Consider the following 71,596-nt stretch of genomic DNA (forward strand, 5'->3'; position numbering starts at 1 on the left):
CTCCAAATACATGTTTGCCACATAGGCTGATGTAACTTGCCCATTTTGAAATGTTAGGGGGTAGGTATACTTAGGATTAAGCGTCTTGATCTCAAATGTGCACTCTCCAGTCACCATTGAGGCATAACGCTTCCATCCACAATTGTTCTTATAATGAACAGAAATATTCTTCTTCTCATTCAACTTCCACTTGATATCAATGTGATGCTAAATCACATACTCCCTCAAAGCCTTCCTAAAACTTTGGAGTTTGGAAACTTCATCCCTTTTACCAACTTAACAATTGTCATATCAGTCCTCTCATTGAATCTTGGGTTGCTAGACCTCTGCTCAACATCAGAACCATCCACACTTGCAATATCATCCTTTAAAGCTGGTTCAGCCCACTCTTCATCTAAATCTATGTTTGGAGGAGGAACATTGCTTGGCTGAGGTGTATTAGTGTTTGGCTGAGGTGTATTAGTGGTATATTCCGGCGGTACCAGCCGGTACGGTACGAAATTAACTCCCTTGCTTTTAATAAAAATGTGAATGATCTTAATTTAGTGGTAGAAGACTAAAATATAATATTTTAATAGGGAAAATTACAGTAAACCCACCTGTAGTTTGGCCTGTTTTCACATTGCTTACCCGTGGTTTAAAACTTAATACTTTGCTCACCTGAACTTCAATTCATTTGCTCTTTGTTATCCATCTCACCCTTAAACGTTAGAAAAACACCATTTTATTAAAAATCAGAACATAACATGGATTAAAAACACGAACCATTGAATCTTTTCCTCACAAGTCCTAGAAACACGAAAAACCCTTGTATTGAGTTGGGGTTTTGACTTTTCTGATCGTGGTGCATAACGCTTTCATGTGAGGGTGAGATTCTAACTTTGATTGTCTTGAGGCATTGAATATTTGAAGATAGATCATCACCAGGTACGAAATTTTTGCTTTATGTGGGTTGGGGTTTCAAGTTTTGATGGTAGCTTTGATTTACACGAAGTTGATAAGTGATGTCTTCTTCGAGTGGAAATTACTCAGGTTCAAGTGGGCATATGTATACATATGAGACTTGTGTGCTAAGAACAAGTCTGACAGTGGATAATTTTGGGAGAAGGTTTTTAGGTTGTAGCCGATATAAGGTAAGTATAGTTTTTACTTAATTTAGTTGACTCAAGTGAGTTTGGAATGTGATGTGTTCAATTCAATTTATGAACAGGTTGGTCTTAAGTGCCCTTTCTTTCAATGGATTGATAATCCTACTTGTATGCATGGGAATGAAGTTGCTCATTTGGTACAACAAAAGTTGGATTTACTACGGAGTGAGTTGCAACTTGCACATGAAAGGGAAAGAGCAGCTACCCAGACAGTAGCATAAGCTACCTAAATGGCAGAAATTGCTCAAGAAAGGGCAACAAAAGACACTGAAAGGGAGTGAAAGTTTCAAGTTTCCTCTGTTCAAGCCAAAGAGATAGTAGTAAGAGCTTTAGAGCAAGAGAGAAAGTGCAGAATTGCACTAATTCTGTCATGAATTTTTTTTTTTTTTTGGTCATATTGTTTTCATGTTTCGGCTCAAGTGAGAATGTTGGAATGATGAGATTAAGTCTGCCTGGTGGGTTGTAATGTATAAACTGATCCTTAATTGTATTATAATAAAACTATGTAAGATGGTAAATATTGTTGGCTTGAAGCCACTAAATAATATAAACTTTTTAAAAATAAAATGTTATTTATGTTAGATGTTGTTGGTGTTTTTGTTTAAAGTGAATTTGCTACTTGTGAACTGTAAATTGTAAGTGTTTTGTTGGATGTTATGAGTTGTGTTGGTTTGTACATAAAGTGCATTGTGTGAAGATAATTGTGTTGAAAGTGAATGGTTTAAAGTTTAAAGTGCATGACAACTATTTATCAACTTGCAAGAAAAGACAACAAATGCACACATAAACCTACTATTCAACACATACAACTCATGTATTCAAAAGTGACTGCTGTATTCAATACATACACACATAAACAAACTTATATATGTTCAATTGCAATAATCAACCACACGACAACAACTAGTCAAAATAATAATTTTGAACACCTGCCATTAAGGATGTGTTTGGATACTGTTTATTTGCTGAAAATTGAGAACTTATTGCTGAAAACACTGTAACAAAATAATTTTTAAATGTGTGAATAGTGCTGTAAGACCCAAATTTACCTAAAAATCTGCGTTTTGTTGAGTTTGGTAGTCCGTGAATAGTAACCATGGGACCTACTAAAAAAAAGCAAAACGCATGGATTGAGCAAAATGCCTAATCCAGACTCACGCTAAGTTGGGAAATTATATACACATTTGAGGTGGCATTGAATAGTCTTTCATCAACCACTAGTAAATATAGGGCATTTGGTATAACAACAACCAAAAAAGTTGCACCTGCCCTTGTTTACAAAACTTACAAAAATACAAATAAATCCCAACAGTGTTTTAATAGCATACATAATCAACAATTGTCTATCTTGCTATTGTCTACAAATTACTTATAACCTTAACATTACATAACCCTAATACATAGCAACAAAAGTGTCATGACATAGTCTTCATTTACTGCCCCTGCCCCTACCTCTCCCACTATAGCTGGCCTTTCCACCTCTTGTTTTACATTTTTGTATCCTAGCTGCATTATCCCTTCCTCTCAAAGTAGCTCCTCTGATAGCAGGTGATCTTGTAGGCTACAAAGTATAAGAATTCACATGTTAGCTACTAGTATCACAGTTTTATGAATAAAACATCAAATATAAAACTACAGTACCTGTGATGATGGTACTCTAGTGTCCTATGTTTCTGCAGTGGTGTGTGGTGCTGGCTGGCTTGAAAAGAACCAAGGAGCTCCTCTAACTGTGTACTTGAAGTTTGAAAAGTACCACTGACTTAGTTGTTATGACCATGGAGTCTGAGCTAGTGGTTGTGACCCTGCTGCTAGTTCGATGAGGCCATAGTGTAAGACTGATGTGTTGGTGGAGGCTGAGATGATGCTAAGGGTTGAGATGAGGATGGGGCTTGGGAAGCAGATTGGGCCCGAGATGAGAATTAGGCATGTAATGAAGATGGGGCCTGGGATCCTTGTTTGCATGTAAAAGACATTTCACTTGCCTATAACCAAATATGAGCATGTTTACAGTGTCAGTTATTGACATTTTGAATATAATAAAAAAAAAATTGTAAAAACTTACAAATTTCTCTTTTTGCAATATTTTCCTCCTCTCCCATGGTGTCTCACCAGTGACATTGGCCTTGCATCCTCTCGCACTGTGTCCTTCCTTTTGACACCTTCCACACCACATTGGCTTGTTTGCTTTAGACACCCTATAAGGATTCCTTGGCTCATTAGCCTCTCTCTTCCTCTTTATGAGTGGCCTGCCTGGTAACTTATAGATAGTAGGTGCAACAGGCTTGGGTTGGCCACTTGTGATCCACTTAGACTAGCCAAGTATGAGAGGTATGTGTGTCTTGTATGTCTCCACAAAAGTATCGTTGTAGTAGCATGAATGGATATAATTCTCTGGTTTCTCACGATTCACAAAAATGGCTGCAACTCCATGCTTGTAGGGGATTCCTGTCAAGTTTCATACTGTACAATTGCATGTCCTCCTTTCTAAGTCCACCACGTCTTTCCTTCTCATTGTCAACATCATACATAAACCTCCTAGATGGCATTGCACAAAAGTTCTTAAACTTTAATTTCAACTTTTCCAACTTGTCCAGTATGCTTGGACACAACTTGCCACCATATTTCTCTATGCCAATCTTCTTTATACACAACCTGCTTATAAGCCTAACTCTGATCCACTCCAACATTGATAAGATTAGCTTGCCTCTAGCCTTCATAATCATAGAGTTAAAACTCTCACTCAGATTGTTTATCAGACAATTTGTTAAAGCCATTGGAGAAAAGTGGGATTTGGTTCACTGTACAGGCTCTATATTTGCAAGGTACTTCCAAGCTTTTTCATCCAAACTTTTAAGATGCTCCGTCCAATTCTCAAATTCTCTGACTGATGTTGTGTTAGCACACCTCCACATTACACTCTTAAACTCCATGCCTATGTGGTTAACCTTGAAGTTGTTGTATATGTGCTTTACATAATACCTGTGCTTTACAGTTGGGAATATAGTCTCCATTACAAGTAGGAGGTCCTGTAATCAAGTAAGCAAGTAAGCATTCAATGTCAGCAAGTAAACATGTAAGCATTCAAGAAAGCAACTATGCAAGTAAGTATTCAAGTAAGCAGGTAATGAAGTCATAAACATGAGCTAGATGATAATACCTTCTGCCTGTCACTGATGAATACTAGATTTAGCTCGTTTGGCTTGCCAATGTCGTTTGCAAACTACTCCAGGAACCAGATCTAGTTGTTATTATTTTCTTGCTCAACCACAACCATTGCTATTGGGAATATATTGTCATTTCCATCCTTGGTAGTGGCAGACAATAATTGCCCACCAAACCTACCCTTCAAATGGCATCCATCCAGCCCAACAAAAGGTCTACAATCACCTAGAAAGCCAACTTTTTGAGCATTGTACCTAATGTACATTCTTTTAAACTTGGGTTCTGCATTCTAATTTTCCATCTCTGTTTGCAATATCACCTTGCTTCCTACATCTGTCATCCTTATCATTTCTGCATAATCTATAAGTAGGTCATATTGAGCCTCTTCATTCCAAGAATCAAACCCCTAGCTGCCTTCCTTGATCTATACACCTGACTAAGACTTAAATCAACTGAAATCTGTTGCATCACATGGTACTTAACACCTGAGACCTCCTAGTTAGGATTCTTACTAAAATCCTCCAAATACATGTTTGCCACATAGGCTGATGTAACTTGCCCATTTTGAAATGTTAAGGGGTAGGTATACTTAGGATTAAGCGTCTTGATCTCAAATGTGCACTCTCCAGTCACCATTGAGGCATAACGCTTCCATCCACAATTGTTCTTATAATGAATAGAAATATTCTTCTTCTCATTCAACTTCCACTTGATATCAATGTGATGCTAAATCACATACTCCTTCAAAGCCTTCCTAAAAACTTTGAAGTTTGGAAACTTCATCCCTTTTACCAACTTAACATTTCTCATATCAGTCCTCTCATTGAATCCTGGGTTGCCAGACTTCTGCTCATTATCAGAACCATCCATACTTGCAATATCATCCTTTAAAGCTGGTTCAGCCCACTCTTCATCTAAATCTATGTTTGGAGGAGGAACATTGCTTGGCTTAGGTGTATCTGTGTTTGGCTGAGGTGTATTAGTGTTTGGCTGATGTGTATTAGTGGTTGGTTGGTTGGAACAGTGTTAGGCTCAGATAGAACTGTGTGAGGTGGAGAAGACTCACCAAAAATATCATCAGCAAAGTCTTCTCCTTCCAGACCTTTATTCAACCAATCAAACTTTTCCTCTACCCCCACACTAGCATCACCCCCTGTAGTAGCCCCTACACCACCCCTTACACCAGCTTCTGCACCAACCCCCGCACCCCCTGTAGCAGCCCCTTGACCAACCCCTTGACCAACCCCATCAGGAACTTCAACTGCAAGTGGAGCATGACCACTCTCCACATACTGTATGATGGTGTCTCTTGGCCTTCCTTTATTAAGCTTACACATGGATACCGCATCTTTATCATCTTTTATCAACCTTAAGTCTTGCTCCAAGTTACCCCCAAGAGCTATATAGCGAACCCTTAATGGTTCATCAATCCCTAATTCCTCACATATACCTTCTATTACAAAATAACTAGGCCTATTAGGATCCTTATACATCACTTCAACTTTCCCACCAAAGTATTCTAAACTTGGGTTCCACAGAAAAGTACCCTCATAATGAACCTCGAATTTCACTTCCTCATCATCCATCTGCAATAACAAATTACCATTTGATACGTACACAATTAACAATTAAAGAATTGTAAACAACAGACACATAAAGAGTAAACACTTGTATGTTTCTGTTTTGCTTTTGGGATGCAACACACACATCAAAGTGATCACTTTTTTTGCTTTGTTTTTGTTTCTGTTTTACTAATAAGCACATGCAAACACTAAAATTTAAACCCAACAGAAACTTAGGTCCACTGTGAGACACAATGACCACGACAGACAAAATGCCATAAACAAACACAAATCCAAACAATAGGTGGTCACATTTTTCATAAATATCAACAAACACAACCAATATTCTCATTCCGTTACAGGTAACATTGACCATTGATTGATTACTCAAAAAACTATGAAACAACCACAAGCCCAAATTAAAAACCCAAATAGTGACTGGTTTCTTACCAGGATTTTAGTCCCTCGAACAACCCGTTGCTCGTCTAGGTTTATACTTGCAGCACGATTTCAATGTTAGATGCAGAATGGGGTTTTTCGTGTTTCTAGGGCTTGTGAAGAAAAAATTCAATGGTTCATGTTTTTGATCTGTGTTATGTTCTGATTTTTAATAAAATGGTGTTTTTCTAACATCTGAGGGTGAGGTGGGTAACAGAGAGCAAACAAATTGATGTTCAGGTGGGTAAAGTGTTAAGTTTTAAACCACGAGTAGACAGTGTGAAATCTGGCCAAACCACAGGTGGGTTGATTGTAATTTCCCAATTTTAATAAAAATGTGAGTGTTCTTAATTTAGTGGTGGATGACTAAAGAATAATTAAAAGAGACAAAATTATGGTTAAGAATTTTGAACAAGGTATGAGCAAGCTAGGGATAGGCAAAGTATGTACGAACTTTTGGACTTGAGATTTATGAAGGGCTTGCTCAAGCGGGATGATTATTACTTGAGTGAACAGTTGCAGTAATTGTGTTTTCTACAAGATTGTTGCATAAAAATGAGGGGAAAGAAGCCTTTTGAGTCCCTAGCAACTAGTAATAGTGAAAGACAATGTTTTAGATAATTTGTTCCAATTATAGTGACATTTCAAAGATGCATTTTCAATGGCAACTATTCATTAGTTATAAATAATCATTCATATAAAGTTATTCACATTTTTTTTTTATAGCTTTTAAACCTTTTATAGATTTTGTATTAGAAAAAAATTCTTAAGATTCTCTAAGACTGTAAAACGTAGAATCCATGCTTAGTTGTATCTTGAACCACGGGTAGGCAAGATTGTAACACTTAAGATTCTCTAAGTTTTAAACCACGGGTAGGCAATGTGAAATCTGGCCAAACCGCAGGTGAGTTTACTGTAATTTCTCAATTTTAATAAAAATGTGAGTGTTCTTAATTTAGTGGTGGATGACTAAAGAATAATTAAAAGAGACAAAATTATGGTTAAGAATTTTGAACAAGGTACGAGCAAGCTAGGGATAGGCAAAGTATGTACGAACTTTTGGACTTGAGATTTATGAAGGGCTTGCTCGAGCGGAATGATTATTACTCGAGTGAACAGTTGTAGTAATTGTGTTTTCTACAAGATTGTTGCATAAAAATGAGGGGAAAGAAGCCTTTTGAGTCCCTAACAACTAGTAATAGTGAAAGACAATGTTTTAGATAATTTGTTCCAATTATAGTGACATTTCAAAGATGCATTTTCAATGGCAACTATTCATTAGTTATAAATAATCATTCATATAAAGTTATTCACATTTTTTTTTATAGCTTTTAAACCTTTTATAGATTTTGTATTAGAAAAAAATTCTTAAGATTCTCTAAGATTGTAACACGTAGAATCCATGCTTAGTTGTATCTTGAAGACGATTTGCTTGCAGCCCGATAGCAAACACAATCAATTAAGGGCAAATATCATCTTAAAGAAAATAGTTTATTTGTGCCTCTAAGCCTACTTCAAGTGGTGATTCTATGTGTGTATCCCTCAATTTAGGGGACATAATGTGAGAAATCTTAAAACAATAGAAGAAAATACAACATAGCCATTGTTGTTCAAATATATATGTGAAAAATTTTAAAACAATCGAAGAAAATACAACAATCATTGTTGTTTTCAAGTGATTTATAGAAAAAAAATACTAATGTAAATTATTGAATTTGAAGAAATAATACCCTTTGATGGAGAACAAAAGCTTTTAATTTATGAGGCTAGACTAGAGACCCCTTCAATTTGACGTTGATTCTCTATTTATATTCCTTCCATATAAGAGTATATATGTTCACCAAAATACGCATTTTTCTTCCAAACAATATTGTAAGTTTCCGTTCACAAAAAGAATCTTAATAAGATAGGTATTTATTTATTACACTTATTATAAAATAAAATAAATTCAAATAAATAATAATTAAAATAAATGTACGCGGACCACGTTAAATCTTTTAATGAAAATAATTAGCAGCAATTTATGATTAGTTGATCCTCCAATTTGGAAAATGTATCTGAGGGAATGCCCAAAAGTCCCCATGCTTTTAAGTCGTAGTTCTCACATATGGTCAAAATGTTCTCACATATGGTCAAAATGAAACACTGGCTAGCAAGTAGACAATGAATTAATGTGTCATTCACATTTCTTGCACTATTTTCCTCTCACATTTTCTCCCCCATGCATTCAAGTTGATTTTAATTCAGTGGACTCTAGTGGAAAACGAAGAACACCAAAGACTACACCCTATTTTCTTTTCCGTACATGTTCTGCTTCTGCTTCTGCTTCCCAAGTCCCAACAAACAAAGTGAAAAGAACTCTCTCTTTAATTCCCCTTTTCTATTTTTCTTGCCTAAATTCAACCTAACCAAACGGTTCCAACCTAGGCCAAATCATTCCAGCCAAGTAGCAGATTCTTATTCAGCATTATAAAAATTAAAAAAAAAAAAGTTGTAGATTCTTAGGTTTAAAATATTTGAAGTGGTTGCCAGTTGCCATTGCCGTTGCCATACTCAACCATACGCCCATACCTGACTTACATTGGATATACATATCTTTCTATTCATTTTTTTAATCATGCGTAAACCCATTTAACTAATCAAAGTGAAATTACTTTTGAGTATTGTGAGGTTCACAACATTTACACCAAAATTTTACAACAAATCCAAATTAGCCCCTGGTTACTGGGTAAAAAAAAGTAGAAAATTATTACGGTTATAATATTTTCATAACAAATCCTAAAAGGTAAATTGTTATTGATTATAATTTGAACTCACTATTTAAATTACTTTTTTCTCCATCAACAATAATCAACTATTTAGAATTTGTTGTAAAAGTTATGTAAAATATATATATATATATATCACTAGTAGATTAATATTAAAACTAGTAATAATTTATCATCTCATGATCAATTTTATTATAAATGAATTTTAATTAACTTAATTGATAAAATTTGTTGTTGTCGAATAAGAAAAAGAGATATATTCATCTAATAATTAAAAAAAAAAAAAACAATGGCAAAACAGTAAATGAAATAAAGAACACAAGAGAACGTCAAAAGACACACAATGTTTGCGAACACGCAACCGTCGAAGGAGAGAAACAAACAAGTAGTAGTTTTTTTATTTTTGAGTGCTACTATCCGAGTGTGAAGAGCACGCGCCAATAGAAGTACGTGGGGACGGTCCAATTCCGAACTCACCCTCTCTTTCCGCGAAGCTGCACGTGTCAACGCGTCACCCTGAGCTGGTCTTTGACAGCACACGTGGCGCATTCCCACCGGTCTAAACCACTTCCCAAATATACCAATCTCAGCCGTCCGTAAGATCCAACAGAACCCAACATCACTTCTTGTCTGACCGTTCGTGGAAGTTAAAAAGAGAAAAAAAAAGAAAAGAGAGAGGAACGACAAAGTCAGAGACAGAACACACCCACAGAGGTTGAGAGAGAGAGAGAGAGAGACAGAGAGTTTTTCAGCTCCTATACTATACCAGGTATTTGTATTTTCTTTCTAATTCCACTGTTTTTTAGTTTCCTCTTTTGGTTCAAAGCTAAATTTAGAGTTTCATTTACTTTTACTTCAATCTTTTTTCTTTTTCTTTTTTTGGTTGGGGTTGCTTTTATTGTGTTGAAATGGTAGTTTAACTGTATAACCGTCATCTCAGCTTTGTCTTTCTAGGGTTTTAGCTTCATGGGTTGGTTTTAATTATGGGTTCTTGTTTGAATTGTTGTTGCTCCTCTTTTTCTTTTTCTTTTTTGATGTGATGAATTCAACTTTGATTTTGAGTTTGGTCTTCTGAATTACTACTTGGTTGACTTGGGTTTTCTACTTTTCTTCTTGTTTTAAAACTTTACTAGAAAGTTTTTGGTAATTTGGACTTGGGTTTTGGAATTCTTGACTTCTCAATAAGTTGGTCTACTGTTTCTATACCTTTTTTTTTTTTTTTTTTTTTTGGGTTTCCTTTTGTTTTTGTTAGGACTTTAAATTCCTCAATTTAGTCAGCAATTACACATTAATATTATGCCTTAACTAGACACCTTTGAATTTTAACAGAAATGGATAAATTCTATTATCTGCTATCTTTGGATGTAGTCCTGCTCAAATGGATGAGTCAATTGACAGTGAATTTTTGATGTTGAAGTGTGTTTCGATGCAGAGAGTAGGAAAAACACATTTAGTGGAGTTGTTAATTGTGATCGGGGCTGTTGTTGTGTTGGAACCGGTGGTATTGACTTTGGTGATGGTGTCGTCGTGTTTGAATGTTGGACTCGTTTTCTTTTATGTTTGAAAAGGTCATTTAAGAGAGCCTTATTCATTAAACCTTCCTTACACATCATTTGAGTTTCGAAAGCAAAAACTGTGTCGATTTAAGTGAATTGTTGTCACCTTTTTCTCATTTTAGACCTTATTTTGTCGCATTACTAGATGTAATAAACCAAAATCCTAGCTTTGAAAGAATTTAAGGTGTTGATCATCCGTTACTCCCTCTCACTTGTAACCTCTTTTGCATCTGATTATGTGGGCCATCCAAGTTGATTTCATTTTTGTTATTGTAATTATTACTATTATATAGAGAAAAAGTTTCCTTATTTCTGTTAGATCTGCTATTTGATTTGTTTGTATTCTTTCTTTGTCGTGAGTATACCATCGTAAACACGTTGCATTTTTGCTATCAATAAAACTTTTATTACCTATCAAAAACAAGAGAAAAAGTTTTATTTTATTTATATGTTTGAATAGAAAGTACTCTGTTACTTTTTTTAAAAAAAAATGGTTAATATATAGAGAGGGGAAATATGATTTCATTTGCTTTATCTGGATATTTTATGATTTTGTCAATTACACGATGGCTGAAAGAAGCATGATGTGATTGTCCACCCATGGGAGTATTTAGCAAACTTTTGTCCTGAAAAGGTGATCTTTCTCTGCATGGATGGCAGCATTGGAAAAGATTATTAAATTGGACCGATCATCAAAAGAAAATGAATCAATATCAGTTGATAACCCAAGTTGATATATTGGGTAAATGAGATGGAGAGATTGTCGATCACTTGCTATTACATTGTTTGGTAGCTAGGTGCTCTTAGATATTGGTCTTCTCCTTCTTTGGGGTGTGGTGGTGATGTGGATGCCACACTCAGTTGTATAGAAGTTTTCTGCTTGAAGGGGAGTTATAAAAAGTGAGAGGTTTGTTATGCTTGTTGAGTAGCACCCCCTTTTTTTAATTCGGTGTATGTATACGAGTAATAGGACGTTCGAATGCATAGAGTCAATCTTTGGCATGCTAAAGATAGCACTCCTGAGGGAACTGATTTTATTAGGCATTCTGGCTTGGTAACATGTTCTTTGGCTTGGTTAGTGATGGTTCTGGCTATGATAATTATGGTGATTAACTAACTACACCCAACTAATTTATACTAAACTTTCTTGTGTTCTCGGTGATAAATCTAACATAGATTATGGATCTGCTAGTTAATTTTCTTATGTGTTAATTACTGAAGTTCTATTTACAAACATTGACTTTAAAAGATGTTTGAGTGCATAAATACTACACTGCATGATTCTCATTGTTTCTAATGGTTGCTGAACATTTGTCCTCTTTTATCTTTATCATTTCCATGATCCAGTCTCTGCTTCTGATTTGATTGTTTAGAGGGTGTTGTTTCCCCACTGATGTTCCCGAATCAAGGTTGCGGTACATATCAGCAGTTCAGATCAAATGCCATCACTAAAAATGAAGCACAATTTGAGCATGCACTGTTTAAAAGAAAAATATGGTCTTCATGTCTGCCAAAAGCCGAGTAAAGTTTCCAAAAAATCATGCTCATATGTCAGGATTACTGAACAAACAGCAGAATTTGACACCTGTATTCACAAATGTCAGGATGGTAAGCAACTACCCCTAAGATTTTTTTCTCTCAAACAATGTGTTGTGTATTTAATATGAAGGTTTCGAGTTCTCTATTATTGGACATCAACAGATAGATATCCAGTGTAGGTTTAGTTTGACCAATTTGATCACCAAGGGTGGACAAAAATCTGTTAAATAGTGTGACATCGGTACTTCGTTTCAAAATAACATTTTAAGAACAGAACCATGTAAAGTAAAGCATAGATAATATTGCACAATGTTAGTGTCCTGTTATATATCAGTGTGTGTATGTAATATTCAAGATTCAAAAAGTTTTGGCATGCTTTGAATTTAAAGGAGATAAATATGAATGCTTTCAGTCTTCAAGAATAAAAGAGCTCAGAATAGCACTAAAAGTTATCAAAAGCAAAAAAATAAAAATGAGTCTTTTAAATGTTCCCTTAGTTTCCACCATTTTTTTTTATTAGTGTCTTGTTATATATATAGATATGTGCTACTTATCAAAAAATATATGTATATGTGTGTGTGTGTATAGATATGTGTGTGTGTGTGTGATATTCTATATTCAAAAACTTTCTGCATGCTTTGAATTTCAAAGAGATAAACAGGAATGCTTTCAGACTTCAAGCACAACTTGAATAGAAATGACATCTAGAAGGTTAAAAGAGTACAAAAAAGCACTAAAAGTTATTTGAAGCAAAGAAAAAATGCGCCTTTTAAATGTTCCCCTAGTTTCCACCCTTTTTTTTATTGGTAAGTTACATTAGCAACTTGTGGTTTTTGAATCTATGTCCTTACTCTCCACTCATTCTTATAAGAGGAGGAAGTGACATTTTGGCCAGAGCTAGTTCTACCAAATTCTAATCCATTTCTTTGCCCCCCACCCCGCCCCCACCCCCCAACACGCGCGTGCGCGCGCACACACACACACACACACACACACTAAAACCCACTTTGAAGAAAAGAAGTTAATTACCTTTTTATCAGTTGTGGAATAGTTACCTATCCAAAAAATAAAAAAAAATATCAGTTGTGGAATAGTTAAAATTGTTTGTGTTATGTTGGTATTTTGTCCTGTTTTGTGTTCCACTCAATACAACCACAGTTTGATGTTACAAACAATGAGTTTTATTATTTCCAAGCTTTATGGGCTGACTGGGTTCCTATTTTTGTAATCAGAGATGCATATTTCAGTTTGTTTTTGTAATTAGAGATGCATTGTTAATGCTCCTGATCATTCTTATAGTTTCTTCAAGCACCCAAGTGCCCATTGAGAACATTGAAAGCAATGAAGCTACAGACTGTGCCGAATTGCCTAATGAAGAAACTTCTCAGTTTCAGAAACAAGCATCATTCTTTGTAGATTCTGCAACCATTGAAAGAATGGTAAAATTTTTATTTGCAAAGACCATACTGTTATTTCTTTAATTTGTCATTTTGGGATACCCTTACAGTAGTTATTAAATCTGGTTGAGATACATTAATTGTTTTGACCAAAGATGATTTTGCTTTGTATTGTGACCCTTTCAAAGCAAACACATGAAGTTGATGCATGTGGAGCACACAAGGTGCATGTGGAAACTGTGATGGGTTTAAAGATATATAGTTGATTGCAACTATTTATCTAGGATTTTTTTTAATAAGTAAATATATATATTTTTCTATAAGTAAAAATTTGAGAAAGAGGGCAGCGTGGGGAATGGGTAAATATTTGTGACATCTAGTGGATTTAATAATATCTATTTGAGCTTGCTTTCCTTGCCTATTCGTTGTTAAAAACATATGGTATATCAAGTGGAGGCCACAAGTGTGGAGAAGTTATTTTCATTGGAAAACATGGAAGTTCTTGTTAGATATGAGGTGTGAATGGCAAGGAGGCGAGTATTTCTTACCTCTCCCTGGACCTCCTTGCGAGTATTGTAGGTTACCTTTTGTTGTTAAAGACATTTTGAAAATGACTGGAAATTCTATTGTGCCGTTTTGTATGCATATAGTTATTCAGATAACAAAGAGAGCATATATGTATATGTACTTCTCAAAAAGATAGCATATGTGTCCCTTTTTTAAGTTTTAGTTATGAATTTTGTCCTCCATGTACTGTTTCTATATCATGATCTTATTGTGTTCTATGCTTCTTTAATCTATTTTGGTGGTAAGGTACCAACAGTGGTGGTTCATTAATTTGCAGGAATCTACTCACAATTCAAACTTAGAGACAATTTTCTCTCCTGCTTTGGAGCCTGTTGAAAATGATACTGAACTAAAAGCTGACAGTGATACAGGTCTGACTTGCAACTCTGTTGGTTGAAACTAAATCAATCTACTATATTTTATTTTCTCTATAGGTGGGAATGGTCATGAAAGACTTCTAGATGTGCTTCTGAAACCCCAACCAAAGTTGAAGAACAACAGTTACTTTTTATTAGACACTTATTTGTTTATTTTGAATACAACTTTACAAATCAATATGGTATGCTGAGAGTAAAAAAGAAAAGAAAAAGAAAAAGATAAGAATTAAACAATGGTGGAATGTTCTTTTACCCGCCTATATTTCCATACATTTGCTTCATTCATGTGGGCCTAGTCTCCCATTTTCTAGTCACTGAAGGCTAGATTTTGCATTTATGTTTTCTTAATTCAGGTGAATTCTTTCTTCTTAAATGGGGTAATAGAAAATCTGATTCTTCAAAAATGATGTTTGTTTGAAGGCATGGAAAACTGGGTCATGCATATTTTGCAGCTTTTCAAAACCCTGACTAAGTATAAAAGAAATTATTGTATTTTACACTACTTTCGACTGCTAGAAGTAATAAGAACATGAATTCCAAGCTTTTTCATCTGGAACATGAACCCTAACTTGCCGGGAACATGCTTTGCCTGGAACAATATTGTTGCAGCTGTAAATATGGTTTGTCTGGAACAAGAACTCCAAATTGAATGTGATAAAGAAATCATAAAAGATATGCATTTCAGCTCCTGTTTACATACTCTAACCATGTCAAGTTAGCAACTTTTGCATGTGTTTTTGAAGAGATTGTATCTGATACCTGACCCTTTTTGTAAATTGCTTTAGGGAATAACAATGATCCTGACATGCCAAGGTTGGGAGCTGATGACAGTGATGATAATAGAAGCTCATCTGATTATCAAACTTGTGATGTATCAGATTTTTATATATCTGACATGATAGTTGCTAGCTTACCCGTCAATGAGAATGCTTTTGATGGTGATATTGGTGATGCAAATTTTTTTCCTAATTATGATTATACTGAGCCGAGTACGTTGTTTGATGTGGCTGAGCAATACATAATGTTGCCTTTCCTTGAGGAAACTGTGAAAATGAGCGATATCAATGATACCCAATCTGGTGAAGAAGCCTTAAAGGTCTCAGATAATAACAGCTTGTACCTAGCAATTGATCAGATGAGATCCTGCAACCAGGAATTTGATGTTAACTCTGACTCAGATCAGGCAGAGTGCTTTGATCCACAAGTTTTCATAAAAAATTTACCAGAACTATCAGATGTGGTGTCAAACTTTCAGGCAACTATTTTGCCAAAGGAAACTCAGAACAGTAAAGCTGTAACACTAGTACTTGATTTGGATGGTAAGGAAATTGAGATATATATAGTTGTTCCATCACTTATGTAATCCTGAATTAGGTTAACATGATATCTCAATTTCTCCTGGCATATGGTTTGAACTTTAATAATTTGGGATTTGTAAGTCCAATTCATTCACTTGTACTGCAACCTGCTAGTAAATATCATCTTATATGGTCAAATATTTTTGCATTATATAGATGAGTACTTAATGACACATTTGTTTTCCACAATAAGTTGATCAACCTCATTTGTACTGTTGTTATAGTATGTATCCAGTAGATGGTCATGTCACGGTATCTATACCTAGACATAATTTTGAATTTTCTGTAGCAGGAGGAGAAAATTTCTTATACGTTGCCAATGGTGTATTGTTCATCTTCATAAATCCCAATTGGCAGTTAATCATTAAAAAGATGAAAATCAAATTTAAAAGCTAATGAAAGTGAATATAGTGAAAACTCAAGAACTCATCAGATTATGTTGGTCCCAAATCTGGCTTTGAAGATCCGACTAAAGTGATTGGCCAAAGTGATACAATCCGGAATAGTATTCGTTGTTGATCATCAAGCTTTTTTGGTTCGATTCTCAGATACTGTGCACATTGCCTGCACATGAGAAAACATCCCAAAGCTCTGAAGATGACACTGTTCAGTGAACCTTGTTTGTTCCAACTGACTTGCTTTTTGTTACAAAAACTTTAGTTGACTGCTGGACTCATTGAGTTGTAGAAAGCACAAAAGCAGGCATTCAGTTACACATTATGTATAAGTTGATATGTTTTTTTTTTTTTTTTTTTTTGGGTACTGTAATATGATCTTGGCATAATTTGGAGTTCATTAAGCGTTTCTTGAAAATTTACTTTTTCTTTGGGTAAAGATTTTCTGAATAATGAAATTTTCTTTTCAAACCAATATTGGATAGAGGTTTAATAGATTCTTGATAATCTCAAGTGAATTTTGTTAAAAGAATATATAATCCGAGCCTCCGTTCTCATGGAGCCTTTACATTGTGGTTCAACTTGGAATCTAAGAGTAGCACTTAACTTTAACATTTGTTCAATGTAATTATATTGTTATTTCTTTTGATTTTTATGTTTGGTCTTGACTTTCTTATATGCAGAAACACTTGTCCACTCTACATTGGAACACCGTGATGATGCGGACTTCACCTTCTCTGTTTTCTTCAATATGAAAGAGCACACTGTATATGTGAAACAGAGGCCTTACCTCCACACATTCTTGGAGAGAGTTGCGGAGATGTTTGAAGTTGTTATTTTTACTGCAAGCCAAAGCATCTATGCAGAGCAACTTCTTGATATACTGGATCCAGATGGAAAGCTTATATCTCGCCGAGTTTACCGTGAATCATGCATTTTTGCAGATGGCAGTTACACTAAAGATTTGACAGTTTTAGGTCTTGATCTTGCAAAAGTTGCCATAGTTGATAACTCTCCACAGGTACCTCACCTGCCCATTTTATCTCAGTAATTTGGCCCTTGGCTTGGTCCCTTTTTTTTGGGTCACTTCTTGAGATGTTGAAAATTTATTTTAGTGGTGTTAATCATTAGGTTGATATTTGTGTTTTCAGATTATGTTAGGGGGTATCAACTTAGATTTAGTTGGACTTTCTTAACTCTTGAAGGTGTGCATTTCTTCAGAGATAGAGAAAGAGTTTTTTTTAAAGGGGGGGGGGGGGGTGGAGGAATTGCTGACCCGAGGTCTAAGACCTGGCATTTTGTTTGATTCCATGGCTTTACGTAAGACAGTATCTTCCCATCATCTGGTTCAGATATTCACAGTTCTGCTTGGCATTTCTAAGAAATTAAGAAGTAATTGATGAACTTTGGAACTTATGGAAATGCATATGTCTAGGCAGGAAATTCATACTAAAATCTAGTAAATGATATTTCCGGTAAAAATCTAGGAAGGCAAAGATTTGAGTGCTAGCCCTTGGTGTGAATAAGGTCTTCAGAACTTACTTAATATTGACATGAGAAAACAGTGTATGTTATCCAAAAAAAGAAAGGGGGGAAAAGAAAAAAAAAAAAAAAAAAAAAAGACAAAAACAAAACAATAGTTGTACCTGTAGGGTAAACTCCTGATTCTGATTGTTTAAGCCTTATCTCATTTTGATCATTTCAGGTTTTCCGGTTGCAAGTCAATAATGGGATTCCTATAAAGAGTTGGTTTGATGATCCGTCAGACTGTGCACTAGTTTCATTACTTCCTTTCTTAGAGACCCTGATTGATGCCGATGATGTCCGACCAATCATTGCCAAGAGATTTGGTAACAAGGAATAAGAGCCCCTTTTCTTTCTCATTAGCTTGAATATAGCAGCTCCTTGTCCCTTCTGTCTATTTTTAAGCAAAAATTTGGCTTCTAATTTAGATGCTGAGTTCCATTTCCTCCTTGAGCTCTTGAAATAATTAGCTATACAATAAACTATTTCTTGCCTAATTGTTGGGTCAGCTCTTGGTGTTTGTTCCATTCCTTTTCTCCTCTTAGCTGACAAGTTTATGGAGTGGTTTCTCTAATTTTGTTGAAAGTTAGTCTTATAGATTTTCTTTTATATATTTAAAATGTACAGTTGAAGTTGCTATTTGATCGTAAGGAGGTGTATATGAATTGTTATAATATTGTGAAATATAATTCTTGCAGCCTGCTGCTTGTTTTCCTATCCTATGACTTGAGTTTTTCTTTAATAGCTTTTTTATTGCTCTTTATTATTCTTCCATCTTTTATAAAGAAATACTGTCAAAATATGCTTATGCTAGTAGTAAGAGGTTATCTTTTCTACTTGCCTATTCATTTCTACAAAATTGTTTGAGGTTTTGACTGTTAATTCATTGTTCATTTTCAAAAATAAATTAGGAAGTACATTTAGTGGGATTATAATATGAACTATCTTTTCTTTCAGTCACATTTATGAAGTGTATGGTGAATTCACAAGGAAATGCTTTAACTATTTCTAGAAACTCCCTGAATAGATGATTGCTCATGGGAATCACAATTAAATTTCTTTCAGAAGCTAGTTATCAAAAACAGAATATCCCAAAAAGCAAAGGTAAACTAAGATTACAAAAAATTGATGCTATTCCAACTATCCAGTTGACGATTGCATGGTTACCTAAAGGAAATTATTGTGTAAGTTGAAATTTGAAACATAAAACAGTGATTAAAAAGTACAAGAGCTTATCAAACCCAGTTTAATAAATTCTCTTACTTATCTGGGGGAAAAATGTAAACTAAAATTCTGATAAGGTTTTGGAGACCTGTTGGGTGATAAATAATACCTACTTTGTTGGTTAAAGCTGAACCTTCATTTTCTCTTTGTTGCAATGTGGTCATTTTCTCCTTACCTTTAGGTTTAATTTCCTCCTTGCTGCTAGTATTACTCCAGTTTTCTATAGCTTGCTCTTGGACAGGCATGTTTGTGTAGGATGCAAATGTGGAGTGATTTTGAATTAGTTGTATAGCTGGAGTAATTTGCAAAGAGCATATCAGTCTAGTTGTAACTAGTAAAATATATTGACTTTTAACATATTTCCATCTCTGCTATATGTGTAGCAAGTCAGTAATTTATTTGCTAATTTATCGATAGTAATGTACGTCCAATAATATTTAGTTTGAATCAGGACTGCTCTTACAGTTATAGGCCATTGCCTGTGTTAATAAATTGAATAGAAGACATGGAGTCATAGAATTGGAATTAAGATTAGTTTAACTAAGTTGAAAAGATCTCATAGAGGTAGTTTTGAGAGGAAACTATGTTCGTTCTCAGAAGGTTTGGGTTTGAGATGTTCTAATGCTTGAAGAGATTAAATTTATGCTTTGATTAAGAACTCAACTGACTGACCTAGCATCCTCAACACCTAAGTTTACCTTATTAGTGACATTACTGGGGGGTGGGGTAGTTTACCTTACTAGTGAAATTTCTTAGGAGGCTACCTGTGCTGAATTAGAATCTCCTGTATTGGATGATCTGAATTGTGAAAACCTTTTACGATTTGAATTAGAAACTTTTGCGAAAACCTTTTATGATTTGAATTAGAAACTTATGAGATGATATATGGGCAAAGGGTTAGGAAAGGTAGTACTCTTGATATGGGGCTATGTTTGAATTGGTGAATTAAGAATTATATGAATGGAAGTGGTTGGTCTGTTGAGAGACACCATTGAGCAGATTGTGAAGAGAAAAATGGTTTGAACTTGTTAACTACAGTGAAGAATGGGGGAAACAGATGATGAGTTATGGGTGTATAAATTACCTGATTATCGCTGCTTGTCATGATCCTGTGCTGTATATAATAATCCTTTATACTTTCACAATTTTGTATGCCTTTTCTGCAGGTCATTTGAAGAAACCTAATAGAATATCTGCTAATGGCAAAAATAGTAGGTACGTAGAGATTTACTGCTGCTTACCTTTATCAGAAGTTTGTAGGTAATAGGTATTTAACTTATAATGCATTTTTCTAACAATTTGTTTGTCTTTGAATATTTGAAGCAACATTGAGAACAAGTTACTTTTGTATTCTCATTTGGAGAAGATTAGATTGTTGCATTTTTTATTTTTTTGTTGTTCTTTTGTATCCTTTTAATCCCTACAGTTTTGTTGTTTCTTACTAACCAATGGCTATTATTTATGTAATATAACTAAGAGCATTTAGCTACAAGTTTTTCTTCTTCTAACATTAAAGATAGTAGTTTGATTATTTCTAGTTACAAGCTTTATTCGTTTTGATGTTGCCATTGCTTGTATGATTCAAATGGTGGCTTTACCCTTTGTAATTTTAGATTTTAGTGCTTTTTATTGATATTTCTGCACTTTTAGGATCAGCTTATTTAAGAAAAAATAATCATTATTTCCACCATTTTCTCCTTGACATACATGGACGAAGACTGTTTGAAGTAACCAAGTTTCTATCCAGTTATTCTAAATAGCAATATCATTTCATTCTGTCCATTGAGTGAATTTGGTACAAATTCCATCCAGTTAGCGCAAAAATGTTTACCATTTGATGTGATTTAGTAGCATTAAATTTCAAGAAAGCAAGACTTTGCCAAGGTAGGCATGTAAGTCCTAATTCTATCATTAACCCAAAATTTTCTCCCCCTCCTCCCTTTTCATATTTGTCAGGAACTTAAATTTTGTTTGGAATTCCAATTTTCATAGCGCTCTCATCTTAATCTAAGGTGATACAGTCTAAAGACTTGGGCAGGAATTGAGGTACCTAGAATATTAATAAGTGGAAAAAGTTTTGTGCTAATAGCGAATTCTGTGGAAGTTTGTTCTTGTTAGCCAAGGAGTTGAATATCTTTATTAGCTACTTCCCATCAGAATGCCTTTTTTTTATTACTATTATTTTGCATTGTCAATCTAGGGTGGAACTACATACTACGTAGGAAGAGATGACTATGGCTCTTAATTTGGGTTACAAGGTATGCTTAGCTTAGGAGTTAGGCTGCTATACGGAGCAAGCTACATGTCTTGACTCTTGACAAAGGATAATTTTTTTTCATAGTAATAAATGATTCCTATAATTTTGAATTTGTATTTTTTTTTTTCACTAATGGTTTGACAGTTTGAGATATAAATATATAAATATATTATAGCAACAATTGGCAGGGAAAAACTTCAAGTGAGCAGTATTGATAGTGCAGATACAAAAATGTGTCTAAAGAAGTAATGACATAGTATATTTTTTTAATGATATGGAAACTTTTTTATTATTAAAAATTTACACCACTCTTTTCTGGATAATTGGGTTGTTACCGTAGGGAGAGAGATTTGGGGTCCGTTTAGATTGAACTTATTGTTACTAAAACTGAAAACTGAAAACTGAAAACACTGTAGCAAAATAATTTTTAAATGCATAAATAATGTTGTGGGATCTATTTTTAATATTTTTTATTAGGTAAACAGTGTATAAACAGTGTGTGAACAGTACACGCATTGTTTATGCACAGTATTTTTTTCTCCAAAGTCAAACAATGCAGCCAAGAAAAAAAAAAAAAAACGCGTTTCAGCAAACGCGGACGCCGAATCCAAACTGCACCTTGAACACCGGAATGTTATGGACGCATTTGGAAGTGCCAACTATTTAAACTACGAGACTTGTGTCTTACACAACATATTACGTATGAAAACCTGTTTCTATCCATGCACGCACGCGCACACATACACACACAAAAAGTGTCTTGAGTCCAAAGTCATAATTTCTCTCGTTGGAGCTAAATGCCTAAATCCCACCTATTACTTTATCCCTTGTATGCTGAGCAGGAGAAAAAAGAATTTCATGTAGAAGAAGTCTTTACAATGAGGCCAGATGATCAAGTTCAAATGAGAGTTTTACAGGAGTTATTGGACTTCAAAGCAACAACTTTGGTGCTAAAAACTCTTGCCTTGCTAATGGCAATGAAGTCCAAGTGGGACTTGCGAGTTGTGAGGTCCAAATGAAAAAGCCCATGCACAGCACCACACCTAACCTCTGCATTCAGCAAAACCAAAACCCAAACCCAAAAATGCTACTTTGATCTCTACATTTAGGTAATAGTCAATTTGGTTTGGTTAGTGCACTGACGTCACATGCACAATTAGCATAATATAGTTTACAAAATTAATTATAAATTTTTAAATAAATATTAAAAAATTAACATCAACATTTAAATGAAAATAATAATAATAAATGAATAAATAAACATAAAGAATGCAACGGTAAACTCTCATATCGTTTCATTACATATGGTCAAGAATGTTAGGCAAAGCTAAAATGCGGTTCGTACAATTGATATGTAACCTTCAATATTTTCAAAATATTTTGTCTCTCAAATAAGAGATTTGAAATTTAAATTCATCTACATAAAAAATCTATTGTTGTTTTAAAAATTCTATGTATCTATCAAAACATAGGGTTTTTTTTTTTTTTTTTTTCATAAGAGAGATATTTGGGGTTGTTTGGTAAAGGCATTTAAATGGTGTTTGAGGTTAGTTATTTGGTTTACGATCTCTCTATCTCTCTTCATGTTCTCTCTATTTCTCTCTCTTCACCTTAATTACTTCTTATCTCATCTCTTTCTTCTTTATTTATTTATTTATTTATTTTTTTTGGATTTGGGGTTTATTTCAACATAGTTTGGTTGTAGATGTGTGCTCTGCAATGCACGTGAGAAACATTATCAAAAAAAGATTCATAATAAACAACGTTGCAATTCACGACTAAATTCAATTTAAAATTTATAGAAGGTAACAGAGTTGTTTGAGGACATTGAGAAAGGAAAATGAAAATATTAGACATTTGAATGTAATTGAAGCAGTGTGATAAATGATATCCAAGACGCAGGGGGCATATTTACACACTTCAAGTGAACTATTTATGTTGGATTTTCAAATCAATCTTCTTCCTCTCACTCCCTGAAACAGATTAGGAAAACATGTGAGAATACTAATACTAAAAAAAATATTGACCAAACGAAAAGAAGGTACAGAAAAATGTTAGAGAAAATAAACTACCTAGTTTTTCTTTTTCCTACTTGTTGATAGGTAAAAAATCAATTCGTGGAATTGACATAATCATTAATTCCTTTAAATTTCTTCAAGTTTTCATACTTAACAATAGTGTCAACCCATACTTGAAGAACGTTGCCCATATAATCTGTAGGAAGCTTGAAGCTAAACTGACTTGCCAATGGACAATAACTTTCATGCAAAATCCATCTTTCATTCAGTGCACCTTTTGACCAGAAGAAAAACACTTCCAATAGTATGTGACTTGTAGAAGTGTTACATTTTATTCATGAAAATCAATAAATAAATAAATAAAACATAAGAAAACAAATACAAACATAGATCTTAAAAGAATTAAAAAAAAAAGGGAATCAAGGAGAATATCTTAAGTAGATTTTTTTTTTAATCCCTCTCTCTTGCTTGTTATCATATATCTAATTCATAGTTTGCTAGCCTAGGAAGACATAATCTCATCCGCTACTGAACTGATCTAGATTTAGGATTTGTTTGAGATTCGCTTATTTTGCTAAAATTAAAAAATTTTTACTAAAATTACTGTAAATAAAAGTAAAAGTTAATTGAAATAATACACTAAAACTTATAAATAGTAATAAAAATAAATTAAATAATAAAATAAGTTAATAAAATTAATTTTTACTGAACGAACACCTAGGGAATAAAAATACGTTCTTTCACCTTTTCAATCCAACTAGCCCACCTTAAGCCCAAACAGAAAAACAGCCCCTGGCCCGCCCAATCCAACTAGCCCACCTTAAGCCTAAGCCTCTCTCTCTCTCTCTCTCTCTCTCTGACCTAAACCCACATAAACCCCTAAAACTAAAACTCATCTCTCTCTCTCTCTCTCTATCTCTCCACAGCAACCGAAATCACCAGCCACCACCGAACCACCAACCTGCGGCGGAAACATCTGGTCTAACCGGCTAAAACCCATCTCCTCTCCTCTCTTCTCTCTGTAATTTTTGTTTGTTTGTTTGTTTGTTTATTGTAAAATCAAAATGAGCGTGGTGAAGGCGACTAAGGAGGAGAAGGAGAAAAAGACGGAGGAAGAGGAGATATCAGAGGACTTAGATTTGAAAGTAAAGAAATACCTCAGAGGCGGCGCCGCTAATTTCGACGATTTGAAAGATAAAAAACTGAAGGGCCAGCTTTCCCATCGAGAATTTTTGCATGGAGCTTCTGCTAAAGCCGCTGCTAAGTATGAAAAGGTCTGCACCTTTCTCTTTTCTCTCTCTATTTCTTGTTGTTGTATTAGTGAAAATGATGATGTGGGTGTACTGTATGTATGTATGTATGTATGTATATGATTCAGTGGCTTATGCCGAGTGAGGGAGGGTATTTGGAGGCGGACGGTCCGGTAGAGAAGACATGGAGAATCAAACAGGAAGATATTAGGCGCGAAGTCGATATCTCCAGTTCCAGGAATCAACATGATGTTATTTTACCAGGTTTACTTTTGATTTTTGATGAAGTACTTTTTATTTGTACATGGTTTCTTTCTAGTTTTGACTTGCCTTAAGAAATATATATGTATGTTTTTTGTGTGTGGCAAAACTTTAGGTACGGTTTCTTAGGTTTCCCGATTAAATATTCAACAATGTGGTTGTATTGACCAGTGAAACACATGGTTTGATTTAATTGTGCTTAGGAAAAGACAACACTGTTTGGTTGAATTTAATTGGGAAACCTACGGTACAACATCTAACTAACTGTACCTAAGTTTTACTTGTTTTGCTTGAGCAGTTTTTTTGTGGATAAATATTAAATAATGAAATTGGATTCCCTTGCCTCAAATTTGTCTATTCATTAGAAGCATATGATGAAGTTGTTCTTTAGTTTGGTCGTATTCAACTAATTATATGTGTCTTTTCACCTTCAAGTGCAGAATTTAGTCCATACACTCTTGCTTTTACCTCAAATGGTCAATATATGGCTGCTGCTGGACGGAAGGGTCATCTGGCCATTGTAGACATGAAGAATATGATCCCAAGAAGAGAAATTCAGGTATGCCCTGGTCCTAACAGATTGAGTTGGCCCTTTAGGAGATCCAACTAGATAGATGAAACTCCTTAATTAGTGACATATGAATGCTGGGATTATATATTTGTTAACAATTTCTTCTTTTGCAATTTTAAAAGTATCAAAATATGAGGCCAATGAACTCCGGTTTAAGTGGCACCTCCTCTCCTTGAAAATTTGGATGGCAACTGCATTGTTTGCGCTGTGGACTATTTGACAAGATAATTTATGGTGTTGAATGGCCTATACATGTAATTTAGCAAATTATGTTGTGGTCTTTATATGAGTGGATGACCATGTTAATTATAATTAAAAAAGAAAAAGAAAAAAGAGGATGAACGCGTTAGGCAGTATCCTTTGTCTTCTTTTTTAGATTTTGTAGCTCTTTTGAATTTGAGATTTTTATGGATGAGGCAAGCTGCATGTTTTGATTTGTTCTATTTCTTCTTATGAATGAAATTATTTTCAATCATTAAAAAAAAAAAAAGTTTTAATGCATTCAAGCTTGATCCTTCCCTTACACTATAATAGAGTCTGGCTCTCTGCAGCCTCGTACAAAGGGGTGAGTGATAAAACCTCGAGATAACGAGGTCATTGTGAGAGATCTCTTCGAGTTTTTTGGTTAAAAGAGAAAAAACTGTCCAGCTGCCCAGGTAGCCTCAAGTTTTTGTGCTTCTTGATAAAGTGCCTGGGGCTTTGAGATGTGCATATTTGCGAGGTTTCTTTGGCTTCTGAATGTAGTTTTCATTATTTCATGTGGTTCAAGTTCATAACAAAAGAATATTTTACACCACTGGTAATGATCAATTAATAGCATGAATATTGTAGGAATATTTGTTAGAATTTTTATTCATTCAATTTCAGTTCATATCTGTGATATATAATTTGTAGGTAGACCTCCCTGATCACAATGTGATAAATTTTGATTGTTAGTCTGGGATGTCGCTGTTCTTTGTACTTAGGGGATGTGGGTTATGCCAAACTGAGATAGTTTTCATTTAAGGTTAAAAAGGGATTTCTTAAGAAAACAAAATTAAGTAGATAACCAAATTTATGCTTTTCCTGGACTTTTTCTGGTTTACGTATTTTGTATGTCAACTTTTACCCCTGATTGCAAGATTAGACTAATTGACTAATTGTTGATTATTTAGGTTGGAGAAACAGTGCGTGATGTGGTGTTCTTGCAAGATCAGTCCTTCTTTGCTGCTGTGCAGAAAAAGTATGCCCTTCTTGTTGAGAGTTGAACTGTTTGCATGATTAAATTAAGTTATTTGAACATTCACATGGTAAATCTATAAAATCTAGATGTCACCTCAAGGGGTAGCACAATCAGTTGAGGACCATACGTCATGAAGTGAAGTTCACTAGTTTGAATCTACCCTTCCTCCTCCTCTTGGGGCCAAAACTTGTCTAAGGAAAAAAAACCTATATAATATAGATGCATGTGTTTATATGGTTGAAAACCTATATAATATAGATGCATGTGTTTATATGGTTGAAACCTTATACTTTGGATCTAATTTGGTACACAGATTATATGGTTCCACTTCCACCTTAAAGTCATCTTAGCTATTAGAATATAGGGTTCTAGCATGATATTCAGTTTTTCTCATTTCAAAAGTGGAATTGAAGTATATATGCTATTTGAAGTTTTTCTCATCATGCTGATTCTTGTGGTGCACAGAGATGAACTAATCTCAATTTAATTTCATGAATGACATGTCCTTTGTTTTGCTTTTTATCTTTGGACTAATTGATAACTATTAAATTACCAATTGTCCCCAAAACTTAAAGTATAAGGAAATTGTGAGTTTAATCACTTAACCATAATTCTAATGCTACTTCTCACTTGTAGGCCTAAACTTCCCCTTAATAAGTAGGGGCCTAACAAGTGAGAATTTAACATTTTGAATGAGAAGTATAGTGAAGAAAGGAATCGAACTTAGGATCTCCTGCTCTAATACTATGTTAAATTACTGATTATCCCAAAAATTTAAGCTATCAGGAAATGGTGAGTTTAATCACTTAACCCATAGTTCTAACACTCCTACTCACTTGTGAGCCTAAACTTCCCCTTAATAAGTGGAGACCCAACAAGTGGGAATTTAACATTTTAAATGGGAGGTAGAATGAAGACAGGGATCGTACTCAGGATCTCCTACTCTGATACTATGTTAAATTATTGATTTTCCCAAAAGTTTAAGCTATTAGGAAATGATGAGTTTAATCACTTAACCCATAATTCTAACAATAACATTTTGAGAGGTTGCTAAACCCGCTTAATCTAGTTTTGAACTGGGCTTCTTGGGTCTCATTTTGCTGATTCTTTTGTGTGGTTGCATGAAAAGGAACTAATCTCATTTTATTTTTTTGAATGGCATGATATTATTTGTTTGTTGCCATTTGTGGAATTTTAACCAATATTTATGATCAAGCACTACAATTAGGGCACATTTGATAGATCCTAATGGTAATTACATAGGAATAGGAATAGGTATTACAAGGAATACAAAATGTTGTAATGTAATTTTTATTACTATTCATTTGCTTGATGATAACACAATAATAGAACCTGAAGACAATGGAATGAAAACATTTTAAATCAAACTTAAGATATATTTTAGGAAATATCTTACTCATATAATTATATTTCCTAAAAAATAATATATATATATATATATTTTAATTTGAAAGAGAGATTAGTTAATTTTTTATGAATTTTTTTTTTCATAATTATTATGTGTATTATGGAAAGTTTGTTTATTTGGAAATATATTAATTTTAGAAATTAATACACCTACTAAGAAATAGTTATTACAACCCTTTTAGAAATGGATAGTTATTCCTCATTTTAAAGAATAGCTATTCATGAGGAACGACTATTTCCTGTAATAAAAACATAACCAAATTATTGAATTGCTAAATCATAGAAATCACTATTATATTACAATGTCTATTACAGTCTACTAAACATACCCTTAGTATGTTTTTTGGCTGTTTAGGTTACTACTTGCTTCACCTCCATTGCCTTATGATAATTTATTCTTGTTGCTTTTCTCCAATCTTGGACTAAACTTGTCATTGTATTGGCCTGTGATTGTCACCGCTATCATGTTTTGCTTTGCGACATGATTTCTTGAAGACATCATGTCGCAAAGCAATTTGTTGAAGATGTGCCAATGAGCTTTAGCTCAATTGACATGTCCATCCCTTGCAAATTCTTAGTGGAGGGTGAGGTTGTGGGTTTATGACCATCTCAGTGCGTGTGTCACACACACACACACACACACACATTTGTTGAAGGCATATTTTAATTTGATTATGAATGAGCGTCGTTCTGTGTTGAAGGCATATTTTAATTTGATTATGAATGAGCATCGTTCTGTGCTTTATTGTTATTTATGTATTAAGGCTTTTGTTATGGTTGTTTGTAAGCGAAAAATCAGTTTTATTTTATGGTCATATTGTTTGAGATAAGGATGAACCTACTGCATTGGGATAGTTAATTTCAGTTGCTCTTAACCAAGCTTTTATACTCGTTGAATTGTCATCCTGCCTCAACAAGCACCTTTTTTTTATTTTTTAATATTATAACATTGGGTTTAGATCTTTGGTTGAAGCCTGGATCATCTATTTTGTTTAGGTTTTTGTAACTCATGACCTGCCAACTCCTTGCTGTTGACATTTTTCCTCATGGGGCCAACTTAAGTCTTTTTAATACATCGATGGTTGGGGGGTGGGGGGATTTGATCCCTAGATGTTTTTGTTGGAAGCATCAAGAGGTGCCAGTTGAGTTACAAAGCTCTTGGCTGGGTCCAACTTAAGTCTTCATTGATTAACATGTTCTGGTTGTGTCCTTGTCTTTCCATTAAATTTATCTATCCTTATTTTCAACATATTCTACCATGCCTTGTGGTTGTCAATAGCTAGTTCCTAGTACGATTTGATAAATAGGTGTTTCCATCGGTCATTGCTTTAAAAGGAAAAAAAAATTTAAGGCTATGCGTTTAAGTTACACATGTTGTCCTGTGGTTTGAACATTTCTGTAACATGTTGTATCAAATTTTCTTTTCTTTTCTCTTATTTGGTATTTATTGATTAGTATTCTTGTACAGCATTCTGAAGCTATATCTGAATAGCTAACCACTCTAAATTATGACAGGTATACATATATTTATGGCCAAGAGGGCATAGAGGCTCACTGCCTAAAGGTCAGTATGCTACCCTGGAATGAATTGTGTGTCTTTTTAAGCTATAATAGGCTCTTTGATTCTGTGTGTATGCTGGAGTTGTTTGCCCAGAATGAGTTAAAAACATTTTACTCTGATAGTCACAGGTTCCGCATTCTTTTATCTTGTCCATGTAGGTTGATTTACCTGTGTGTATGTGTTAATATGCCATAAAAAATTTCTTAACTTTTGAAGTGTAGTGTATGGAGTATACATAGATCCAAAGTGTTCTGCATGGATTTATAATAACCAATAAAAGCTGCATTTGAAGCTGAGCTCTTCATATGAGTTTATAGTAAATCAGACAAGCATCATCAGAAATGCTCCATCTTTCTCCCTTGTCTTCTTTCATAAATTAATTAGTTTTGTGTTGTGTATCATTTTCTTTTTCTTTAGTGGATCCAATAGATGGTTTAATACACTCAAGTATCTTATGTACATTAGGCAGGTTACCTAGTAAAATATCCAATACATATTAAAAAAAAAGCTCAATTATAAACTACGACTCTAACTTAAACTTATTTTCAATTCAGTCCTTTAAGTCTCTCTCTCTCTCTCTCTCTCTCTCTCTCTCTCTTTTCAGTCCTTTAATTTGTTTTCAATTTAGTTCTTCCTTTTAGTTCCGTCCAATCTCACTGTTAGTTTTAGTATCTTTCACTTCCCATTACAATGTTGTTTTGATGTACTTAACAGTGCAGATTGGACAGAAGTGAATGGAAGGACTACATTGGAAACAAATGGAAAAGGACTGAAATGAAAAAACAAAATAAAATTAAAGGAAGGACATAAAAACAGATCAAAGTTAGAGGGTGTTATATATAATTTAGATTAAAAAAATGTAGTGAGAAACCAAGCCAGCAGTAAAGCCATGTCCACCTGGAACATTTAAGTACAGGTCCATCAAACTCTTTTTGGTGAATCACCTGTCGTGTATTGTTGTTTATGTATTCAATTGATGCTTCGTGTTGAGAAGTAGTAATGTCTCTGTTTTTGTTAGCCCTCTTTTTACTTCAATTATTTTTTCTTGGCTTTGCTACCCCTTCCCTTTTCCCCACTCCCACTCCAAACAATTGTAGTGTTAAGCTTCATAAAACTTTGTTGGGCTTTCTTAGAATGAGACCTTTCTTGAAGTGGCTGAGTTAAAAGCAGATGATGAGTCAAAGTTTCACTTATTTTTATCTAAATTTGGTAGCAGTTTCATTTAGTTGTTTCTAACCAAAATTTAGATTTACATAAACCACATGGTACCTCCATATGTTCAGGAGTCTAAATCAAATGCGTAGGCAGGTTGAACATGCTATAAACACAGTACATGCCTAGCAATGGGACAGATTCATAGATCCACTCTCTATATTATTCAGTATTATGATCAAGGCTTGTCAGTTCCTCAGCTTTAATCTTGAACTGAGAATCCACATGTTTACGCATGCATGTGCAGCTCACTTTCAATGGTTGTCTCTAGATTATAAGTCACATAGGAGTTCCTGATGTTTTAATGTTAACCCTCATTGGATGTTAAATTTGAACCACATGGTACCTCCATTTGTTCAGGAGTCTAAATCAAATGCGTGGGCAGGTTGAACATGCTATAAACACAGTACATGCCTAGCAATGGGACAGATTCATAGATCCACTCTCTATATTATTCAGTGTTATGATCAAGGCTTATCAGTTCCTCAGCTTTAATCTTGAACTGAGAATCCACGTGTTTACGCATACATGTGCAGCTCACTTTCAATGGTTTTCTCTAGATTGAAAGTCACAAAGGAGTTCCTGATGTTTTGATGTCAACTCTCTTTGGATGTTAAATTTGATTGGAGGTGCAGTATAACTGACTTTACATCAATTTTTCAGGATCAAGGTGCAGTGTTAAAACTTCAGTTTCTGAAAAATCACTTTCTCTTGGCATCCATAAACAAATTCGGGCAGCTCCATTATGAAGATGTATCGATGGGTGCTATGATAGGTAATATCCGGACTGGTTTAGGCCGTACTGATGTGATGCAGGTGAATCCCTACAATGCGGTTGTTGGTTTGGGTCATTCTGGTGGAACAGTTACCATGTGGAAGCCTACCAGCTCTGCTCCTCTAGTCAAGATGCTGTGTCATCATGGGCCTGTCTCCGCCTTGGCATTCCACCCTAATGGCCATCTCATGGCCACAGCTGGGAAGGAGAGGAAAATTAAGCTTTGGGACTTGAGGAAATTTGAGGTTCTCCAAACTTTACCAGGACACGCAAAGACATTAGATTTCAGTCAGAAGGGTTTGCTTGCATGTGGAACTGGTTCTTTTGTACAGGTTCTTTCTGATTTCTCAGGAACTCAGAATTATAGCAGATATATGAATCATTCAATGGTGAAAGGTTACAAGATAAGTAACTTCTTGTTTCGACCATATGAAGATGTTCTAGGCATAGGGCACTCCATGGGTTGGTCTAGTATTCTTATTCCAGGATCTGGGGAACCCAACTTTGATTCTTGGGTGGCTAATCCATTTGAAACACGCAAACAGAGGGGAGAGAAGGAAGTGCACCTTCTTCTTGACAAGCTTCCACCTGAGACAATTATGCTAGACCCTACAAAGATTGGTACAGTGAAGACAGCAAGGAAGAAAGAGAAGTCAACAAAGAAGGAAATAGAGGCCGAAATGGAAGCTACCATAGAAGCTGTGAAGGACGGCATCAACATGAAGAAGAAAACAAAGGGGAGGAGTAAGCCTAGTAAGAAGTTGAAAAAGAGACAGGAGATTATTGCTAAAGCTAAAAGGCCTTTCTTGGAACAACAGATGCAAGATGGACAATTATCTATAAAGAAGCAGAAAATCAGCGAGGAAGTTGAGCTTCCAAAATCTTTGCAACGGTTTGCTCGTAAGAAAGCTGCAACATGATTTTGCTAGTCTAGTCACTTTTAGTTTTTTCTTAAACCACTGTAATTTATTTCCTCTCTTCCTGTTTGTGTTTTACTATATTTGTGAAAATTTTGTTGTGTTTAATCATTAATTTATATTTATAAGCTGTTTTGTTTTTCATCTTCATAAGTCCTTATTAAAAAAAACCAATCCTCTTTACTTATAAGCTGATTTTTTAAGAATCTTATAGTTCAATTGGTTGACACTTCTTAATGTTTTTAACAAAGACATTTAAGATTCAAATTCTCTATTCCTCCACCGTACCAAAATAAATAAATAAATTGCCGCTGTCAGGCCAAGTGAATTCCACCCTAACGGCTAACTCAGATTGATATATGTGTCATTTTGAAAATTGCCAGCATCACCTGCAATCACGGCTGGATGGATGTGGATATATATTCTATTCAACTTAAAGTAATATGTTGGGTTAGGTTGTAAATTTTCTTTTTATTTTTTTGTGGAAACTTGGATTGTTCTGGTTTGGGTAAGTAAAAATTTCAATCAAATGCTAACCCAAATAAATTGCGTTATTAGAATTTAAACATCATTTTTAAAAATTTAATATATATTAATTAAGGCAAAGGGATTCGAATGTTAAAAATCTTCATTGAAAATGTTAAGGAGTATCAAGATCATTAGTATAGAAAAAGTTTAGTTGTTCATAGATATTGTAGCCTTAACCATCAAACCGGACCTCATGAGAACCGCCAAACCGATGAACCAAAACAAAAATTTGGGTTGGTATGAAAAATTTGGAGTTTACAAATAACTATGGTTGTGTAGTAAAATAACAAACCAAGTTAAAAGAAAAAACCCATCTACACTATAAATACTTTGTTTTTGCTATGGTTTAAAAATTATTAAAGGTTTTAAGTAGAAACATTGGTTGTTTTTTTCTACTGTGTCACATATGACATAATGTTGACCTTCACAATAGTTAATCAATCAAAACATCATTAATTTGTGAGTTTGTTTATTCTCAACTTTATTTTTCTTTTTAAAAAAATTATAACTTTACTAAAAGAGGGAATGAAACATTATTTAAAAGAACAATAGCAAAAAGCTGTAATTACTTATTTATTTATTTTCAATTTTTGTACCAAATTTTCTCTAGTCATCCTTATTACATAAAAATAGCTAAAACTTATTATGTAAATTCATTATATATGAGATATATTAAATTAAAATGTTTTAAAAGTCCTTTTTTTAATAAGATATGTGTAATACATATTTCGAGTTATCTTTTTTTATTTTTACAAAATATTATTATCTTTCTAAGATTCTTATTTTACTTCTTTAATTTACTTGGCTAAAAACACATAATCCTATTGCACATCCCATACATGATCCTACCATGCTTAAGTCTTTCTCGCTAAAATTTGGAAGAAAATAGTTATTATTCTATCAAGTTTATTTTATATTAGATAAAATACTATTTCGGTTCCTAAACTTTACTATTTTTTTTTCTAAATTTTAAAAAGTTCTTTTTTATCCTTAAAATTTATAAAGATTTTTTTTAAAAAATATTTAGAAAAAAATTGGAAGAATATTTTTTTTAAATAATTTATAGACAAAAAATAAAAATTTTGAAAAAGTTAAAAAACAAAAAGTAGATATTTTCAATATTTAGGAATAAAAAGCAAACGCTTCAATAATTTAAGAATATGAAAAAAAAGAAACTTTTAAAGATTAGATACGAATTTTTTTTAGTAAAGTTTAGAAACCAAAGTATTTTACCTTTTCATATTTTATATACTTAAAAAAAAAAAAATCTCAAATTTCTTTAATTTTTTATTATGTGAAATATAGGAGTTAACCCGACCCGTTGGGGCAAACCCAAATCCGTTTGTGAGGAAAGTAGAATAACATTATCCAGCTTCCAAACAGACCCGTATTGTCTGACTCCAAAATGAGAAACCCTAAACCTATATAGCCTCCATTGTTGCTTTATATAACGCTTCAGCAAAAATCTCAAACTCGGCGGCTAAGCAAAAACCCTACTTCTCTCTGTGAGTCTCTCTCTCTCTCTCTCTCTCTCTCTCTCTCGTTAGAGATTTTGTGTTTAAGGTTTCATATTATGTTTATTACTCTGTTGAATCTGAGCTTAATACAATTCTCTATTGTGGAAATCTTTCAGAAAGGTGAGCAAAAATGGCGGTTCCGTTGTTGACAAAGAAGATCGTGAAGAAGAGGGTCAAGCATTTCAAGAGGCCCCAGTGTGATCGCAAGATCTCTGTCAAGGTATTGTGGTTTCTAAAACATTCAGATGCGTTGTTTTGCTTTATGTGTTTGTGAAATCTTTTTGTTTTTTTATAGCAAAGTTTGAAAATTTGATGGGTTCTTTTGAATCAATTCCAAATTTTGCTTTCTGGGTAGTTTCTATTATGTTATTAGATTAATGGGTTTGTTTATTTGTTTTGTTTTTTGGGTTGTTTTCAGTTTTGTTTTTTTAAAACTGGGTTTCATGGTGAAAATGATGATTGTTTATTGTCGCCCCAGTCTTACCTGCATCATCAAGATGCAGGGTGGTGATTGACATGTTATCTGATTCCAACAACCTAAATTTAACTAGTTTGGTTTTACAATGAGTGTTATAGTTAGTTTGTTATTTCATGTTTTTTTGTTGTCTTTCTGTTAAATCAGTTAATCTGGGCTTGTATGTTTTACAAGGTTTAGATAGTTTTGTCACTTTAGTCAATGTTTGTTGTTTGATTCTTCCGTATAATTTTATTTACAGCCTATATATCTCAGTTGGTTCAAGTGAGAATTATATGGGATGAATTATATGGGATTTGATGAGATAGTATGTCATTTCTATTACTTTTTTTTTTTGGGCATAAAAATAAGTTTTATGCATTTGATTTATTGACTTTTTAAGGGAGATGATGCTACCTTTTGACACCCAGTCTTACTTGCATCCATTGATGCAAAATGGTGATAATGATTAAACTTGTCTGATCCCATTTGCTTTTCAAGCTGTCATTGTTATTATATTGAGAATAAAGGTTTTCGTTCTGTTTGCAATGAGATGTGATGATGTTTAACCATCATTACTGCAACTTTGTGATGAATACATACATGCACTACCATCTGATCTCTGTTGCAAATTAGAATACTTGTATTTATCTAATTATTAATTAGTTAGTTCCTATTATGTAATTTTATGTGAATTGCCTTCTAATATTTATTGCTTCATTGAAGATATTTTTCTGCGCAACCAATGATGCAAACTGTTTATCATTTCTGACAAATCTATGATTATCTAATAAATATCACCATCTTTCGGCTGAGGTTGCAGTTGTAGATCAAGGATTTTAGACTTTCTTGTGTTTTATTGGGTACCTCTGTTTTTGGAAGAGTATATTTGTATTTGTTTTGTAAGAAGTAAACTGTTTTGCCCATGGTATCTAATGTCCAGGTTTTATGCATTGCGGTAGCTGGGCATTTCGTGTATAGGGCATAGATAAATTTACTTACAGGTCTTGCGACACAGTGAGCTTGATATCTCATTAGCTTCCTGTTACTATAACCCTGTTTACATTTTTCCTCCCTCATTCTTTTTTACAAAAAAAAAAAAAAAGGTCTCCAATGTTGTTAGCTTGGGTTGAAACTGCTTTACATTAATAATTTTGGTTGAAACTACTTTGCATTGATGATACAGAGTGGATTTACTTTGTACTGATTACTTTGGTTGTGTGCTTCTTTGACAGCCAAGCTGGCGTAGGCCAAAGGGTATTGATTCTCGTGTAAGAAGGAAGTTCAAGGGATGCGCACTGATGCCTAACATTGGCTATGGTTCAGACAAGAAGACTCGTCATTTTCTTCCTAATGGTTTCAAGAAATTTGTTGTTCACAATGTGAAGGAGCTTGAGCTACTGATGATGCACAACAGGTAAAGTGAAGGCAGCCCTTGCAATCAGTTTTTCATTGTCAATGTGGCTATATAAGCTTATGTGCTTATGTTGGAATTTTCCTTATTTTTCAGGACTTACTGTGCTGAGATTGCACACAATATCTCCACAAGGAAGAGGAAGGAGATTGTGGAGAGAGCCGCCCAGCTTGATGTTGTTGTGACCAACAAGCTTGCCAGGTTGCGCAGCCAGGAAGATGAATGAGTTTAAAATCCGTAATGTTGTTGGATTATGTTTTGTAGTGAGCTTTTTTTTATTACTGTGAACTTCTATGGAGTTTTCAATATTTTTGCCAAGTAACTCTTGCTGACAAGAATGTTAGGTTATCTATTCTATTTTACAACAGATTATGGCAGAGTTGTGTTATTATTCCATTTGAGAATCTCTTGAAATATATAGCTTTGTTAGTAAGGTCTCTTTACAGTTTTACCTGTTCTACCCGTTTGCGTTCAGATTAGAATTCAATGTTATGTTGCTTATGTATCATATTTTTCACTAGAATTGATCTTTACTAAGATTCTATCAAAGTTATGGATTTCTATTTGTTGCATTTATATTTAATAATCGGAGTTTCACTCTTAAATTTGGTAATGAAATTCATTTTGGTGCGACTATGAAATTTTTAATATAAACCCTATACGCAAATTTGATCACAAATTTTTTCGCAACTTATAGCTCTAAAACTCTTACATGGTAGAGTGTGATTAGTGATGAAAAAATGGTGGGTCTATCAATTTGTGTAAAATGGTTAACAACTCATAGCTTGTTACGTTGGGAAATAATTTATGCCTTAGAACTATACTGTAATATTATTGATTTCTTGTCATCCAAATTAAAATCCAATAAACAAAATTCAATAAATGAGAGACGTGTTTAGTAACTACTTAATAACACGTCTTTCAATTGTTAGTGAGTTTGTTATTTTTTATTGACATGTCTCAAAATTATTGGATTTTAATACCGTTGATATAATATCATTTGATATCAAATAGCTTCTCCTCACCTAGAAATTAAATTATTTATATTTGATTATAGATATCAACAATCAATTAATTGTTACAACAAAGAAAAGTACTTCCTACCACTACGTTGGTTCAGTTTAGAAAAATCGAAATTTTTAGGAGAATATTATTTTAAATAAGTACAACTTACAAATTTCAGAAATTAAAATGATTAATTTAATTTTTAGTGTGATATTTAATTTTCAAAAAAAGAGTAAGTCAATAAAGATCAATATTATTGTGGGTGGGCAAAAAAGGTCGGCCCGTTCTCGGAACAATTTAGGCCTATTCAGGTTTATCTTAGTCCAAGATTGGTCCATACTTGCGAGGTGGATAATGAAACACTCTAAGCAAGGTAAGTAATGTCTTGGAGGAATTTGCTCGCCAAACATAAGATTCAGTGTCATGCACAAGTTACTAGAGTGCCATTTCAATGGCAGGCAGTAGGGCCCATCTTTGATACATGATAAGACATGATGGAATAATAAACAAGACCCAAGAGGCTACCCAAACTTCGTAGGTGAAGGGACCCATTGTCAGGCAGAATATTCTCCCATAATGGTAGACCCACTAAAACAAGAGTATAAAAGAGAAGAGTGGGGCAAGAAGTAGAGGTTGAACAAAAATTGGTGGAGAGACACATGAGAGAAAAGTGAGAACACAGTTTTGGGAACAGAGAAATCATGCTCAGATTTCAACAAGGGAATTTAGCTATTTGAAAGCCTTCTCGATTGGGCTAATCACCCATCACAAAGCAAACCACTTTTAGGCCCTTCCATTGTGAATTATACCCGATTCAGAACGCAAATAAATTGGGGTTCTAGCCCAATCAACCCAAGGTTGTCAGAAAAAGCACCACCACAATTATTTTCACTTATTTTTAAAAAGAATTATATCTTAGGACATGTATCATTTTTTTCACATAAGACTTTGTGTCCTTGTAATTTTGCAAGCCAATATTTTAATATTAGTCGGTAACTTGTGCAGCACACCAAAAGTTTAACAAAATATACTTTTTTTTTTCTCTCTCTTACATATTCTTTTCTATAGATATTAATAGACATTTATTATGATTATTTTTGTATATGGAATTATACATTCTACTATTTTTCTTTAAAATGATGTTCCAAGATTCCAATGAAGACATTAATAATAATAATAATAATGTGTAAAATTGTGAGATTTCAAAAAGGTTATGTGGTATAGTATTATAAGCACAACCATTTATTTTATTTTATTTTATTTTTAAATATTGAATGGTGGGATGGATACTGGATAGTTCAATATACAAACACTCATACGTCATAAGAACAACCATAATTACTATAAAAAATACTTAGGTTATGTTTAATAATAGTTTTTATTTTCTATTTTCTATTTTTTTTTTGGAATATAAAGAAAAAACAATTTTCTTGTATTTTTGAAATAAAAAACTTGTTTGGTTAGTTGAAATTAAAAAAAAAAAAGGAAGTTTTTTGAAAAAAAAAATAGAAAATACTAAAATATGTTGTTACTAAGAATTGAACTCTAATGCTAACTCATTAAATGAGACAAATTTATTAAATTAAATACATTTTTTTATTAACTCTTGAAGATTAGAAATTGAAAACAACATTTTGCATGTTTTTAGTTTCTTTCACAATTTGGTTTTGAGAACATTTTTTGTTTTCTGTCCATTTTGGGTTTTCAGACAAGTTTTTTATTCTCAAAAATAGAAAATTATTTTTAAAAACATAAAAAAATGGAGAAAAAACAGTTACTAAACATAACCTTATTTAATAGTTGGGTCATGCTAACGAGTGCCCTTAGGGCACTCGTTAACAATCCATTTTAGGAAAGTTTTAACATCACTTTTTTGGGAAATGAAAAAAGTTGTCAAAACATTAATTGTTTTTTTTTCCCCATAAAAATTTTCTTTAACTGGATTCTTAACCAGTGCCTTAAGGGCACTTGTTAGCATTTCCCTTAATAGTTTTATATAAAAAAACAAATATCATAATTACTTATTTAATATTTTTATGATAGTTCAATCCTCCAATAGTTTTATCATAATTACTTATATAAAAAATAATTATGATAGTTCAATATCATAATTACTCATTTAATAGTTTTATATAAAAAACAACCATATATAATAAATACAATTAATATATACCATAATTATCAAATTTTATATTTAATATATTACAGAGAAACATAATCAATATAAATGTCTATTAATAACTATCATAATTATCAAGTTTCATATTTATATTCAAAATAAAAGAGAGATAAAATAATTTTATTCTTCAATAAAATCATATTTGGGTAACTTGCAAATTATGCCCTTAAAGTTTGGGGGTTTTTGGATTTTACACTCTAAAGTTTCAGAATTTGGATTTTATCGCCTGAAGTTTAAGAGTGTCTGGATTTTACACCTTAACGTTTTAAAATTTGGAATATACCCCATAAATTTCAGGGGTGTTTGGATTTTACTCCCTAAAGTTTAGAGGTGTTTGGATTTTACACTTCAAAATTTAGGGGCATTTGGATTTTTTCATGCATTGCATGAGTTGTTAAGTGTTAACTAGTTTTTTCTTAATGGAAAACTATATGTAAAGGAAAATACCTAGGTACTTCCAGAGTATAGTGAAATAGTACTCACTCCTCTCACATTCATGGAGGACTCCACCATAAATGTGAGAGGAAAAAGCAACATTTATCATATTTCGGGAGTATCTAAGAATTACTCATATGTAAAGATAGTTTTTTCGTGTTTTCATGTGTTTAGCAATATTAGAAAAAATGAGTCAAAAGAAAATTATCTCTACATTTATCTTATTTAGCTTGGCATGAGATAGAATTGTTTTCTAGAAGTGGAAAACAACTCTATCTCACTCATCAAACATAGATAGAGTTATTTTCTTTTAGGAAAAAAAAAAAAAAAAACTCTTTCTCAAGCCAAGCAAAAAAAGGTAAGTCAAAACAATAATTTTCTAACTCATTTTAAGATTGCTACCAAACATACGAAAATAAGATAGTTTATTTATTTATTTTTTTGGAAAATAATTCATTTCTAAGAAATTTTTAATGTCAAAACAAGCAGAGCAGCTATAGGAAACCTTATGTGAAGATATATATATATATATATATTTTTTTTGTGTGTTTTCTTGAGTTTGGTAGTGTGGGGCCAGAAAATCGAGTAGCCAAGGCCCATTTCAACCCAGGCCCAGATGGCCCATGCCGAGAACGCACGATGGGTCCGAGGATGACCCTATCCCCGGTCGTCCGAGACCTCGGTGCGGAGAAGGGCAAGCTCTGGGCGAACCGTCACTTCTGCATTGAATATGTTCACCTAACCCCTCTGGCCGCATTAATGGGGATGTAACCTCTTGCCAGGGCGACATCGATCAGGGTGAACCACTTGAGCACGGATATGACCTTTGATGGGATAGGCCGTCAGGAGGAAGGCCAATAGATGATCAACAGGAGGAAGAAGATGGGGATATATAAGAAATGTGAGCAAAATGTAAAAAGGGGGGCCTGAGAGGTCGCTGGGGGGGAGGGGAAGAAGAAGCCTCCTCGGCCATGGGCCGAGGAGCATCCCCCAATTGTAAATTGTTCTAAGTACCTTTTCAATGAAAGAGAAAGGTGTTCATACTTCGTAAACGCCGGTCAGCGCCTAAACCTTCAACCTACTCTCTACAAATTCATTGTTCTGGGTTCGTTGGGCCTTTAACCCATCTCTTTTGGGCTTAGGCAACAAAAACTGACCCTACAATTGGCGCCGTCTGTGGGAAGGATTAGCGCGCCGGCCGGCGCAACAGGCGACGGTTCTAAGTAATCGTTCTATGAAAGATTGGTAGCGCGCAAAAAAGAAAAAAAAAAAAAAAAACACTGCAGAAAGATAAAAGTTCGAGACAGAAGATTCAACAGCAAAGAAAGAGAGCTCGATATTATTTCATAAAAAGAAAAGTTACAGATTACAATCAGAGGCTCAGGCAGGCGTGCTTTACAACTATTCCTACCAGCTAGTTCTACAATCAGAGGCCCAGGTGGACCCGCCCTAAAACTAGCTAGAGGGAAGTGTCAACCCGTGCTTTTATTGACATCAAGAGAATGGGAGAACTTGACAATAAAAGCAGGGAGGGGGGAGGGCCAGCTTGTTTCAAGGCCACCAACAACTCCTTTCTCGGTGCGGCGGAGCTTGAACAAAGCGAGGAGCAGATGTAGGGGCACCGGGACGCCTTCCCCCGTGATGTTCCCTTGATTCTCTCCACTCCTCACGAGCGTTGGCCGTTGGAGACGGTAACACTCGAGCACCAGCCATGGCATGAGTTCGCACGTCTCCTTCGTCGGGGGTGTGCTCCGAGGAGAGACATTAGGTTCTTCAACAACATCCCTCCGGGCCACCGTGCATGGCGCCATCGGGGTTACGCCTGGACTCTGCCGCATCGGAAGCCCAGTGGGGGCTGCGGCCACAATGGCTCTTGGCACAGATGTCCTCACACCCGCCCAAAGCCGCCCCATATCTACTAACTCCGGTCACAATTCCGGTGAGGTTATTAAAGGGGCTTGGGGAGCTGAAAGGGTGTGTTCTTTCTGTTTGTGTTGGGAGGTTCATGGAGTATGGAGAAACCATCCCCCCGGAAAGCCTTATATAGAGGATGAGGGTTGGTGAGAATTAATCCACGCAGAATTCGAAAAGAGAGTTACCAACAGGGCTAATTATGAGGCCACCAAATTCCAAAAGGACCGTAGACCGTTGGATTTGTGCTAATTCACGAAGACATTAATGAAGGCGCGTCTCGCGCACCAAAACGCTAAGCGCGGAACACGAACGGCCAAGGGACGCTTCGTAAATAAAAAAAACATGGGGGCTCGAGCTGGAGGCGAGATCAACGCCACATGTAAGATCCTAATCCAACCGAAGGAGGAATCGTCTCCAATAAAGCGGTTCGAGGACAAACCCCTACTTACAGAGAAATGAAAGCGTTAGACAGAACTAAGGCACTGCATGGTCCTCGGACTCAGGCCTATGGGGAAACTACTCGCTCCTCTATACCTGGGTACTAGACAGAACCAATGTATTGCATGGTCTTCGGACTCAAACCTATAGGGAAACTAGATACTTACAGAGAAATGAAAGCGTTAGACAGAACCAAGGCACTGCATGGTCCTCGGACTCAGGCCTATGGGGAAACTACTCGCTCCTCTATACCTGGGTACTAGACAGAACCAAGGTATTGCATGGTCTTCGGACTCAAACCTATGGGGAAACTAGATACTTACAGAGAAATGAAAGCGTTGGACAGAACCAAGGCACTGCATGGTCCTCGGACTCAGGTCTATGGGGAAACTACTCGCTCCTCTACACCTGGGTACTAGACAGAACCAAGGTATTGCATGGTCTTCAGACTCAAACCTATGGGGAAACTAGATACTTACAGAGAAATGAAAGCGTTAGACAAAACCAAGGCACTGCATGGTCCTCGGACTCAGGCCTATGGGGAAACTACTCGCTCCTCTATACTTGGGTGCTAGACAGAACCAATGTATTGCATGGTCTTTGGACTCAAACCTATGGGGAAACTAGATACTTACAGAGAAATGAAAGTGTTAGACAGAACCAAGGCACTGCATGGTCCTCGGACTCAGGCCTATGGAGAAACTACTCGCTCCTCTATACCTAGGTGCTAGACAGAACCAAGGTATTGCATGGTCTTCGGACTCAAACCTATGGGGAAACTAGATACTTACAGAGAAATGAAAGCGTTAGACAGAACCAAGGTACTGCATGGTCCTTGAACTCAGGCCTATGGGGAAACTACTCGCTCCTCTATACCTGGGTGCTAGACAGAACCAAGGTATTGCATGGTCTTCGGACTCAAACCTATGGGGAAACTAGATACTTACAGAGAAATGAAAGCGTTAGACAGAACCAAGGCACTGCATGGTCCTCGGACTCAGGCCTATGGGGAAACTACTCGCTCCTCTATACCTGGGTGCTAGACAGAACCAAGGTATTGTATGGTCCTCGGACTCAAACCTATGGGGAAACTAGATACTTACAGAGAAATGAAAGCGTTAGACAGAACCAAGGCACTGCATGGTCCTCGGACTCAGGCCTATGGGGAAACTACTCGCTCCTCTATACCTGGGTGCTAGACAGAACCAAGGTATTGCATGGTCCTCGGACTCAAACCTATGGGGAAACTAGATACTTACAGAGAAATGAAAGCGTTAGACAGAACCAAGGCACTGCATGGTCCTCGGACTAAGGCCTATGGGGAAACTACTCGCTCCACTATACCTGGGTACTAGACAGAACCAAGGTATTGCATAGTCTTCGGACTCAAACCTATGGAGAAACTAGATACTTACAGAGAAATGAAAGCGTTAGACAGAACCAAGGCACTGCATGGTCCTCGGACTCAGGCCTATGGGGAAACTAACCGCTTAATTAGACCATGGTGCCGAACAGAACGGAGGCATCGCATGGCCCTCGGACTCAGGCCTACAGGGAGGCTAACTACAAAATATCCCAAGTTAGAAAAGGACCAAGCCCCACCTGGCCCTTGAGAGGCAAGAGAGCTGCCCATGCATACGTTCTCTCTCCTTATCATCGTTACTGGCGCAACTGACCGACATGTAATTCAAGCTAAAGTCATACAGATCTAAGGAAGAAAGGAAAAGCAGGCAGCGTGTACACAAATAAACAATTTATATAAAGGGAAATCAAATTTGCATTACAACGATGAGTTCGTAAAAATTGCATGGCAAGAGCCACAGTACATAGAAGAGAAGTATGACAAAATAAAATGACGACGTGAAAGCAGGACGAGCCGAGATGCCGGGGAGTCTACTCCTCTTACTCAGGTTGGACAGAGGCAACCCCTGACCCCTCCGAGCCCTGGCCTAAGGGGATGGTCTGCGGGGGTACGGCGAGAGCAGCTACTTCCTCAGTGATGGGGGCTAGATCATTGGAAGGGATCTCCACTATCTCTGGGGGCACCTCCTCACCCGACCCAGTTCAGTTGCCCGCGCCTCCTCAACAATCTTCCCAACCTTAGGGCCCTCAGAGGCGGCCTCACGGATAGCAGGGGGGTAATACACACTCTCTGCCTTCCACAGGACGGACGTGGCCTCCACCCTGGCTTGTTTGAGGGCCTCAGCCCAGACCTGCGAACAATATCGCCTACACACCCCCGGGACTTGAGCCTTGTAGGTGGCCTCTACTGCAGCCACCCCATCAGCGTAGGTTGTGGTCTCAGCCTCCTCCTTGGCATGCTCGGCCATCTCCCTGCCGTAGTCAGCCTCGTCCTTAGCCCGCAGAACCTGGTCTCTGGCCCATTCGGCCCCCCCCTGGGACTCCTCGGCCTTTGCAGCCTTAGCCTGCAAATCAGCGATTAGACCCCTCGCGGCCCGCAATTGCTCCTCCGCCTCGCCCAGGCGCCTCGTCTGCTCATCGGCCTGAGTCTGGGCACCCTTGAGACCAGACAGAGCATTATCCCGCTCCCTGGTCACCGCCGTCAAAGCCTCTCGGGCCTTGGCGAGATCAGCCTCAAAATTCTTCAGGGTTCAGGTGGCTTCGTAGCGCCAAGCACGCTCCCGTTTGAGGTCCTCCTTCTGGTCATTCGCCGCCCCCTCCAACCTAAAGATAGCTTGGACGGCCTGTCAGAGTAACCAGTGTGCTATGAGCCCTATAAGAGGAAAAGAGTGGGAGAAGAGTTGAGGTTGTAGCCCTTACCATCCCCACATATCGCTTAAGGCTGAGGAAGACCTGCTCGCTCGTCAAAGAGTTAAGCTCAGCCATGTCCGCCGGGAGCAGCAGGCTCCTCTCTAATGCGTCTGCTACGCACCTACCTTCACCCTCGTTGAAATCCCTGAGGGAGGCGTTATCCCTCAAAGGCTCCCCACGGAGCATCGGGGCTGGGAGCCAGGCCTGGACCTCGGGGGAGGTGGTGTCAACGACCTGCCTCTCCTGGCTCGGGTCGCCTATCTTAAGCTGCTTGGACGGCCGCAGAGTAGTGTCCTCCTCCTGTGAGGACACCGTCCTATCCTCCATGATCATTTTACCCTTATCCTTCTTCTTCTTAGAACCAGCAGGCACGGCCCTAGAGGGCGAGCGCGTCTGAGAAGGAGAAGGAGGAAGCTTCTGCCGAGCGGAAGTCGACTTAGCCTTCGAAGGAGAGGTAGGAGTTTTCTGTTGGGACTCCCCCAGCTGACCCTCAAGCAGGTCCAGCAAATTGGTGGTAGGGCTCCTCTTATAACCCATTGTCAGTCGAGGAGGGGCTGCTGAAGCCAGGAGGTCTGCTTCACTCAAATTGGGATCACCCAAGTCCCCGGGAGGATCCTCGGACTGATCAAGCTGAGCGAAAACTTCAAACGCGTCCCCTTCCCCCTCTGGAGCTTCCTCGGCGGCCTCGGCAAACAGTTGGGAAGAGGAAGGGACAGCTAATGTGACAGCTTCCTGGTCGGAGGGCTCCTCGGGGAACGAAAATTCGTCCTCGGTCACAGTAATCCTCTGGAGTCGAGGATCGTTGGCGAGGATGGCGTGCTTCGGAACCGGAAACGATTTCTGGGTAGGTGTATAACCCAAAATTATGTGGGCGGCCCTAACCTGGTTGTCGTCCTCGTTTATGTACACCGGTGCCCTCAGTACCTTTTGTAAATCTTCCCGGTTGATCAGATGGAAGTGACGCTGGAAGGTGTGCAGGTTTGCAAACGGAAAGCACCACGACGTTAGTAAAAAAGAAAGGGGGTAAAGAAAAAAGACGAGAGCTTAAAACCCTATTTGTCTCCCACTGCCCCACTTGGTGTTCCCTCTGTTGTTGGGCAGTGAAGGCCATCGCGCCACTCCCATGACACGATGAGGAAATCCTCATAGAACCCCTTGCTGGACTCGAGGAAGCACTGAATGAGCCGCACCCTGTCGTCTCTCGTCTTTAGGTAATACGACTTGCCCTTAAGAAGCTGAAGATTGTAACACCAGTTCACATCATGGTGGGTCAACCTCAGCCCCATCTTCTCGTTCAGGGCATCCACACAGCCCAGAATCCTAAAGACATTTATCCCACACTGGGTGGGGGCCAACCGAAAGTGCATGAGGTAATCCCTCATCACCGACCCCATGGGGATCGTCATCCCCCCTTCAAGGAAGGCGACTACGGGAATTACCACCTCGCCCTCCTGCCTGTATATGCGCCACTCCCCGTCCTCACAATGTCTCAGATTCACATTGCCAGGAATTTTATAGTCGGTAATGAATTTCTCCATTGCCTCCTCAGTATCGACGTATTTCTTAAATCTACCCATCCTAGTAGACGCCTAAAAGAACTAAGAAAGAACAAGCGAAGTAGAAAAAGGGGCAAAGAGAAAGAGAGACAGAACAACTTACAGGAAAGAGGAAGGGCTCCTCGGACAGGTTTTTGTGCTGGAGGTACTAACAAGAGTGAGGCTGAACTCAAGAGGGGCGCACGAATATTCTCGATTACAAATGAGGAACAGAAAGAAGCGGTTCGTACGGATATTTATACCCCAAATCGAGGAGCCAAGCGGGTTTTCCCGCTCATAAATGCAAGACGAATCTCCGCCATTGGATGAGTAACGCCTCATTGGACGTAGGGAGCACAGAGCCGTTTGAATTTAATGATGGACACGTTATGTGCTCCGAAGCGTCAGCGACGTGCCCTTGGCAGGTGAATGGGCCCCAGCACTGACGAGGGGTGGGGGGGTGAGGCCGAGGATGTCAAAATCCTTCTCCCCGCCCGAGGATGCGTGCAGCAAGATTTTGAGGGGCTATTGTGGGGCCAGAAAATCGAGTAGCCAAGGCCCACTTCAACCCAGACCCAGATGGCCCACGCTGAGGACGCACGATGGGTTCAAGGATGACCCTATCCCCGGTCGTCCGAGACCTCGGTGCGGAGAAGGGCAAGCTCTGGGCGAACTGTCACCTCTGCATTCAATATGTTCACCTAACCCCTCTGGCCGCATTAATGGGGGATGTAACCTCTTGCCAGGGCGACATCGATCAGGGTGAACCACTTGAGCACGGATATGACCTTTGATGGGATAGGCCGTCAGGAGAAAGGCCAATAGATGATTAACAGGAGGAAGAAGATGGAGATATATAAGAAATGTGAGCAAAATGTAAAAAAGGGGGCCTGAGAGGTCGCTGGGGGGGAGGGGAAGAAGAAGCCTTCTCGGCCATGGGCCGAGGAGCATCCCCCAATTGTAAATTGTTCTAAGTACTTTTTCAATGAAAGAGAAAGGCGTTCATGCTTCGTAAACGCCGGTCAGCGCCTAAACCTTCAACCCACTCTCTACAAATTCATTGTTCTGGGTTCGTTGGGCCTTTAACTCATCTCTTTTGGGCTTAGGCAACAAAAACTGACCCTACAGGTAGTATTAAAAAATAGTGGGTCAAAGGAAAATTTTCGTGGAAAACAACTCTATCTTATGCCAATCTAAATAGGGTAAGTTAAAAAATATTTTTCCAACGCATTTTAAAGTTGCTACAAAACATAGAAAATGAGATAATTTTATGAGAATTTTTTTTTTTGGGAAATGTTTTGTTTTCTAGAAAATGTTAATGTTGAAACAAACAGAGCGTAAATTAAAATTGAAGAACAACAAACAATGAGGGGTTTAAAAGAATAAAAAACAATGAGAAGTCTTTTTTTAGGGCAGGGGGCAAAACCTAGTTTGGTATTTTTTTTCAAGGACAATTAAATTAAATGCAATTATGCATTCGAATTGATTTGAAAAGATTAATGTAGTACACCTAAGATACTATACCTAAAGTATTTATTTATTTATTATAATTTATAGTGAAATTCTTATTAATGCTACTAGTAATGCGAGGGCTCACAAAGTTTGTACATAACAATATTTTCTGGAATATTTACAGACCATGGATGGTTTTCTGTAAGGCTAACCATCAACTAATTTGAGCAATGGAATTAAGATTACACTAATACGTGAGTTCTAGTTTGCGTAACTAGTAAAGTCTTGTGTTGTCGAATAAGAGATTTGATAGTTGAACCCCACTTACACTAAAAATCTATTAGTGTATTGATTTGATGATAAAGATCAATCATCAAGATTTGATACTATAGATTGAAACTCTATTGCACCTAAAAAAAAAAAAGAATTGCATTGATAAATTCAATCTTATTAACTATGTGTTCTATATACATTTATTATTTTTTTGATAAGCTCTATATACATTTATTATGATTGACTTTGTATGGAACTATATGTTCTAATATTAGGTGTTTATTATGATTGCGACTTTAAAATGGAACTTTATACTCTAAAATTAGGTATTTATTATAATTATGCATGTATATGAAATTAAATATTCTTTTTTGAAATCCTGAAATTAAGTGTTCTACCATTTAGAGAAAATATAATGCACTAAAATTCTAATGAAGGGTTTAAATATAGAATAGAATTTAAACTTAATTGAAAGATATATATATATATATATTAAAATAATGATGTATAAAATTATAAGACATCAAAATTAATGTGGTATATAATATTATGAGAATAAACAAAATTCAAATGGTTTCGTATATATATATATATATATATTACAAATTATAGATGAATCAATATCATTCTTGACAAAGAACTTAGAAAAGAGGAAAAGAAAATGACCTCTCCAATTAGCTGGCTATCAATCTTGGTAATCCCTCTACTGGTCACCTCTCTTTTCTACCAAGCTTCTAATGCAACAATTGAAGTGAAGGCTGACCAAGCCTTACTTGATAGCATTTGCCAGCAGACCGAGGACTATGACTTTTGCATGTCAACTTTTCATGGAGACGAACGTACTGCTGTAGCTGATCGAGATGGTCTTGCCCTCCTTTCTATTGCTATAAACACTGATACAGTAGAAGCTACCATTGATCAAATCCCAGATATTCTTAAAACGCTCACTGACCCACAGGATAAGTATCGAATTCAGAATTGCCTTACCGATTTTAGTGATGCGCTAGTGCAATTGAGAGCTGCATACACGGCTTCAAGTGCAAAGTCTTATCGGGAAGTGATAGGTTTTATTGCGGATGTAGCTAGGAAAGCAGTCGATTGTGATGCTGAATACAAAAAGAGCCCCCCCATACGTGAATCACCGATATCAGATAACACTCTCAAAGTGACTAAGCTAACTGATATTACTTTCGCTATAATTAATACTATCATTTCAACATAATGTATATGTGATCTATAAATTTTTTTTTTTTTAAAAAGAATTTTCAAGGGTCTTGTAACTCAACTGATACTTTTCGTTATTTCCAATAGAGATATTTAAGGTTCAAACATGTTAATTGAACCTTGAATATTGAATCTGTTGAATTATCAAAATATGTACACCTCCACCTTTAACTATTGAATTATCAAAGATAAATTAAATCTGTTTGTGTTAATATTTATGTGTAATCACCTCTCTCTCTCTCTCTCTCTCTCTATATATATATATATATATTTATATAATATCATTTTGTTGGTTAACTTATTTAATATTTTAATAGCTTAAAATCACAACTAAAATTGAAAAGAAGAATATCAAATACTTAATTAGTTGATTTTTTTCACATAAAAAAAAAAAATAGTTGATTTTTTATTTTATGTTAAAAAAACTGGAATATAATAAGAAATGACTTCATATATATTATATTTACCTAAGTCTTGCTCTAATTATAAATATATAACCACTATTTTAGTGACGAATGTTTTCTTTAAATTTGTAATGTCTATTTACGTTTTATTTTCCTTTTTTTTTTTACACCATATTTTTATAACCTGTTTCTTAGAAATAATGGTTAGAATCCTAGATGAAAATATTATCTTGTAAATATGGTTTCCGTCCTTAATTATCAGTTTGACGCTCATGAGCATTTAACATATTCATATTATATAATTAAGAAATAAATTAGGCATGAAATCTTATACACAATTTCCTTGTTAATGTAATTCCAGATATTATGTGACATATATATATATATATATATATTTTCCTAACAAGCAGCTACAAATTTGTTAAGATATTATATATGATTTGTTCAAGATTCTAGTAAAAATGAAAAATCTACCGTGATTCATTTTCCTTTTCGTTTTATTTTTCCCAAAATTTTCCATATCTCAATTTATTATTTTGCCTCATTATTCTCGCATACAAATATTTGGGGGAAGTTTTAAATTTTTTTTTAGGAAGAAGCCCGCTATAAATAAATAAAATAGTTCTCTCTTTGCAAATTCAAGTTATATTGTCTGATCAATTCCTTTTCATTGGCTGGTTTATTTGAAGCTATTTCAATGGAGTATCAGCATATGCCATCACCTTCGGTAAATATATCTTCTTCTTCTTCTTTTTGGACCAAACATACTTGTTCACAGTATCAGTATGTATATGCATTTTCTTTCTATTTTATTAGTATTATTTTTAAAAAAAATTTCTTTGAACAATGATCCTCTCCAATCAGATTTGTATCTTGAAAGTGGAGATCACTTGTTGTGATGAATGTCCCATTAAATTGAAGAAGAAGTTGCTGAAGATCAAAGGTCTGTCTTGTTTTTCAATACGCAGTACCTGTTTGGAAACAACTTATTTAATTTTTTGTTGAAATTTTTTTATAATTTTCTTTATCTTTTTCACTTGTACCATATTTTGTCACATGTGATTGATTTAATTTTCATATTTTTAATTAGGAGTGACTTCAGTCAATATTGATTCAAAAAAAGGGACCATCACGATTATAGGTGACATAGTTCCTACAATATTAATGCAAGTGTTTGAAAAGATTGGCAAACCGGCGGAGCTTTTATTCTTTGAGAAGTCCCCCTCACAAGAGAAAAGTGGTTCTAATGTCAAGAACAATGTCCAATTTGCATGCGATGATAATGATGATGATGATGAGTATGTATCCAAAAGGAGCAGTACTACTCGCAGCACAATGCATGGCATCAAAAATGGCTGGGGTGGATGTAACAGCAAAGTTGGTCGTGTCCCTCCCCCTAGTAGTTCAAGGTTGTTTAAGACACCATGGCCTGCATATAGATCACTCTCAAGGCCATTCCTTAATTCGATATGGCATGGTTTTCCAGTGCTTTCTCGACAACCACCACCTCCGCCATCACCATATGGATGCTTTCTATCAAGGCCTCCACAAAAATACAATCCCATTACCCACTACACAAGCTATTGGGACAATTACCACCTTTAATTGTGAGATATAGCTAGGGTCTTTCAAGTTGCTTTTTTCATGCATTACTCAAAGTTATTATTAGACATGGCATGGCTCGTGGGGTTTTTTTTAAACAACCACCACCACCACAGGTAGCATATAGATGTTCTTTCTATTTCCGTTTGTTCTCAAGATTAGATAACGAATTATCACTAGTGTCTACCTCACCTTTTTTGTGTGTGAGACTGTCTCCTTCTCACCTTTTTTGTGCTTGAGAATGTATGAGAACACAGATAATTGAAAGTAAATTTATGGTTTATCATGTTTTACAGTCGCTGTCATCAATGATTGAGACCATCTTTTGTTGCTTGGATTTGAATATGTGGCACAATTTTACAATCTATCAATTTTTTTTAACCCAAGCTCATAGCATGTTACATGTTTGATTATCAATTTTATACAACATAAGTACAAGGAGTTATACGAACATACCATTAGCTTTCTCTCCCATCACACAATTGCAAGTCGCAGCTACTGTTCCTTTGACAAACTTATTTCAAAGTATCTAATTTTTCTTCAATCCATTGCACTAATCCGGATGGTTCTTAGTTCATCCTAGAATATTCCTTTCTAGTTACTTAAGAGGATATTAGGTTGATTACCCTTAAATACCTCATCCACACAAGCTTCACAAAAGATTGTCGTTAGAGAACTCTCAGATTTGAGATATTTTGGGAAGATTTAGTGTTGAGATTTGAAGTCTCCTTTTTCTTACCCATCTAAACAAAACATAGGTTTATTAATGATGTAGCATGATGATCCATAAAAAATTAGGAACAAAAAAAGCTTTAAGACAGATCAATTGGCACTACTGGTCTACTGCAACATGGTTCATACCATTATTTCATATAGAAAAAGGCTTCTTCTTTTCCCCTAAAAAATAATTCTCAACTGAAGCTTTAAGACATATCAATTAGCAATACCATAACAATCCCAACAAAACAGCCATCTCAACTTAAAACCCTTTAGTTGTCAGTACTAGCAACTAATGAAGTGAAAGGCAATGTAGCAATAAACTAGTTAAGATGATGGGCTGAAAAAACATGGAAAGAAATATTAAAAAAAGAATTGAAACTTTTCAACAGTAGAGGAAAATATACTGCAACAGAGGATTATATTTGCTATTTAGAACAGAACATGTTCAGTCACAAGATTTCACCATTTTCACACCTAAGAAAAAAAGTCTTTATAAGTTACATACTTCCTCTCAAAAAATTAAAAGAAATAACAGGAAGCAATAGGGAACACTAACCAGAATCACTCAATCAAAAGGAATAGCCAAAGCAAAAATTTTGGAACTTGATTCAAACAAAACCTTAGTGCTATTCAATTGAAAGACAAAGTTTGCATCCCAAAGTTTCAATTTCAATACAAGTCTTTCTCCAAACAGTAAATCAGATGAACACTTCCCATCAATTCTCACAATAGTATAATTGTTAACATAAATTAGACAAGCGTTCGAACACCTTGAATACACTGAATATAAAATGAAGAGCCTAAAGTTTATTGCTACATTGCTTAAGTTGAACTTTAGGCTCTTCTTTAGCCTTCACCACTAATCAATAAAACTCTTACTCAAAAGTTCAGTCCGTTTTACTCCAAAGCAAAGCAAAACAAAAAAGTGAACATATATAACGGGCAGGCAGCAGCTATGTCTATGTGGTCAATTCTAAGGCGAAAATGAAACTCCTTGAATACACTTTGAATTGAAGCAACTATTGTAGGGAATATATACGAAATTCTCAGATTTGTGAGATACAAAATAGAGAAAAATATGCACCAAAGAAAACAATCACACAACACAATATTTATGTTGTTTGACAATTCGCCTACTTTCTCGGAATTGCAGTAATTTCACTATTCACTAGGAAAATTACAAGATATGACAGTACAATTTTCTCTCCCAAAATCACACACAAACCCTAATCTCCAAAATGACAGTTTTTCTATCTTATGCACATGATTCACAATGGGCTACAAACGGGCCAAAATTTTTTGGCTCAAGCCTTTGCTCTATGAACTAAGCCTCAGGAAAAAAAATCTCATTAGAAACAGTAACACTTTTATTTCGGGTCAGGTCATAATCCATATTAAACACAACTAGGCTCTACAAAGCCTAACAAATATGTCTATGCATTCCAACACCTTGAATACACCGAATAAAAAATCAAGAGCCTAAAGTTTATTGCTAAATGAAGAGCCTAATTATAGTTCAAAGTTCAGTCCACAAAGGGCCATTATTGCACTTTAACAAGAGTGAAAATCTTATTAAGTTTTAGCCATCCAACAAACATCGTAATAATAAATAGCAAAATTAGAAAAAGAAAAGGGAATGTGCTCTGCTGGATGTGATGATAGGAAAAGTTCAACTGGTGAGTGTTTTTATCTAGGAAATATTCTAGTTTCTTCGATGAGTAAAAAGTAAAATTCTATCTCTCTTTTTACTGTTGAAGTTGAATATATTGCTACGAAAAGTTGCTGCACTCAACTTCTCTAGATTTAGAAACTCATGCTCAATTATGGTATTTGTCAAAAACATCTGACCATCTATTGTCACAATACTAGTGCTATCAATATTTCCAAAAATCCTATTCAACATTCATAAACAAAGCACATTGAGATTCGTCATCGCTTCATTCATAAACTGATGGAAGATGGAATCTTAACTCTTGAGCTCATTCTTACCAAAGATCAAAGAGCTCATCTCTTCACCAAAGCTCTTGATGGCCTGCACTTTGAATCTCTACACCAATCTATTGGTGTCCTATCTCTTGACTGATATATTCTCTCATGCATTCATGCACTCCATCTAGTTCTTTATTGTTTTTAGGTTTTCTTGTTTATTTAGTGTAGACACCTCATTTTGTACCCATTAATAAATTTTAGTTCCTAACTCTAATGATGAGCTTGACATATGTCAACCATGTGTAATTAAAGAGTCCACAATAATTTGGAAGCAATCACAACTCAAAAATGCTTAAATCGCTTTGAAAATGATGATGAAAAATGTCCTTTTCTCATACTTTTGATGATAACTTTTGATCCACATATGATTTTTGAGTAAGGTTTGTTTTATTGGAAATTAGACATCCCATAATTCAATTTGAACATATATTTTGCATGATTTGAATTTATATTGAGTGAGTTGTGATCGTTTGAAATTAGGTTATCAGTATAGTTAAAATTAGGGTTTTAATTAGGGTTTTTGGAAAGCATGTGTACGCATGCCTTGAACCTATGTAAGCAGGCTCATTCCTAGACCACCAAAACTTGAGTTTTGGGCCCCTAAGATATCATTCTTTGATGGGGACAGACCCTTGGGAACATCCAAATGTGTCATTTAAATTTTTTTTTTACTCAAAACACATTAATTGGTGTAAGAACCATGACCAACTACGATGTGGTGGTCACCTCACAAAGACTTCAATGGGAGGGAGGGTATGTCACTTGTTCTAGCTCCATTGAGAGCATTAAATGCAGGATAGATTAGGATTTATAACTTAACTTCAATAGAAATAATTATATTATTATATAGTTCCCATATTATTATTAGAAGAGATTTTCCTATGTGTGTTGATGACTTCCCCCCCCCCCTTCTCAAGATGCTATGTATTTCTTTGAAGCTTAATTAAAAGCAAGTATTTCTTATCAAAAAAGAAAAACAAGATTTTGTTTTGAATGTGCACTTTCTCGTGTCTATATATAATTATATATAAATGGATTCTAAATCACACACCATATAAATGCAAATAATAAGAATAGAATTTCCCTCTAATTATAGGTTAATCCCTGCATTCATGGGGATAAAGATAGGGGAAAAATTTTAAATAAGTCAACTTTACAACATTTTAGGGCTAGCTAATGCAAAAGATTGGAGTTTTTTCCCCTACTTTCCAGGTAACCTTTTAAAATACTCCAATCAGGTGCATTGTAAGAGACAAATAAGAGGCAACTTATTTTTTAAGCATTCATTACATTATCTAAAAATAGGAAAATACTAATGAGAAGTTGACAAGAATAAATATGGAATGGTTATGATTTGGGTGGGGTTTTTGGTTGAGAAAGAGAGGCTATGACTTTGGTGAGCAGTTTGCTGTGATTTGTGGTTTGTAGAATGGGTAAAGGAGAGAGAGAGAGAGAGAGAGAGAGAGAGAGAGAGAGAGAGAGAGAGAGAGAGAGAGAGAGAGAGAGAGAGAGAGAGAGAGAGAGAGAGAGAGAGTACTAATGAGAAATTGATAAGAATAAAAATATGGAATGATTATGATTTTGGTGAGCTTTCTGGTTATAATAAGGTACATTAATTGCAAAATCCACATTATTCCTAGTATCCAGATTTCTAGGAATGTGATTCCTTGCAATCTGGATGCCTAAGAATGTAGTTAGTCCTATATTTGGTTTCATTAGGAATCTCTTAAGATTCCTAAGAATGTGAAATGATAATGTTTGGTTTATTCCTAGGAATTTTAAATGAATTTTTTTTCCCATTCTATCCTTAAATTTGAATGTGAACTACCAAGTTTTTTTTAAAAAAAATCTTCCTCTAAATAAATAATGAAAAGCAAAATATAAACTATTAATTATGACAAATTCATTAAAATTGTAGTCTAACATTTTAAAATGACAAGTACAATACAAAAATAACATTTAAATTCTCAAATGCTTTATTGTTAATAATAATTTTTTAAAAAGCTTAATCCATAACAAAACAACTTGACAATGTTTGGGTTTATAAGACAAGAGAAAAGATATTGATAATTTGTTTTATATTTTATTTTAATTGCTTAAATGATAAGGAAAAAGAGTTAAAATTGTCAATTTATAAAAAAATATAATTTCCTTTAAACTTGGGAATCTGGATACCTATATGTTTCAAATGGAATCCACATTCCTACTGAGAGGGGTTTAAAGGGGAATCCAGATTCTCCTGACATCTAATTTCCTAGCGTGATTTACAACCAAATATGGGAATCTGTAAACATTCTCGTGAATCCTAAAACATTACCCCGTACCAAATGCCAAATAATAATGTGGCGTGAGGTAATGTTTTAGGATTTCCAGGAATGTTTAAAGATTCTCATGTTTGGTTGCAAATCACTCTAAAGAATCAAATGCTAGAAAAATTTGGATTCTTCCTTTAAACCCCTCTCAGTAGGAATATGGATTCCCTTTAAAACAAGTGTGTATTCAGATTCCCAAACTTAAAGGAAATTGTATTTTTTATAAATTGACAATTTTAACTATTTTTCCTTATCATTTAAGCAATTAAAATAAAATATAAAACAAATCATCAATATCTTTGCTCTTGTCTTATAGACCAAAACGTTGTCAGGTTGTTTTGTTATGGATTAAGCTCTTTTAAAAATTATTATTAAGAATAAAACATTTGAGAATTTAAATAGTTATTTTTGTATTGTACTTGTCATTTTAAAATGTTAGACTACGGTTTTAATGAAATTGTCATAATTAATAGTTTATATTTTGTTTTTCATTATTTATTTAGAGGAAGTTTTTTTTTTTTTTTTTAAAGGACTTGATAGTTCACATTCAAAACTAAGGATAGAATGGGAAAAATAAATAATTTATTTAAGATTCCTAGGAATAAACTAAATATTATCATCTCACATTCCTAAGAATCTTAAAATATTCCCAATGAAACCAAATATAGGAATAACTATATTCCTAAGCATCCAAATAGCAAGAAATCACATTCCTAGGAATATGGATGTCAAGAATAATATGAATTCTCCCATATCAAATGCCACATAAGTTTCAAATATATTCAATTCATACATTTGGCTCTATTCCATTAAAAATTGCCATTAAATTTTTTTTCCTCACATGAAAAAAAACTATAAAATTAATATAAATATTTTATGCATATAATGGCAAATTTTAACAGAATTGGACGAAATACCTGAAATGAATAAATTTGAAATTTAAAGAACTTAATTGAACAAAAGTAGTCAAGGGCCTTATAAATTAATTGACATCTCCTCATGCACAAAGTGTTTGGAAATTCCAAGGGAGGAGGAGTTCAAGCTAGTTAGCAGCATATTATAATTGTATTTACCTTTTACCATTTATATGGTTGGAATATATTATAATTATATTTACCTTTTCCAATTTATATGGTTGGAAGATACTTAATTTTATCATGCATGTTTCAAATAGGAAGTTCTCATGAGGGAGGCACAAATACCTAATGCAGAGACAAATGGTGATAAATTGAAAGTTAACAAAGTTAAATGTATCTATCTAGTATCTACTGTGGTCAACACTTTCGCCAGTTTTAAATTCAAACCCTCACTTAGACTTGCCAAATATGTTTATAATTCTTTTTTTTTGGGGGGGGGGGGGGGGGGAGGGCCCAAANACCAATGTCCCATGCAAAAATAGTGGCTTCATCCATTGCCTTAGCTTCTGCTTCCAAGGGATCCAACGGAAGAGGGAGGCGTTTGCTTAGGGCTGCTATGACAGACCCAACGTGGTCCCGGATGATCACACCTGCGCCGATCATGCCGAGTTGGGAGAAGACAGCAGCATCTACGTTAACTTTGTACCAGGGAAACGTAGGTGGGACCCAACGGCCATCCATGGCTTCTTTGAACTGAGTGGGCCTTTGGTGAGCAAGCTGATAGTCTTGCAGTGTGGAGCGAGCTCGTCTTAGGATTTCTTGTGGGGATTGTCGTGCTTCTCCCAGGCGGGTTTTGTTTCGACTAAACCATGCACTCTAAGCAATTGTGACGACTAGTTCGATAAGAATGACGTCTGTGTGTCGCTTGAAGAGCATGTACCAGATGAGGTCCATCAAAGACCTATGATTGATCCCAGTTTTCTTGAGTGGTATCTCCGAGAGGGTCCAAAGCTCCTTCGCAACAAAGCATTCCCAAAATAAGTGACCAACCGTTTCTGGTGCTAAGGCGCAGGCTTCACAGGTGGGGTCCTCAACAACCAGTCTATGATGAAGGTTGGCTTTAGTGGGAAGTATGTTGTTGCATGCTTTCCACGTAAAGATTTTTATCTTGTTGGGTATGTGGAGGTTCCAAATTTGGCGCCAAAATCGGGTCTGTTCATTGCCATGAGATGTTTCGGGTGAGGAAGATGGCTGAGTGATGGTTCTTGCTACCTTGTTTTTTTTTTTTTTTTTGGTTGAGAACTAAGGATCAATGGCTTTCAAAGGATTTATTATTTTATATGACTTGTTATATTTTGGCTCATTCCATAATGAAGCCATTGTAAAGGGGAATAATCTCAATGATTTGAATTCAGAATTACCACCCAACAAAAATATTTTGGTATCTTCCTAAATATTTCATGTCAAATTAGTGCAAAAGCAATTGCAATTTTCGTTCTAACTAAGTATTTGCATTTCCTTATAGCTTGAGATTCAGTCTGACAATAATAAGATTTTATCCAGACTAAGCACGGAGACACCTATGATTGCGTGGATATATATATACAAGCAAGCAAGTTTTAAAAATCCTTTGCTCTGGAATCATACAATTCAGGTTCATATTGTTACTTCATTTGCCTTTAATATTTCTTCAAAATTTAAATTCAATTTCAAGGTATCGGAGTAAAGGAGCAGGGCATGCACAAGGTTACATAGTCCACGCCATAATCATTTTGAAACGTATCAATTTTACAAATCTGAAGGTGTATATTAGTATATAGTGACACTTTATTTTCAATTTTAAATGATATGAAAGACTATCAAATCTAGGAAATTTTAAAAGTTTCACCATGCTTGCACATGAAAGGCTTGCCCTAATACCACTTGACGCAAGAGAAGTTGGGCCCCGTGGCTACCGAAAAATAACACAACGGAATGATGTGTGAAACAGGAGTCAACGGTATGATTCTACTCCGATCTATGGTCTGTCAAGCTATGACTAAGACGAAGAGATACGAGAGTGTTACAACAAACTCTTGATGAAAATCTACAAGCTTCATTATAATAAACAATTTGATAAAACATCAACTTCCTTTTACCAAGATCCCCTTACACGGTTACACCCCCTTTTATAGTACGAGTGCACCTACCGTAGCCTTGGAGACTAAGGATAACAATAATGATAATTGTGATAAACAAGGAAATGAATTAACTAAATATCTTAATTCAAATTCAAATAGGCTCCTAAGTTAGCAAAGATACTAATAAGAGAAATAAATAAAATCAATTTAGGACGTGATTTTCTGCTTTCCAACTTCTACATCTGGACTTTTGTTGAAGATATCTTCCATAGAACCTGTGTGTGATTGGCAAATTAACATTAAGCGTCTGTATGAAAACAATTTATTTAGTTTTTTGCTGAAAATATGCTAAAGTATACTTTTACCTCGAAAAAATTTGAAAAAGTGAGAAAGAAATGAAGTTTTAAAAAGTTGTACATAAAAAGTAAAAACTAAAGTTTAAGGCAATGCCAAACTCATGAGCAACGTAATCTTCTGGATTCGCTTGATCCCAAATAGCTCTCAAATAATTTCCACAAATTGTCATTATTGTCTTGGTTATTGTTGACTTCCAAATCTCCAAGGTTGCTGCCGCAAAATGCATCATTCTTGTAAGTGAAAATCAGTTTTATATATATATATATATAATTTGATGTTACTCTAACAACTCGGATGCTTATTTTATAATATGAGAGGTGCTACGTCCACAATATTTTTACAATAAATCATAGGTGGTTAGTTGTTATTGGTTTAAATTTGAACCTAACACTAAGATTACTTGTTTGCCCCAATAATAAAAACCAATAACATTCTGCCACTTAAGATTTGTTATAAAAATGTTGTGAAAATGTTATGAATATATCATTTCCCTTATAATATTTCATTTTAAATGATATGTTGATTTAATGAAGTATATACAATACTCAACAGATGAGACCCAGCCATAAAGTAAGAAAACTAAAGAGCCAAAATGCTATCCAAGAAGCTGTTGCCTGGTCATCGTTATGCAAAGATAAAGTTAGATGAAGCTTGCCCAAAAGGGACTGTCCCTGTTCTGAGGGTCGAAGACAAAGACCAATTGAAAAATGTATCAAACTTCAATAAAAAATGTATCAAACATTTTTGCCGAACTAGTGGAATCATGGTTTAGAAGTAAGTGAATTATATGGTTCTCTTATTTAATGTTTGTCGAAAATTTTCGTTTTTCCTTTCTCTTCTTTATTTTTGTAATGCAGTTAGAGTCTTCTTATCTTTAATGGAATGATCATCCTCATAGTTTGCATGCACTTTTTTTCTTTTTCTTTTTGATAATCAGTTTGCAAGAATATTTGCGAAAACAACCCCAGACAAAAAGTATAAAGGAGTCTCAGGCGTGATGACTGTATGGAATCCAAAAAAAGTTGGACCTAACCAATATAGTTCAGTTGTAATCTCAGCTGAAGTAGGAGAGGGACCTGACTACACTCGAATACAATTTGGGTGGACTCAGGGCAGCTTGATGCATTTAGGGGCCTAAGGCGAAAATTAGTTATCTTGTTTTATATATAAAATTACTATTAGTCAACATGAACCAAGTAGAATTTTTTTTTTTTTTTTTTTTTAAGTTTATAAACACAAAAAAATTTGACAAAACTTTTTACATTTGTTGATGTGGCAGATTGATAGTAGCGAGTAAAAGAGTGATGTCAGTGGTGAATTTAATTGAAAACTAATAAAAGTTTGCTAACTTGACTATTGTGAAAAATGTTGTGAATTGCTTTTTTTCTTTTCTTTTTTCTTTTTGAAGTGCTATATTCAGAATATTTTTCATGACAAATCTTAGGTGTTAAGTTGCTTCTTGTTTTCTAGTTGAACATACATCTAATATTATTTTTTTGCTGTCAATAACAACCTTTAACAATCTGCTATTAAGATTTTTTGTAAAAAAGTTGTGAAAAATGTTGTGGACATAACATTTTTTTTTCTCTTTTTTATTTGATTTTCATTTGATAAGAAAATATTATTTTATTTATTAGTTAATATTTTGGCTTAATTAATACTATTGGTTAAAATTTAGGGGCCTTTTTTTCACTTGGAGCCTTAAGCGGCTGCATCAATGGCTTATACCATTGAGCCGGCCCTGGGTGGACTGTAAGTATTAGGGAAGAGAGAAGGATTTGAAAATTGGTCAGTTATCATTAATTTTTATTTGAGAATGGGTGCGTTTGTATAAACAGTTGGAAAACAGTGTTTTGAGTTTAAAATTAACATTTGTAAAAAAAAGTTACGAGAATTGTAGTTGCAAATCAGAACTTTGGGTTTTGAGTTCTAAATACGCTCTTTTAAACCCTCAAATATATATTTTTTCTTACATGATCATGACTATATATAATTTATAATATGAAAATGTGGAATTGGTAACTATTTGTGGTATTCTTCAGGTGTTCCCATTCCAGTTCCAGGACAGTTTCACTCGTTGGTTTTTTCAAGTAACCGTAAGTATTTTTTTATCTTTAAACAGATTTAAGGTTCTTGGGAGGATAATCATAATATATATAATTTTTTAACGAATATAGTACGTACTTAATTTGAATTTCACATGTACTGTACATGAACTAGAACATAAAGATGTTTTGATCTTAATTGCCAAGGTTTTGTACAAATAAATACGCAAGTTCCAATTGGCGCTGCTATACATGATGTCTCTGACTACGGTACCGACCATCAAGTGTTTTTGCGTTTCAGCCTCCTCCAGGTAATAATTACCTTTTATGTTTATTTTATATTTTTTATAAGTTGTTGGAAAACTGCATTCTAAGTTTAAAACCAATGTTTTTAAAAGTTACGAGGTCGCAAAACAAAATTTTGGATTTCAAAAACGTTCTTTCTTCCAAAACGCCTTACTGAACGGGCACAAAAATTTGCAGAATTTCTGATCTTCAATTTTTTTTTCCTTTTCCTTTTTCTCATTTTTGATAACAATAGGATCTAGAGAAAGAATCACCTTGGTGGCTGTTTTATAATGAAGAACCTACACCAATTGGGTAATTTTCAAACAAACTGTTTACTAAGTTAAGCGATGGAGCAGACACATTGAAATGGGGAGGCTATGTTTTCACTCAGCCAGGTGATGAGACTAGCCCTCAAATGGGTAGTGGAAAATTTGATAATGAAATATATCAACGAACTGCTAACATGATTAATGTACGATATATTGATAACAAGTATCAATTAGTTAATTCGCCAAATGATATTCAAACTGCGGAGTCTCGTCGTTAGTTTGAAGGAGATCACTCATACAAAGACGACACAGTAGGTTATACTTTTTGTTTTGGCGGAAAAGGTGGCACAGAGGAGAGGTGTTATGGACATTAGTTGAAAATAATTTCAATTGTCAAGTAATATATTATCTATGATCATTTCTTGTTAAAATAATGGAAAATTTTTAATTTTTGTCCCTTTATCTAGGTATTTTTATTTGTGTCCTAGATTTTTTTTTTTTACTATTTTACTTTAGTTCCTAGAGAAATAATTGCTGAGAAAAGTTAAAAGGATTTTTAGGGTGAAAAAAAAAAATCCAAAATCTCTAAAACAGACTCATGTTACCCTTATTCCAAAAATTCAAGAGCCTAAAATCTTAGGAAATTTTTAGAGCAATTAGTTTACGGGGTTATTACACATTACTATCTTAAACTATACTCTAAATTAAACTATATCCTAAATTACACTTCATATCCTAAGCTTTCGAAATGTATAATTAGCATCTTAAACTTTTAAAATGCATAGTTAGTAGCCTAGCACCCTAAACTAAACCATAACTCGTGAGTCGTGTTATAATTTGCATCCGTTGTTATTTTGGACGGAAGACCAAAGTTTTTAATGCAAAGTGTAATCAAAAGTGTAGTTTTTTATGGTAAAGTGTAATTTCTTTTTTATTTTCAAAGGATTAAATAGATGAGGCAATTGCATCTTTTCATGTGATGTCATATTTTTCTGTTCCAATTTAATAGCCTAATTGACGATGGGGTTTAAAGTATAATATGGGTTATAGTTTAGGGTGCTAACTTTGCATTCTAAAAGCTTATGGTACAAAGTGTAATTTGAGGTATAATTCAAAATGGTAAAATGTAATTTCCCCTAGTTTATGTAACACAATGTACAAAATTGTCACCAAAATAACGGTAACTAGGTCAAGGCCCCTTCTTAATAACTTGACTTGTCCATTCTATTAAGCTTTTGTCCCAAACGTAAAAGGTATTGATAATGCCATTATACTTCAAAAAAATATTCATATGATTGGCAAGAAGAGAGATGAATTGGTTTCATGGCCATCAAGGTCGATTTAGAAAAAACTTATGACAGACTAAAGTGGAATTTTATTAGAGAAGTCTTGATGAGATTCATGTACCATGTTAAGTGATGGATTAAAAACACTAACTTTGCTAATAATCAAAATAAAAAATTGTTTTTATTTCACATCAGATGACACGTGTAATTCCGCATGAAATAAAAAAGAGAGATGCTACGTCTACAACAATTTTACAACAAATCACAGATGGTTAGTTGTTATTGGTTCAAATTTGAAACTAACACTAAGATTATATTTTTGCCCCAACAATAACAACCAGTAACAATCTGCCACTGAGAATTTGTTGTAAAAATATTGTAGACATATCATTTCTCAATAAAAAATATTAAATTAAATATTTTTGTTGAATTATCAAATATAATTTAATTTTTTTATTTATCAAAATATGCTTTAAATTTTAAATCTATAAATAAAGTAAAATCATTTTAAAATATTCTCATCTCACTTTCTCAGCATCTAAACAGAACATCTAATCCATATTTGAGCCCCAAACACCTTTCAAACCAAGACCCATGGAAACCCCTCTCCTTGCCCACTAATTCAAAGTTTCAAACTTGAGAAAACCATATCTACAAAATGTAATTTTTGCATTTCCAAATTTCAACCTGAGAATTATTCAAACTTCAAACCTAGTAGCACCTGAGAGAGAGAGAGAGAGAGAGAGAGAGAGAGAGAGAGAGAGAGAGAGAGAGAGAGAGAGAGAGAGAGAGAGAGAGAGAGAGAGAGAGAGAGAGAGAGAGAGATAGTTTATTTGTTCTTATTGGACTTAGAAGTCATGGTTGCATCAAGAGATTGTACCAAATTACAACAAATTTTTTGATAAAAAATAGCTTATTTGTTTTTATCAATTTTTTCTCTACTGCCCTGCTTTTCTTATCAACTTTTCCTCCACTACTTTGTCACTTTATTGGATAAAGTAACGATTATTATTTTAATCAACTTGATCTCTTTCTTTGATTTTTTAATTTTTTTTTTATGTTTTATTAAATGAAAAAAAAAAAAAAAAACCCTATCTAATAAAAGTTGGCTTCTATGATTTCATCTACCAGGTACATACATGAGTGGGATCTAAAAGGCTCTAAGAAGTTGCATTCTCTTAATATACAAGGTTTGTATTATGCACAAGATTAAAGAGAACCAAAAACTCCTTGGTTTTCATGTGACAGAACCTTCAGTGACATCAATTTGCTCTTCCTGCACCAATATCAATTACTCGAAGGACACTTGAGTTACAAAACATTAACTCAGGCAATGGTGGATTGATGGTGGAGCAGTAGTGGAGCAGTGGTGGAGAGGTGGTGTCGTGGTGGTGGAGCAGTGGTGGTGCCAAAGATGATTTTGATTTGGGGAGAGAGCTGCTACACACGCACAAGAGAGAGAGAAAGAGGTTTTGTTTTTAATTGATTAGGAAGAGGAGGTTTTTGATCTTTTCACTTTAGAGTGTAAAGTGTAATCAGAGTATATAGTTTAGGGTGATAAATTGTAATTTCTAATAGTTTATGTGAAGCAATCTCTATAACATCCATGAGGTCAGTTTTGGTTGGCAACTTCAAGAAATTCCAAACAAAACCCTTGAACCAAACAACTTCACAAAAGAGCAACCCCAGTAGTTTAGGCCTCTTTTGTTTCAAACCTTGAAAACCACTAGAGTCAACTTGATTTTCAATAAGAAGCAAGACTTGTGGACCTTCCTCCCTCACTAAGCAGCAAAGTTTCATGTAGTGCCTTTAGGATCCCAAACCCATGACAGTCATCTTGAATTTCCTTTTTTTGGCTTAGGGACTTGAGTGATAAAATCAATTGTCTAGTGAGAATAAATATGGAATTGAAAATGACATATAACATTTTTTTTTAAAATAAAAAATGATAAAAATCACAAGAAAACAATTAGGTGATGAGAATAAACATGGAATTTTTTATTCTTAAATAATTGTGACACACATATTTTCCAATAACATTTTTGGGTAAATTACAAGTTTTGGTTTCTAACTCTTGCACTGTGTGTCAATTTGGGACCCTTTGCTATTTTGTCAAGAGAAATGATATGTCTACAATATTTTTACAACAAATCCTAAGTGACAGGTTATTACTGGTTATTATTGTTAAGGCAAAAAAGTAATTTTAGTGTTAGTTTCAAATTTGAATCAATAACAACTAACCACCTATGATTTGTTGTAAAAATGTTGTAAAATTGATGTAGACGTAGCATCTCTCTTTTGTCAAAATAGTCTTTACTGTTAAATAATGGATGAAAAATGCTGACGTAGCTAACTGCCAAAATAAATAATAGTAATAAATTATTTTTATACCAACATCAGTTGACACATATAATGCCAAATGTAATAAAAAATAAAATTAAATATTTTGTTGAAATATCAAATCTAATTTAATCAAAGTCTAATATTTTTTAATTATCAAAATATGCTTTAAAAATTAATAATTAAAAATCCCAACCTGAAAATTATTCAAACAATTTTTTTTCTTCCTCAAAAAAAAAAAAAAAAATTTGAGGTCCCTGGGTTTGGAAACTTCATAGTTCATGGTGCTGTTGGGTTTTATCGTGGATAAGAAAAATCAAGAACTATTGGACAGATATGGAAATAAAATCTTTATAATTTTATTCCTTTTCTTTTTCCCCCTGCTACTAAATAAAAGAAAGAGGGTTTGCCTTCATTTTTCTCAACTTCATCATTCTGCTTGTAATTCCATCCTACAAATCATAATATTTTTAATGTATATGTAAAATTAGAAGGTTTTTTTTTTAAAAAAAGATAATTTTAACCTGTGGTATCCGCTTTTAACGATTGTTATTTATCCAATATAAACCTATTTGATAATTTAAATACAAAAAATTATGGGTCTCACTAAAAATCAATTTATTTGGTTTAGTGTTTTCCAAAATCAACTTAATAACTATGATCCCAAATAAATATTATGCAAACAATCTTGGGTCTCTCATTTTTTTTTTTTTTTTTCCAAAAAAAAAAAAAAGGCTAGAATTTTTAAGCTGCTAGGCCCGATGCTTATTGGCCAATTTCTTGACCAGCTTTAACTTATCGATCCAGATTGGGCTGATTGTTTTTACGAATTGATAAACAACCCTAAAGAAGCTTAATAATTGACAATGGCCACCAAATTGCTTCTTTTCTTTTCTGGGCCCAAACAATGTCTTAGAAACAACCTACAACTGCTTAATGGATTTTATGGGTTGACCCAATAACATTACTTGAAAATTTGAGTGGGCTAGCATTGTGGCTACCCATTATATAGGACTTTGGGCTATATGAAAAATCATCATATGAGCCCATCGTCTTACTTTACATGTGTAAAAATGTAAACAAATAAAGAGCACCCTCATCAGGCGTGGTAAATGTGCCAAATGCCAAATATTTAGCACATTTACCACACCAAACACAAAAATAAGGCTTTATCAGGTGTTCCAAATTCTAAAAATTATACTACATTGCTACAGTACCGTCTCATATATGAGACGGTACGGACAGATGTGGCAAAATTTTTTTATTGTTTTTTATTCACTTTTCTGTCTCCTCTCTCTTCATTCTCTTCATTTTTTTTCTTTTCTCCTCTCTCACCGGTTCCTCTCTTCTCCCTGTATTATCTCTGTGCTCACTGCGCCGATCTCTCCGATCGTCATCGCCGTTCACTGTAATGGCTACCACGAGCCATCGTCATCGCCGGTCACTGTAATGGCTACCACGAGCCATCTTCATCGCCGATCTCGTCGATCTCTCTCTCTCTCTCTTTTGGTGGTTGGTTGTTTTGATTGTTGGTGGTTGGCTGATTTTGGTTGATGGTGGTAGGTTAATCGGGTTGTGGGTGTGAGATGTGGGATGGGTATGAGATTTGGGTATGAGTTTCATGGGTTGTGGGTTATGGCGGTGGGTGGGTTCGGGTACGAGATTTGGGTATGAGTTTCATCTGTTTTTGTCTTTGTTTTTCTGTTTTGGTGATTGTGATTTGGTGGTGGATCCGGCGGCGGTTGTGGGTTGAATTTGGTGGTTGTGGGGGTTTTTTTTTTTTTTTTTCCTGGTGATTGTGGCTGCAACAAATTTTCTGGTTTTTCCTAGTGATTGTGGCCGCAACAGTGGCCAAATTTTCTAGTTTTTCTGGTGATTGTGGCCGCAGCAATTTTTCTGGTTGATGTTGTTGTTGTTGCAGAGGTGGTTGAAGATGACGATGATGATGTGAGTTTGTGCCGTTTGAATGATAGGGAGAAACCGTTTGAAGTTTTTTTTTTAATGGTATTTTAATGTGATGAATATATTATTTTAATGTATTGGATTGAAAAATAGAACATCTGATAAATGAGATGTTGTAAAATAATGTTGTAAAATAGTAAAGTAGGCTTTTGATGTGTCAAAATGACATTTTTTATGCAACGGCTGATGAGAATGCTAATGCATCATTATAACATTGCACCTGACCGAAGCCTCCACGCGTGTAACTTGTTTATAAGGAAAAAAAAAAAAAATATATATATATATATGCAGTAGAAATAAAAATTGACTCTAAAGTTCATAACAGCTGGGTTAATACTACTTCTCAAAAACAATTTTCACCATGCATTTTTTATATTGGATTGCAACTTTGCAACAACATTCTCAAACAAATTCCTCAGATAAAAATGAGACGCTTAATGTGCTGATACCTTGGCTAGGAAATGAACTAATCTTTAGCAAGAATTAGTTGTTTTTAATAATCCTCCTGTGGACATTGTATTTTGCTTTTACTACGACAAATAATGTTGGTATATATGTACCTTTCAAAAATAATGTTGGTATGTACTACGAGTCTATGAGAGGCTTTTGCTAGTCCTCTTTTACCCAAAAAAAAGAAGAAAAAAAAAGATAAGTTAATTTCATTGGTAGACTATCCCACATTATATTGAAAATGTAGTATATAATTTTGAGTTTTACATTGACATACATTTTTTCTGCTGTGGCTTACTGCCAAACTTCTTCTATCATTTCTGAATTATATTTATAGAGACAGAAATGCAAGGGTTCAGCTGTTAAGGATTTTTTACAATTAGATTAAACTAATTAAATCGATTTAGATGCACGAAGATATTTCGCATGTACACACATTTTAGGAACTTATCGATATAGGACACAACCTTAAAAGAAGTCCAGTTTGTTTTGACCATGGAAGCATGGACCATTGGTACGAGATCGAGAGAGTAAGTTTAGGGTCATGGACTCATGGCCAGTGGGCAATAGAAGTGTAGATTTGTAAATCTATGGGCCACTAGTACAGCATTGGGTTAGGGGGACCAAATTTTTTTTTTTTTGAAACCTATTATTTGATTATTTCTCATGGTCACCATCTTCTAGACGACAATTACTTCACCATAGATCTACTCATTTCCGTTTAGAGATCCAAAGGAGTATGCTTACCCAATAAAACTAAATATTATTGGAAAATTATTGTTTCACACTTTCTAATGTGAAATATTTCACACAATATACACACTTTCATACTTGGTGTTCACATAGTACAAATAATGTAAAAGAATGTGATTTGCAGGGTTGATTAGTGGTTGTTAGTGGTTTTAGGTTAGTTGGGTTTGAATGTCTTGGGATTGTTTTTGTGATGTTTTGGGTTAAAGTTAGGAAAAAAAGTTGGAGATGAACTTTGAGCTTTTGCTTTATAGTAATGAGGAAACTTCTGTTGGGAATCACAATTTGATTCCTAAAACCACTCTAAAAATAGGAATGTAGGGCACAGTGTCAATGCCATAAAAGATTTAAGTGTATCTTTCTTACCATCAATTGGTTTTGAGGTGGAGTGGTACAACTTACGGTCTGATAAATGATATCATAACCAAGTTCATGGATTTGAGTCACAAGAGTATCATCGTGAGAAAGAGATTGTTAGGGGATCACAATTCGACTCTCTACAATTGCTTTGAAAACAGGCCCACAAAGTGCGATATTGAATGCCATAAAAAGATTTGATTATTTTTTTCTCATTATCAGTTAATTTTGAAATGGAGTGGCTCAGTTCACAGTCCGATAACCTTAAAAGCTAAATTAAGGTGTTGGTTTTGTTTGTGTAGAATTTAAATTATTGATTATATGTTGTCCTCAATGAAATGCCTATTCTGTGTTCATGGATATTTCTTATTTATAGACAATGTGAATTTAAGTTTTGATTTTCTTGTTGTGGACAATTTTTTAGGAAATCAAATTTGCATTTACAATAAACACATCATTGGAATCCTTTTATTAGTAGGAGAACCAACTTAATGAAGAAAGGTGATTTTAATTATATATTTTTGTTCTTAGAATATCGTCAAGGAACAAAGAGAAAGGTATTTTGATTTCTTAAATAGTTGTTTTTTTAATGTTTTTTTGTTTTTTGGTTTTTTTTTTAATGGTGGACACATAAGTGAATTATGGACAAAATGATACTTTTTAAATCAAAAATGGAAAAGTGCAACCCAAGCCATAAATGGGTCATGTGCAATTTGTTTATACAGTATTTAATGTTGTATTTTATCTTGATTGTCAAGTCAATACTCAAAATGAAAGGCTCTTGCAGTAAAATTTATAATATTTATAAGATTAGTAATTTAAATTAATTAATAGACGCAAGCCTTTTTGGCAGAATACAATGATCTAAAGATTCTAAACAGATGCCCGAAATTGATCAGATCATTGCACTTGACCTACGATGAATATGTGTCTGTAACTCTTGCATGGCATGAATATTGTACAAAATTAATTTGCATGTCATTGGTGAACCTAACTTCTAACTTCCTATTTCCATTGTGTCATGATCATTGGGGGATTTTGATTTTTGAGGCATATTTTAACGAATAAAAATAGAAAAAGAAGTGAATTTTATTTTAATTAAAAGCAACATGTAAGTTAGACCAAAAAGGAAAAAAAGAAAAAAAAAGAAAAGAAAAAGAAAAGCAGCACGTAAGTTATGACGAATGAAAGCTATTCCAATAGTGGGAATTGTATTCCTGTGAGATTTTAATAGGATTTCTGATAAAATTCTTACACAAATTCCCTGAAAGTGACAATCTATTTTGTGAAAGTACATATATTTTTCTAAAATTAAGAACTAAGAACGAAGTTTCAGTTATATTTTCTAGAATGTAGTATGTTTTTGAGATTTGAATGTTTGGAGGTAATTCAGATTGAATGAACCAACCAATCCTTATCGTGCTTGAGCTCCTGTGTGGTCACTATCAAGGTCTCCATAGACAATGAAAGTTTGTATGTGCTGTTTGAGATTTTTTTGAAATTCTATTCCTAAAAGAGGAAAAAGTTTAAACCTCCAAACCTGATTTAGGTGAAACTTTCTTCAATCAATTACGTGGCAGTTAATTAAGAAGACTATTCACATGTATTTTTAGTTATTTATATGACTTTTTTTAATAAGTTATATAATGTATTTAAATAATATATGTGAATAGTCTTATAAATTAACATATTGTACGTTAAAGGAAATTCTTTCAAACCAGTTTACAGAAAATCTTGTTCTGCAATTAACTATTGTATAGGCAAGAACTTGTTCGCTATGCTAGTCTGGTCCATCGAGTTTCAATAATGTTCTATGTACAAGCAAGTTGGCTATTTAAGCAATTATACACGAGAGAAATGC

The 71,596-nt window shown here is 34.8% G+C and overlaps 5 protein-coding genes and 4 non-coding genes across 10 annotated transcripts; all 9 read left to right on the forward strand.

Moving 5' to 3' along the window:
* Positions 1 to 9,724: 9,724 nt before the first annotated feature.
* Positions 9,725 to 18,508, forward strand: LOC112039172 (uncharacterized). Of its 2 annotated transcripts, none has more exons than XM_024072022.2 (7): positions 9,725 to 9,847; positions 12,008 to 12,242; positions 13,473 to 13,612; positions 14,415 to 14,508; positions 15,300 to 15,833; positions 16,951 to 17,288; positions 17,973 to 18,508. In XM_024072022.2, exons 2-7 carry the CDS (start codon positions 12,074 to 12,076, stop codon positions 18,129 to 18,131), a joined length of 1,434 nt encoding a protein of 477 aa, XP_023927790.1. In that variant the 5' UTR covers positions 9,725 to 9,847; positions 12,008 to 12,073; the 3' UTR covers positions 18,132 to 18,508. The 2 variants fall into 2 exon arrangements, with proteins under 2 accessions (XP_023927790.1, XP_023927791.1); XM_024072023.2 differs by having other exon boundaries at positions 9,738 to 9,847; positions 11,982 to 12,242.
* Positions 18,509 to 24,148: 5,640 nt separating this feature from the next.
* Positions 24,149 to 32,631, forward strand: LOC112039163 (probable U3 small nucleolar RNA-associated protein 7). The gene is made up of 6 exons (XM_024072009.2): positions 24,149 to 24,564; positions 24,669 to 24,804; positions 25,242 to 25,360; positions 26,527 to 26,594; positions 29,538 to 29,586; positions 31,459 to 32,631. The coding sequence occupies exons 1-6, from the start codon at positions 24,355 to 24,357 to the stop codon at positions 32,488 to 32,490; spliced, it is 1,614 nt and encodes a 537-aa protein (XP_023927777.1). The 5' UTR covers positions 24,149 to 24,354; the 3' UTR covers positions 32,491 to 32,631.
* A 1,755-nt stretch (positions 32,632 to 34,386) lies between these two features.
* On the forward strand, positions 34,387 to 36,838 carry LOC112039164 (large ribosomal subunit protein eL32z). Its single transcript, XM_024072010.2, has 4 exons — positions 34,387 to 34,520; positions 34,649 to 34,752; positions 36,222 to 36,403; positions 36,497 to 36,838. Exons 2-4 carry the CDS (start codon positions 34,663 to 34,665, stop codon positions 36,624 to 36,626), a joined length of 402 nt encoding a protein of 133 aa, XP_023927778.1. The 5' UTR covers positions 34,387 to 34,520; positions 34,649 to 34,662; the 3' UTR covers positions 36,627 to 36,838.
* On the forward strand, positions 34,981 to 35,062 carry LOC112039204 (small nucleolar RNA U31b). Its single transcript, XR_002885963.1, has one exon. It is a non-coding gene; the product is annotated as a small nucleolar RNA U31b (small nucleolar RNA).
* On the forward strand, positions 35,390 to 35,472 carry LOC112039205 (small nucleolar RNA U31b). The gene has a single exon (XR_002885964.1). It is a non-coding gene; the product is annotated as a small nucleolar RNA U31b (small nucleolar RNA).
* On the forward strand, positions 35,535 to 35,611 carry LOC112039199 (small nucleolar RNA Z195/SNORD33/SNORD32 family). Its single transcript, XR_002885960.1, has one exon. It is a non-coding gene; the product is annotated as a small nucleolar RNA Z195/SNORD33/SNORD32 family (small nucleolar RNA).
* LOC112039200 (small nucleolar RNA Z196/R39/R59 family) lies at positions 35,724 to 35,808 on the forward strand. The gene has a single exon (XR_002885961.1). It is a non-coding gene; the product is annotated as a small nucleolar RNA Z196/R39/R59 family (small nucleolar RNA).
* A 12,226-nt stretch (positions 36,839 to 49,064) lies between the features above and the next one.
* LOC112039182 (pectinesterase inhibitor 5) lies at positions 49,065 to 49,625 on the forward strand. Its single transcript, XM_024072036.1, has one exon. It carries the CDS (start codon positions 49,065 to 49,067, stop codon positions 49,623 to 49,625), a length of 561 nt encoding a protein of 186 aa, XP_023927804.1.
* A 1,252-nt stretch (positions 49,626 to 50,877) lies between these two features.
* Positions 50,878 to 51,636, forward strand: LOC112039183 (heavy metal-associated isoprenylated plant protein 32-like). Its single transcript, XM_024072037.1, has 2 exons — positions 50,878 to 50,974; positions 51,122 to 51,636. The coding sequence occupies exons 1-2, from the start codon at positions 50,878 to 50,880 to the stop codon at positions 51,634 to 51,636; spliced, it is 612 nt and encodes a 203-aa protein (XP_023927805.1).
* Positions 51,637 to 71,596: the final 19,960 nt, after the last annotated feature.

The sequence above is a fragment of the Quercus suber genome, unplaced genomic scaffold, assembly GCF_002906115.3.
Source record: "Quercus suber isolate HL8 unplaced genomic scaffold, Cork oak 2.0 scaffold_1138, whole genome shotgun sequence".
NCBI classification, from domain to species: domain Eukaryota; kingdom Viridiplantae; phylum Streptophyta; class Magnoliopsida; order Fagales; family Fagaceae; genus Quercus; species Quercus suber.

Excerpts from the sequence above, each read along its gene's own strand:
- LOC112039163 (XM_024072009.2), top strand. The coding sequence starts at position 24,355 with ATGAGCGTGGTGAAGGCGACTAAGGAGGAGAAGGAGAAAAAGACGGAG. Across the intron at positions 25,361-26,526 it reads TCCCAAGAAGAGAAATTCAG|GTTGGAGAAACAGTGCGTGA; the intron begins GTATGCCCTGGT and ends TTGATTATTTAG. Across the intron at positions 26,595-29,537 it reads TTTGCTGCTGTGCAGAAAAA|GTATACATATATTTATGGCC; the intron begins GTATGCCCTTCT and ends AAATTATGACAG.
- LOC112039183 (XM_024072037.1), top strand. The coding sequence starts at position 50,878 with ATGATCCTCTCCAATCAGATTTGTATCTTGAAAGTGGAGATCACTTGT. Across the intron at positions 50,975-51,121 it reads GAAGTTGCTGAAGATCAAAG|GAGTGACTTCAGTCAATATT; the intron begins GTCTGTCTTGTT and ends ATTTTTAATTAG.
- LOC112039172 (XM_024072022.2), top strand. The coding sequence starts at position 12,074 with ATGCCATCACTAAAAATGAAGCACAATTTGAGCATGCACTGTTTAAAA. Across the intron at positions 13,613-14,414 it reads CTGCAACCATTGAAAGAATG|GAATCTACTCACAATTCAAA; the intron begins GTAAAATTTTTA and ends ATTAATTTGCAG. Across the intron at positions 14,509-15,299 it reads AAAAGCTGACAGTGATACAG|GGAATAACAATGATCCTGAC; the intron begins GTCTGACTTGCA and ends AAATTGCTTTAG.
- LOC112039182 (XM_024072036.1), top strand. The coding sequence starts at position 49,065 with ATGACCTCTCCAATTAGCTGGCTATCAATCTTGGTAATCCCTCTACTG.
- LOC112039164 (XM_024072010.2), top strand. The coding sequence starts at position 34,663 with ATGGCGGTTCCGTTGTTGACAAAGAAGATCGTGAAGAAGAGGGTCAAG. Across the intron at positions 34,753-36,221 it reads ATCGCAAGATCTCTGTCAAG|CCAAGCTGGCGTAGGCCAAA; the intron begins GTATTGTGGTTT and ends CTTCTTTGACAG. Across the intron at positions 36,404-36,496 it reads CTACTGATGATGCACAACAG|GACTTACTGTGCTGAGATTG; the intron begins GTAAAGTGAAGG and ends CTTATTTTTCAG.